At 38.6% G+C, this 72089-nt stretch overlaps 1 protein-coding gene across 4 annotated transcripts; it reads right to left on the bottom strand.

The window, feature by feature from the left end:
- Positions 1 to 36764: 36764 nt before the first annotated feature.
- MRPL42 (mitochondrial ribosomal protein L42) lies at positions 36765 to 67731 on the bottom strand. 4 transcript variants are annotated; one of them, XM_038558646.1, is made up of 7 exons: positions 67640 to 67731; positions 64643 to 64800; positions 62343 to 62363; positions 58492 to 58555; positions 56261 to 56345; positions 52167 to 52330; positions 36765 to 37340 (listed from the first exon to the last, which is right to left on the bottom strand). In XM_038558646.1, the coding sequence occupies exons 2-7, from the start codon at positions 64710 to 64712 to the stop codon at positions 37295 to 37297; spliced, it is 450 nt and encodes a 149-aa protein (XP_038414574.1). In that variant the 5' UTR covers positions 64713 to 64800; positions 67640 to 67731; the 3' UTR covers positions 36765 to 37294. The 4 variants fall into 4 exon arrangements, with proteins under 4 accessions (XP_038414574.1, XP_038414575.1, XP_038414576.1 ...); XM_038558647.1 differs by having other exon boundaries at positions 67533 to 67671; XM_038558648.1 differs by lacking the exon at positions 67640 to 67731 and adding an exon at positions 67126 to 67278.
- Positions 67732 to 72089: the final 4358 nt, after the last annotated feature.

Raw genomic sequence — 72089 nt, 5'->3', positions numbered from 1 at the left:
TTTCCTGCCTCAGTAGAAGCCACTCAAGGGCAAGACCTGTGTCCTCTCCATTTTTGATCAAGTCCAAACTCCTTCTGTCAGCTTACCAGGTGTATATGACCTTGTTCCTATGTCCCGCCTTCTCCACTAAGCCTTCCCTTTCTCACCTGCCAATTCTATGACTGTACATTGCTAGGGCCTTTTCTCACCTTTAATTTCACTGACCTCTTAATCATACTTCAGGTCTCAGCTAAGCCATATTTCCCTTGGGGAACCTTCCAGAACCACCCAAGCCTGGGGACGCCTCCTGAATGTTCCCACAGCATCTCTACTTCTGGGTACATTAACACCCACCACTTCATTATAATTACTTGTGTTCCCCACTAGCCTTAAATTCCATAAACCAAAGACCACATTTTGTCTGAGTAGCAATATCACTAACAGCAGTAATAAAAATACAGGCTAATGTTTATTAGAAGAATGCCTGTTAGATAGAGAGTACCTAAGTGTTTTGATATATTAACTCTTTTAAAAAAATTAAGAGATTTTATTTTTAACCAATCTCTATACCCAGCATGGGGCTCAAACCCACAAGCCTGAGATCAAGAGTTGCACGCTCCCTGATATCGTAGCTCATTTAGACTTCACAATTGTAGGTAGAGCTTATTACTCAAGGAAGGCCCTATTATTATCATATTTCACAGATTAGAAAGCTAAAATCCAGAGAGCCAAGTGACTTGCTTGAAGTCAACGTTCTAAGAAGAGTGCTAATAAACAACAGCTATTCAGCATGCTGCCCAGCAAAGAAAAGATGTTCCATAAATGTTTGCAGAATTGATTTGAGGTGAGGAGGTTGTACTCGAGCTGGCAGCTCCTATCTGGCAGGGAAGAGAGGGCAGGGCAGGCAAACTCAGAAACATCGTGTACCCACACCAGGCTAACGTGCAGGGACACGATGGTCAAAACACTCTCCAGCAAAGCTGCTCTAAGGCCTGAAGAAGGGGCTCCTGCCTCTCAGGACAGCTCCAGAAAGATTTCAATTTATTATTCATTTTATTTCTAGGAGCCATACTCTAGACACAACCCTGGAATCCTCCTTACTGATTTATCTCACCCTGAGATGACCTGTGGCCTGGGAACCCTCCCACCCCCTCACCTCCCAAAATGATTCTACACCCTACCTCACCCCTTCTTCTAGTGGCTCTTTCTTGTGTGCATGGTATATGATTTTCCTGGATAGCTACTGAGGTGAGGACACACCACGGTGAACAACAGGGTGCCCCTGATGAGGCAGTTCACTCTGGGAGTATCTTTTGTGACACCCCCATGCTGCGGTCTTGTGCTTCTGGAAGTTGTAATCTGGTCTAGATTAAAGAAAGTGGCACGTTTCCATTCCCTCCTGAAGGAATAGGACAGAGTGGCAGTGAGAATTGGATCTCCATCCCCAGGGCTTATTTGTCCTACTCTGAATAAATAACTCCTGGATTCCAAACCCCACTCACTTGCTGAGTGACCATTAGCAAGTTGCTTAACTCTCTGGATCTCAGTGTCCTGAAGTAGAGATAATCCTCCCTCATAAGAATGTGGTGAGAGGTAAGTAAGACGGTGCCTATGAAGATTATTTCTTCATAAATTGTAAAGCTTGGGCCAAAAAGTCACAGCACCTGACACATAGTAAGTGCTCAAGGTTTTGTTTTTCTATGAAGGATGATAGTCTCACCTCCTATACCAGGACTTCATTTTATTTTATTTTTTAAATTTTATTTATTTTTTATTTTTGTTGGAGTTCGATCAGGACTTCATTTTAAACCTCATTTTTTTTTGGGACGCCTGGGTGGCTCAGCAGTTTGGTGCCTGCCTTTGGCCTAGGGTGTGATACTGGAGACTCGGGATCCAGTCGGGCTCTCTGCATGAAGCCTGCTTCTGTCTCTCTGCCCGTGTCTCTGCCTCTCTCTCTGTATCTCTCATTAATAAATAAAATCTTAAAAAAAAAAAACCCTCATTTATGGCTTAATTTTTAATTCTAGGAGCCCTCCAGAACACCTTGGAGCCTCCTAGGTGTTTAGATACCCATCGTGTCAACTCTGCCCTAAACGTTTTGCACTGCATCACTGTGATGGTTGGATCGTATAGGTCGACTTGACCGGGCAGAGAAACACCCAGATACCTGATAAAACATTCTTCCTTGGTGGGCCTGTGAGAGTGTTTCCCAAAGAGATCAGTGTGGGTAGACCTAGTGAAGAAGATCACCCTCCACCTCTCATGTGGGCGGGCATTGTGGAATCTGTTGAGCGCCCAAACAGAACAAAAAGGCAGAGGAAAGGAGAATTTGCTCTCTGCCTCAGCTGGGACGTCCACTTTCTCCTGGGACTCAGAACCATCTCGTATCCCAACCCCCTTCCTCGGGCCTTTGGACTTGGGACTGAATTACCCCGGTGGCTTTCCTGGTCTCCAGGTTACAGACAGCAGAGTGTGAGGCTTCTCAGCCTCCATACCCATCTGGGCAGACTTACACATCTATCTTCTAGTGCTACTGTTTCTCTGGAGAACCCTAATACACTCATCTTATGTCTTACTGGAATCTTGAGGCAGGAGCATCCTGGATGATTGTTCCATGGAACCTCTTTTATTTTGGAGGGAAGAACTACCATTTGAATGACAGCCTCCTATTGATTTCAGGGAAATAAGCTCACATCCCATGGGAATTTCCACCAACACTTTCCTTTCTTCCTTGGAATGCAACTTTATAATTGGTACTATTGCGTTCTGTCCAGATTCCCTTTGCCCCACTGGCAGGCCTAGCTGCAAGGATTGGACACTCTGGGTTTACAACCGTACCCTTCCCTGCACACTTGCCCTTGACTTACAGGAGCCTCCTTGCCCAGGAATATCTGGGAGGTTATTCTACACTCCCCCAGCCCCTTACTGCAAGCTGGAACAACTTTGTCATACTGTGTCGTGTTTTGTGACTCCACTCCTGACACCAAATACGTGGCTTTTGCCTAACACCAGCCAATCCTCCAACACCAACTGGGTGTCCCATGATTCAATTCAATCCTAATACTATATCTATACCTGGGGTTAGTTAACATGAGATCCTACAAGTGAAAGAGCTCAGTCCTACAAGATTGCCCCCACTCCAGATGCCAGCTGCAAGTGAGGCCCCCAAGTGACAGGCACTTCTGCCTAACTGACTACAAATTTGGGGGCTCCCATGATGTCCCCCACCGGGGTCCGATAATTTACTAGGACAACTCCCAGAGCTTCAGAAACTGCTCCACTTACTATTACAGTTTATTGTAGAGGATGCAAATGAACAGCCAGATGGTGAGGTACACAGGGTGAGATCTGAAAGGCTCCCTAGAGCAGGAGCTTCTCAGGTTAAGGGTAGGTAGATGTGTTCACCAGCCCAGAAGCTCCTCAAACCTCATGGTTCAGGGGTTCTGCGGAGGTTTTGTTCCATAGGCATCACTGAGTCAATCGTTGGCCATTGGTGCCTGACCTCCATCTCTTGCCCCTGTGCCCTCCCCATAGGTGGGGGAGCAGGGTGGAAAGTTCTAACCCTCTACGCGTGTGACTGCCTTTTCTGCAGACCAGCTCCCATCCTGAAGCCTGCTAGCCCCACCCCCCGGCCCCCCAGGACTCATCTCATCTGCAAATAAAAACAAAAGATAATCATTTCTAAGGGTTTGAGGAGCTCTGTGCCAGACACATATTCTTTATCATATCAGAGGCAGCAGCAAGCATCCTTCTGAGATCCTGGTGGGATCGGGCTGAGGCTGCACCCACCTCTTTGCCCGGCTTCTCCCCTGCCCGGCCCCATTTCACTCATATCTTCAACAGTTTTGCCCCCAAAACTCTTTGTCAATAAAGCAATCACACAAAAGCCCTGCACTTAGTGCTGCTTCCGCAGACTCCAATCTAGAGCACACCTGCAGCTTTCAGCTCCTCACAGGTATTCCCATGTCTTTTATGTGAATTTTGACCGGGCCTTCCTTGGGATTAAATCCCGATCTAATTTATCTTTGCCTTCCTGTGCCACTTGTGCCACTCCTCACACATACACGATTGTCGAGAAATTTTGTGTATTTCCTAGTTTGGGCTCATTCACATGGCTGGACAGAACTGTTAAGTTACCGACTTGTTTTCTCTAATTGCCATTCTGCATGCCCACCCGCAAAACCTGGCACACAAGTGGTTTGATTCTCCCCGGGAAGACAGAGGATTCGAGAAAGAGGGGAGAGGATTTCGAGAAACGGCTGGAGAACAGGCCCCTGTGGAAATACCTCCAGGCCAGTTCCGCCCAGTGCCAGACACAGACAAGGCGGCTCCGTGCCTCGAGTATTTTTGTTCTTTCCAACTTCCCTGCCCGATCAAGTTAAATAGTCCCTAAAAGCAAATAAATGTGGCAAAGATAAAACAAATATTTTTTTCCAATTGGATTGGTTCATTCCAATGGGTTCAGAGGAGGGAGAACCAGAATGTTTTGATTAAATCAGATGTTGCCATGAAATGATTTGCTTGTTTACTACCAAGCTGTCTTATGTCTTGTCATTATCTACCAAAATGGGAATTCTTGGTATTATTGAGTGGCTAGCCTTGAAGGGGACACTGACAAGGTTCTTCAACCTAATGTTGTTACAAACATTGTTGTTAGGATGTTACAAAGTGTAAAAAGCACGGAATCAGAGGCCACAGGCAAGTACAACCTGGGCTCTCTGTATCCCGTTGACAAGCCGGTGTGTTTCTGACAACTAAGTTGTCCATGTTCCTTCCTTTTTATATATCTTACGTGCATCTCGCCCAGGCACTACCATGAGGTAACCTCCTGGCAGAGGAGGGGGTAATGCTTGGGTGATTCTCAGGGTGTGGAGACCACAGTTCCTCCTGACCTAAAAGGTCTTCAAGGTCCTGACTTGGGGCCACTGACTTGATGGTGGTGGTTGTTTAGTTATTAATCACCCAGAGTGATGGTGACCCTGTGCGACGGCTAACGGTGGTGATGACAGATAACATTTATTGGATCTGTCAGGCCTTGTTCTAGGACTTTACTGATTAATGCCCCCATCACAACTCTATGAGGGAGGGAACTCTAATATCATTATATGGCACTCGCTTTGGCGGCACCTACATAATATCATCATTTTACACGTGAAAAAACTGGGCCTGATAGATGTTAAGTGATTTGCCTAAGCATAGAGGTTCTTTTTTTTTTTAATTTTTTTTTAATTAAAAAATTTTTTAAAAATTTTATTTACTTATGATAGTCACAGAGAGAGAAAGAGAGAGAGGCAGAGACATAGGCAGAGGGAGAAGCAGGCTCCATGCACCAGGGGCCCGAGTGGGATTCGATCCCGGGTCTCCAGGATCACGCCCTGGGCCAAAGGTAGGCGCCAAACCGCTGTGCCACCCAGGGATCCCAAGCATAGAGGTTCTAAGTGACAGAGCCAACCTTGACCTCACACGTTGTGGCTCTAAACCCAAGGGTGAGAGATCACCACATACCATCAAGTAGTGTTAGTCGTACCAGCAACTAATAACATTTGAGTGTTAAACATATGCCAGCCATGATGCTACTAGTTATATGTATCAGCATCAATCTTCATAAAGCCTCGATCAGATAGATATTTATCATCTTCTTTTTACTGAGACACAGAGAGGTTAAGTAACTTGCCTGAGGTCACCAGCCAGTCAGTGAAGGAACAGGCTTCAAGTCCATGTAAGACGCCTTTGGAGGTAACACTCTTAGGCTTTTCTGCTCTTGTTTATGGGTACCATGAGCTTTGGCTTTGTGGAACAGGTGCAGGCTGCTATCAGCAACACTTTGTAAAGTCCTGTCTGTTCTGCTCCCCTGGGAAGACACCGAGAGAGCCACAGAACAAGACCAGAGACCCAGGCTGAGGTACACATCTGTTCTGGTTGTTTGCCAGCCCAGCATTTCCCCCTCATCTTGGTAAGAGCACTCTAGTTTCCTGTTGGGGAATGTATTCGTTTTCTGTTGTTGCTGTAACAAATGACCATTAACTTGGTGGCTTAAAACAACACAAATTTATTATCTTGCCATTCGGGAGGTCAGCTGTCCAAAATAGATCTCACCAAACTAAAGTCAAGGTGTCAGTAGGGCTGAATTTCTCTGGGAAGCCCTCAAGGACAATCTGTCCCTTTGCCTTTTCCAGTTTCTAGAGATGCCTGCATTCCTAGGCCTCTGGTTGTGCTCCTCCATCTTCAAAGCCAGCAACATCAGGTCGCATCCTTTTTGTGCTACCACCTGTCTGGTTGCCCCTCTTCTGCCTCCTTCTTCCCCTTACGACCCTGTTGATTGTATTGGGTTTACCTGCGTAATCTCCCTAGTTTAAGGAGCTGACTGGTTACCTTAATTCCTCCGTGCCACGTAACCTAGTCTTGGTTTCTCAGGGTTAAGGGATCGACCCCCTCTGGGGTGGTACCTCCCGCAGGAAACCTCCTCTTTTCACTCTTGGATCACATATCTTGAATTAGTCCAACCCAACAACCCTGACTCAAAGGATGGGTTTGGGACTTTACCGGGATTCTTGGAAAAGAGGGGGCCTCCTTACCACCCCCCTCAAATTGTGGATCATAGCTCATCTGCTGCAAAGGTGGCTCAGCAGTGGGGCCTCTGCCCTTTCTGTACTGGCTGTTAGGTATTGACAATCCTCCCTGCTGCTGGGGCTCACGAGCCAGTAGCTGCTGTGCCCACCTTCGCCAAAACCTGGGACGAGTGTTACTAAAATAATGAGGCCTCTTCCTCTTGCAGCATCTTCAGGAAGCTACTATATGGTACTTAATGTCTAAAAAACAAAGAGAACTAGCATAAGGTCCCTTTAATGCTATCCAGCTTAGCACCATTTAGTACTTTGTTTAGTACTTGCTGGCTTGATTTGAGCATCAGGATTGAACACCAGTGTTCAGCATTTGGACTCCTCTTTAGCCTCTTTGTCATTCTCAGCATCCTGAAAGTTTTTTAAAATGCAGTAAAATATCTGTTTGCTAGGATCCACTTGGAGGACATGTTACTAGTTGGGCTTCTGCTGTGTGGACACCATGTAACAAATGACTCCAAATTCTCTGTGGCATATCAGACGAATTTCTTTTTCTTCCTACCAGCTCCATAGGGCTGCTGGGATAGCTCTGCTTTGGGTTGCAGATTGGGATCAGGTCCACTCCACATTTCTTTCATTTTCCTTGGACCAGAAGGTACCCAGGACAGTTCTTCCCATGGTGGAGGACAGGACAACAGGGGCCAAGCCAAACTACAGGAACACATTTAAAGTCTCTGCTTATCTCATGTCCACTAATATATTCCACTGGCCAAAACAAGTCATATGCCAAGTCCACCATCAGTGCATGGGTAAATATACTCTGCTCTCTCCAGTAAGGGGTGGGGGGGCACTATTGAGCAACATGGCAAAGACTGGATCCTATCACTGACACCTTCCATTTTGATATTTCCCTCTTCTTTTGTGAAAAAAGAGAAAACTGCAGGAAGTGGTTATTTCAAGGATTTCCGCAAAAATTTTCTGAAAGCTATTTCCAGAAGTTCTCAGGATTACTAAGATTTCATTTCATCTCCTGCCTGTAGGTCTGACTTCATGGACCTCATGCAGGAGCACAGGGCCCCACATTCAGAAGGACCCCATACTTGGTTTAATGCCCTGCTGTCACTGTCTCCAAGTTTTTAATACTTTTTGAACAAGGAGCTCTAAATTTTCATTTTGCACTGGTCCCCACAAATTATGTATCCAGTCCTGTCTATTCATGCTAAATGTACGGGCCCAGAAAGTGAGGATTCATACTCAGACTGCCGATCCTTAGACCTAGAGATGCCAAAATGATCCCAAATCCAATTCTAATAACCATGTTCCTTCATTCATTCAACGATGTTTACTGGGTGCTGTCATAGTTCTAGATTTGGAAGATAAAACCCTAAACTAAACCAGCTCTGCCCTCATTTGTTTACACTGTGCCATACTTCCTGTTATCTGCCCACTGGACAGATGACTTTCATGTGCGGCTATTAAGGGAAAATCTGATGCAGACACATGTAACAGAGTGTGCCATAGATAACGTGGGGTGGGGGTCACACCCAAATCCCCACAGTCAGCAGAAGCTCCATGCGACCCAATCTCTCCCTTCCAAGGAAACAAATCAGAATGCAAGAGTAAGAGTGATAATATCAGAGAGCTCATCTTAAACCCACTCTGGATTGTAAAGATAACAAATCTTTCACAACGTGGCTGCTTTAGATATTGTTCTAGTCCCTAAGTAGCAAAAAGACAGATTCATTTTATAAAGGTTTTCAACCATAAAGACTGAAGTCAAAGAGCAAACCAAGTTTCTGGTTAACATTTCCCAGGGGCTCTGCAAATATCGTGAGAAATGCCACTTTGTGACAGCTTCAGCCAAACACCAGCCCCATCCTTCAAGCAAGCTGCTTACTCTGGTGTTGCTCAGAGGAGTAGAAAGATGTCAGATTGCTGATCTGCTTGAACGATCAGAACAGGTGTATTTCATGCTCAAGCATCAGGGATCCTGCCCCAGAAAAGAATCATTCTCTCATTGGCTTGCTTTACAAAAATTCATGCCCTTGGGCCCAAAACTCCTACTCCCCCTCACCCTAAACTAGACTCTGCTTCCAAGCAAGCCCAGCTGGAGCGAGCATGTTAACCACACGCACATAGGCCTCCCTGAGACAGATGGCCAGTAGCTCTGTCAGACTGTGTTCTCCCGGGCTCCTGAGACCAACGTTCTCAAACGTTAAACTGCACCAGGATCGCCCAGGGGGCTTGTTAAACACAGACTTTGGGGCTCCACCCTAGAGTTTTTGATTCAGTAGGTCTTGCATGGGTCCTCAGATTTTTCTTTTCTTTTTTTTTTTTTAAGATTTTATTTTATTTATTTATTAATGGCAGACAGAGAGAGAGGCAGAGACACAGGCAGAGGGAGAAGCAGACTCCATGTAGGGAGCCCGACATGGGACTCGATCCCAGTTCTCTAGGATCACACCGAAAGCCAAAGGCGACACTAAACCACTGAGCCACCGGGGCTGCCCAGATTTTGCTTTTCTAGAAAGTTCCCAGATGCCTGATGCTGCTGGTCTAGGTACCCGCCTTTAAGAAGTACTGATTTTAGGGCCTTGCCTCTGGTCCTCTGTCTGTGCAACACTGTCCTTGGAGCTGAGTATGTTCCCAAACAGACCCTAATTAATTCTCTGGCTTCTGACCAGTCCTGCTTTGACTTTCCTCAATTCCAATCCATTCCTCAATTCCATTTGCTAGTCCCTGTGCCCCACATTCCACTGAAAGTGTTCTTGCTAACATTATAAATGATACACCTGCTACCAAATTTCAGAGACAGGGGACATCACACTTGGGTGTTGCACCAGCTGCGTCACAACACAGCATGTCCAAATTGAACTCAGTGTCTTCCCCACAATGTTCGACTGGTGTCTAAGCCTGCTCAGCTGCACATGATAACACACCATTGAGCTTCTTTGCAGCAGCTGCCCCTCCCAATTAGCACAGTGCAGGTGTGATTTCCAAGCCCAAACCTCCTGACACCCTGATTTGGGACTTCTGGCCTCCAGAACCAGGAGAAAATAAATTTCTGTTGTTTTATTTTTTTTAATTTTATTATTTATTCATGAGAGCGAGAAAGAGAGAGAGAGGCAGAGACACAGGCAGAGGGAGAGGCAAGCTCCATGCAGGGAGTCCGATGTGGGATTTGATCCCGGGACTCGATCCCAGGACTCCAGGATCATGCCCTGGGCAGAAGGCAGGCACTAAACCACTGAGCCACCCAGGGATCCCCAATTTCTGTTGTTTTAAGCACTCCCCACCCCCACACCACCACAGCTGGTGGTAATTTGTTATAGCAGCCACTGGAAACTAATACATCCTGCTTCCATTCTAACAGGGGCGATGGTGATGGAGGGGCTACCCCACTTTGGAGATTTGACCTAAGACATAGAAAGGAGGAAATTTCTAAGCTTTCTCAGGGTGGGTGTAGTGCTTGAAAAATAATCTAGGCACCAGCCTATCCAAAATGAAGACAGTCACCATTTTGGCACAGATACTTATCCACTAACATAGGACTATCTATCTCTTACACCAGTCCTATTTAGTACCCTGAAGTACTAGGGCATTCTGTAACTGGTTGGAGACAGGCTTTCTTTGTAGAATAAATCATGAAAAAAATTCTACTTTCATTGACCATCTCCTCTCCCAGAATGTTTAAAATTAATTTTCTTTGTAATTTCTGATAGTAAGTACTGATAGCAAATTTCCTTACCAGCTTTTGTAATCCCAGAGCCGTCACAGAACTTCCATTGCTGTAGGCAATTGTTCTTTTACACGGATGTGATGACGTCAGCCACTACGAGGGGGGAAAAGAAACAACAGGAAATTCAGTTGTTAACTGATAGATGAAGGAGGAACTGGTTTTTAAGTTCTTAACTAAGCAGCATTCTCAGTTACTTGGCTTTATTTATTCAGACTATTTATTTATATTAAATCACTTGAAGTATAAGTCCCGAGTCAGAAAATCAGGGCATATACGCAGAACCCACCACTTTGGGGCCCTAGGTCATACTGCCTCATGACAGGCATGGCAGAGGGAATAAGAAAGATCCAGGCACAGGGCATTGAGATCATTAAGAAAGAAAGAAAGAAAGAAAGAAAGAAAGAAAGAAAGAAAGAAAGAAAGAAAGAAAGAAAGAAAGAAAGAAAGAAAGAAAGAAAGAAAGAAAGAAAGAAAGAAGAAAGAAAGAAAGAAAGAAAGAAAGAAAGAAAGAAAGAAAGAAAGAAAGAAAGAAAGAAAGAAAGAAAGAGGGAGGGAGGGAGGGAGGGAGGGAGGAAGGAAGGAAGGAGAAAGAAAGAAAGGGAGAAAGAAAGAAAGAAAAAGAAAGAAAGAAAAGGAAGAAAAAAGAAGAGAAAAGAAACACAGATGGCTAATGAACAGTTGAATGAGGCAACCTCACTAGTTATATAAGTCAGGGTTCTCCAGAGGGGGGGAAAATAGGGCATGTGTATATTTAGAAAATAGAACTTTATTTTAAGGAATTGGCTCATGCCATTGTGGGGACAGGCAAGTCCAAAACATGCAGGGCAGGACAGCAGGCTGGAGACCCAGGAAGTTGACTGAAGTCTTTTCTCTGAAGGCTGTCAACTGACAGCCTTCAATCAGTTGACAGATTGGATAAGGCCCGCCCACATCATGGAGGGTAGTCAGCTTTACTCAATATCCACTGGTTTAAATGTTGATCTCCTCTAAAATATGCATTCACAGCAGCACCTAGACTGGTGTTTGACAAAAAGCGGCACCATAGCCTAGCCAGATTTTTAAAAAAGATTTTATCTATTTATTTGACAGAGAGAGAAAGAGGGAACACAAGCAGGGGGAGTGGCAGGCAGAGGGAGAGGAAAGAAGTAGACTCCACGCGGAGCAGAGAGCCTGACTCAAGGTCCTGGGATTAGGACCTGAGCTGAAGGCAGACACCTAACTGACTGAGCCACCAAGGTCCCCCAACCTAGCCAAACTGACACATAAAATTAACCATTGCATTAATAACAAAGAAGCAAATATAATTGACAATAAGCTATTTTTCACCCAGTAGGTATCCAGAGATTGGAAAGAACTGCATCTTTTGTTGAGAGAGAATGGGATACCTGTACACCAGTGCTGGAGGCAGAGACACCAAAACTTCTCCGGTGGGTAGTTTGGTAGTATTGAAATGTTAACCATGCATACCCTTTGACCCCACAATTCCACTTCTAGGAGCTTACGCTGAGAGAATATTCAAACAAGTACAAAGAGGTAGGTACACGTAGATGGGCCAGAAATGTTACATATAATGATAAAGACAACAACAACTGGAAGCAGCTTCAATGTCCACAGATGGTGAGCAGATTAAGTAAATTATAGAATAAACCTTAGACTTTGGAAACAGTGAGGATAGTCTATATTCCAAACATGAAGTGATCTTATAGTATGATGTTGTGTAAAAAAGCAGGTTTCAGAACATCACATAGTCTGATTTTATTTATGTGCAATGGAGTAAGTAAATTGATATATTTCCTAGAAAAAGACATTTACCAAAATCTTAAATGTGCTTATCTCTGGATGGTGGGATTTCAGGTTATTTTTGTAACTCTTGGGGGCTTATTATGTGCCAGGCATCTTTTTTAAGTATTTTACATGGATTAATTCATTTAATAATCTGTATTATTTGCATTTTTTAAAAAAACACAAAATCATGTATCATTTTTTTCCCCAAAAACTACAAAGCAGATTTTTAAAATATCCCTTCCATCCTCCTACATGAGAGGGAGCCCTTGTTTCTTAAGACCCCACAACCTTGGAACCACTGAGTCTGAAACTGCTCTATGTAGATCTCACCAAATGTTACTATTGGGAATCTCCCCATTTTGAAAAAAAAAAAAAATTGACATTCTCTCATTGTATTGGACTGGGGTTTTTTTTCTAAGATATTTGTTTGAGAGAGAGAGAGAGCACAGAGGGAGAAGGAGACTCTCCGATGAGCAGGGAAACCAATGTGAGACTCATCCCAGGACCCCAGGATCATGACCCGAGCCAACAGCAGACACTTAACCGACTGAGCCCCCCAGGCGTCCCATTGTTGGACTGTTTTGTTGGTTTGTTTTCATGGTCCCTCTCTTGTTTATTATGGACTGAGTGAGTGAGTAGTGTGTTCCTTTTTAACCCTCCTTTTTACTTCTAACCCTCTCCCATAGGCAGCCCTTCTAAGGTACCTAATTTGCATCCTTTTGTTTCTGTGTGTGCTTAAAAAATATGCATTGTTTAATAAGCTTATATTTTTAATTTACCCAAATGCCTAAATGGCCTGATTTTATTTCCTATGCATGGGCTCTCTCTACATCCCCTCACATACTCCCACCCACCCAACACCAATCCTCAGTGCTCTCACTGCTTCTGCTATTGGTGCCTGTGGGATTCCTGGAGCTGCAAGCATGTCCTTCATCAACCCTCCATCAACCACTCATCCCTAACCCTGTGGCTGGCCCGAGCACTTAAGGTTCAGCCAAAAATCGGCCTTGTGTTTTTTTGTTTTGTGTTGTGTTGTGTTTTCATATGCACAGCCTTCTCTACTGAGAAACTCAGTACAGGTTTCCTGTTTGCCAGCCTGGAGGGAACTCCAGTGCCCAGGCAAGAGCATTCGAGGCATCTGGACAAGGCACACTGTCTCCCAGCAATATTACCTCTAAGTTACCCACCCCACCCTCCTAAGTCACTTTCTCTTCTCCACTGGGGGTTGAAACAGCCTTGCTTTCCAGTTTGTGTGAATGCTTAGATCTGGAGGCCTGATCATCAGCCCCAAGACTCCTTTATGTACCTTCCAGAAGACCTAACCTGTCCTGTGTCATCTCCCGACCTGAGAGCTCGTTATTGCAAAAGGAATAAGAATATATGTGATGAGTCCCCAACTGGAACTTTCTATCATTTTTGCCTTCTACTCATACCTTTGTCTGCCTTTAACTTTGGTCTGATTTCATCTGCAGAAAAATGCTAGGAGTGGGGCATGGTCAGGGGAGAATTTATCTCAAAGTTAGTGAAGCTTGAGTTTCAAGGCCTGCTAACTTGTCAAGGTCCTAGAAGGAGTCCTAAGAATGTGTTCACCAGGGCATGTGTTTTTCTGAAATTTGCAGAATTAAGTATTTTATCAACAGTTAATACCTCTGTCTTTGCTCTCTGATTTTCCTTTCTGCACAATCTCCCTTTGGTCAGAGAGCTCTGAAGGGGGGCCTTGGATGTTATGGGATCTAGCTAACGGAAGAGTTGGCTTGGGGATACACATTGTAGGGTTTGGTGGATGTATTTAAATGTTTCTTAAGTACTGTTGTGTCTCCTTGTTACAGTATTTTTATCCTAAAGTTGTATTATTTTCTTAAAGAGGGTTTCTAAAATGATCATGCTTTCTCCTACTTCCCAGAGCTGAGTCTTCCCACACAGTGAAGCACATGTAAGCTACTTCAGAACTCACATACCCCTCGGGGTGACTTTGGATGTCGATGATGGTTCTGTCCTGATCTTAGTTTTGAAACATTCCTGTTGTAGGTGAACCCCTAATTTCCACTTAACAAGTGCAGCCCTTGGCTTAGAGTATGGTTTCCAACTCATGTTGTTGGTTTTCTTTCTGGAGTCTCTCTCCATCATCGCCCACTACCTACCACAACACATTTTTTTATATCTGCTTCAGTTGAATCTCCTATTTAAGTACCACAAGCTGGAGTGCAGAATGGCAATGAGCCAGTTTTTAAAAATGAGCTTAAATGTATAAGGCAAACACTTTCAAGAATGCTCACAGCTGCCAGCTTTAACCTTAGAGGGCAAGTGTAAGAAACAGGCTTGTGCGGCAGGTGCTCGGTCTGGGTCTTGGGAATCGAGACTGTTTAATGAGGTAAAAATATCTCTAACTCTTCACCTAATAAAACAGTAAAAGGATGAGATTCTTTTAAATTAGAAAAGTTCCTCAAACTAACCTCTCAGCAAAATTTTTAGCACATGGAAAGAGTGCTCAAGAGCTATTAAGTTAACAGAATCTCACTTTAGAGGAAAGCACCTCCAGTATTGCAAATGGACTCCATTTCCACCTAAAATGTCTTGGAAGAAAGCCTTTTCCATTGGCCTATATTCAAGATCAAGTTTTTGGTTGGTCTTTTCTTCTCTTTCTTTCCTTTTTTTTAGGGGGGAGAACTGTTTTTATCTTCTCTCCCCCACTGAAATCCCTTTCCAGACATGTTAGCCCTACCTATAGTTCTTAAAAATGTTAACCTTCATTTTTCTGGCAGTAATCCATTCATGTATTGATTGAACAAATATTTACTGAGTGCCTGCAATATTTCAGGCCCTATTCTAGGTACTTCTTTCACTAAGAGAATTTTCCCATGTTATTAAATCTCTTTGCAAACATGATTTAATATCATAATATTTTATAACAAGCAGGCTCCAGAGTTTATTTGGCCACTCTCTTTTTGTTAAACATTTAGATCATCTCCAATTTCTCCTTATTATAAGTAATGCAGCAATGATCTTCCTTGTAATAGATACTTGTCCATATCTATGATTAATTCCACAGGAAAATATCTACAAGTGGAGTTACTCGATCGAAGGGTGTGAACACTTAAGTTTCTTGATAAATACTTCTGGTAGACTTTCCAAAGCATATTATCACTTTTGACTTCCCCAAATCCTTTTCAACTGAAGAATCACCCATTGCTATCTGAAAACAGGGGAGCATATTCTATTCCTTCTATAGAGGTTTGCTGATTCCTAAAATAATTTTATTCCTGGATGACAATAAAAATAATCAGGTTATTAAACACCTCCCGTCCTTTCTGGACCACACTCATCTTTTAAGGGTCTCATTTCTACATTCTTTTTTGCAAAGGAAAAACACTTAAAAAGGGAAAGTATCCATATACTCATATGTTCATTATTATTCCTCCAGGCAGATAAGAGGTCAGCCTGGGGAGAAAATCATCTATGAGAAATACAGAATCGTGCAAAGGTATGCAAGATTATAGTAATCATCTTCATTACTGTTCCTTTTGGGGCTTTTGGGGAGCAACAATGTGTAGCCAAATACATTCTCCAATAGCTTTGCTCACAATAACAGCACAGTGGGTAAATGAGCCTCCCTAGCTCATCAGCATCTCTGCTCTGGCAAGTTAAATGATAAGAATACCTCGCAGGGGTTCTTTTCAACATAGAAGTAAATTTCATTGCTTAGCAGTTTGTCCTCTAATAGTTTCTGGAATAACTTTATTCCGTCTCAAGAACAATTTCTGCTTTCTAAGAAAACCAGTACCATCTTGAGAATTTTCCCAGTACATGGTGCTTAAGAAGAAAAACTTGGGGAGACAAACAAAACCAGGAGCAAGTCTCCTTTGGTCTAGTTCAAGGTGGAATATTTGCTAACTGTGTGGCCTTGTGTTTTATTTGTATCAGAAGCTCCTGTGAGCAGTCTGCTTAGGACAAGAGCTATTAAGATGGAAATTCAAGCTTTTCTCTTTCCTGAAAGCCAGGCAGCCTAAAAGTCATTGACTGCCTGGGTTTTTCCCACCTCTGATTGAGTCCAGGCTGTAGAAAAATCTCTGACAAAGGCAGACTTTTCTTCTCTGACTGACCAAAAGGGGTTTTACCAAAGTGGAGAACAGAACCTGTGGTGGGTGAAGAATGACCATCATTCTTTCACCCATCAGTGAGGTACTGAATGTTTAGTACATGCTAGAAACTAGGCTGGGGGGGCACTGTGTGAGTAAAATGGGCAGATAACCTGCCCTCACAGAGCTTGCTCCTGAACAAAGAGAAATAGTAAACAAATGATCGTGCCCATGCATATAGAGTGCCAGCACATCGAGAACACAAACCATGAATGCTATGATAAGAAATGACCTTAATGGGGAAGGTAGGCAGTTGTGGGAAGAAAGTGTGTTTCTGGCAGAGGGAAGAACATGGACAGAGGGACTGAAGCTCGGAGAGTGAGAAGAAGGGGGAGCGTGCGGACTCCAGAGGTGTGATAAGGGCCGTGCAGGGAGTTCGGTCTACATCCTAACTGGGGTCTTTAGATTGTTGAAGCCCAGGGACGTCTGGGTGGCTCAGTGGTTGAGCGTCTGCCTTTGGCTCAGGTTGCGATCCCAGGGTCCTGAGATTGAGTCTTGCATCAGGTTCCCCATCAGCAGTCTGTGTCTCCCTCTGCCCATGTCTCTGCCTCTCTTTGTGTCTCTCATGAATAAATAAATAAAATCTTTTAAAAAAAAAAAAGAAGATTGTTGAATCCCATATTACTCGACAATTCCACTCTTAGTTATTTACCCAGGAGAAATGACAACTTATGTCCTCAAAAGCACTGGATAGTCATAGCAGCCTTAAAATAGCCTGAAACTGGAAACAATCCAAATGTCTATCAACAAAAGAATGGATAAAGAAATTGGGGCAATAGTCATACTTACTGTAAAGGCATGAACACAACAACATGGAACACTCTCAAAATACTTACATTAATTAACAATAGTCAGATACAAAACAGTCCACTTTGTGATTATATTTGTAGCAAATTCAAAACCAGGCAAAACAAATCCATGGTGATAAAAATCAGAAAGCGGTTGCCTCTGGGCATGGAGGTCAGGCAGGGGCCAATGACAGGGAAAAGAGAGTAAGGGAAGTTTCTGAGGTAAAAAGAAATGAAAAAGAAATGCTTTATATGTTGTTTGGGGTGGTGACTTCACAGGCATATCCAATTACCAAAACTCCTCAAACTGTACTGAACATCTGTGCATTGTGTTATTTGTATAATATATATATCAAAGTTAGGTTTTTTTTTTTTTTTTTTTTTTTTTTTTTTTTTTTTAAGTACAATACAAGGGCACCCGGGTGGCTCAGTGGTTGAGCGTCTCCCTTTGGCTGGGGTCATGATCCCGGGGTCCTGGGATTGAGTCCTGCATCAGGCTCCCTGCAGGGAGTCGGCTTCTCCCTCTGTCTGTCTCTGCCTCTCTCTCTGGGTCTCTCATGAATAAATAAATAAGATACTTTTTTAAAAAAAAGTACAATACATATAATAAAATGTTTTAAGCTCAAGAATGACATGAGATTTGTAATGTGATAAGAGCCCCCTGGCCGTGGTCTGGAGATGGATAAGAAAGGGCCAGAATACTCTTGAACATCAATGCATCAGCCTTTAAATAGGAGAATTCAGAACTCCTCTTGCTGATATCCCCCAGGAATTGTGCAAAGCAGCTGTCAATAAATGGCAAAGGGAATTCAGCTGGAGAAAAAAAGCTGGAAAACTGAGCTAAGAGAACTAAGGAAACCACAGACAAAGGAAATAGGTTGAACCAGATCTCTATTACATAGGATCTTTCAGGACAGGATTAAAGTAATTGTGTTTGTTTAAATATTTCAAATCTGTCAAATGCTTTCTTAGGTTCTCTTCCCTACATCTACAATTTTTCCTCTGAGATTAAGAAATCTAGCAGGCTGGAACTGGTTGATGCAATAGGAAGGCAAAAATAATCTTTTTTCCATAGTTAGAAGGAATTGAAATGAGATGAGTATCAGGTTATGTCTCCAGAAGAACATGGGCAATATTACAGCAATGGGAGAGGGCCTGGGGGCAGAAGGACTGGGTTGTAGAATCATGTGTAGAATCCTAAGGCTCCGATACAAAGTCAGAGAGGCATCTGCTTGATGAAGGTTTAAGAGAACCACAGAGTCTAAGTGTTTCAGAGTTGGAAAGGATTCTCAGAAAGCATATCAGCCTACACATTTCACAGATGAAGTGCAGAGCCAAAGGGACAAAATTACCCAGGAATGTTCATAACTAACATTTGATTAGCAGTTCACCAAGCATCTCCACATTTACTGCCTCATTAAATCCTCATAAAGTGCTGGCAAATAGCAGTTATTATTTTTTTCTTTCAGAAGGAAAGTTGGGGCTCAGAGAGTGGTGCAGAGAAAGCTAGTTCTCATCAATACTTTAGTGTCTCCTCTTCTAGGACATGCCACCTCAGTTCTCAGCTCTCTTGCAGTTGATACAGTGAGCCAGCAAAGAACTGAGTTCTGGCCAATGGAGTGTGGCAAAAGCCTCCTACCCCTACCCCGTCCCCCTACTCCCATCTCCCACCCGCACACTTTTCAGATTGACTAAAACCTGGCAAACAATTCTCTCTTCCTCACATTCACTCTTCTCCTTTGCCTACCATCTGATGCATGGGATCCCGTAGAGGATCCGAGGCCCCCAAGGATGATGAAGCCACCACTTGGCAGGAGCCTGGGCTCCCTGAATGACTGTGGAGCAGAGATGTTTTTTCCCATTCATTGACACAAATTAGACTGTAATGGGAGCAAGATATAAACTTTTATTGTGTCCAGGCACTGATGTTTTGTTGTGGTTGTACTGGTTAGACCAACTAATATAGAAAGGTTAAGGGAAGGGGCACCTGAGTGGCTCAGTGGTTGAGCATCTGCCTTTGGCTCTGGTTGTGATCCTGAGGTCCTGGGATCGAGTTGCATTGGGATCCCTGCAGGGAGCCTGCTTCTCCCTCTGCCTGTGTCTCTGCCTCTCTCCCTGTGTTTCTCATGAATAAATAAATAAAATCTTGGGCAGCCTGGGTGGCTCAGTGGTTTAGCACTGCCTTCAGCCCAGAGCATGATCCTGGAGTCACAGGATGGAGTCCCACATCGGGCTCCCTGCATTTAGCCTGCTTCTCCCTCTTCCTGCATCTCTGCCTCTCTGTATCTCATGAATAAATAAATAAAATCTTTAAAAAGAAAAAAAAAGAACATAGCACTATTTAAAAAATAATAATAATAAATAAATAAAATCTTTTAAAAAAATTTAAAAAAAGAAAGGTTAAGGGAATCATGCTAAATCTAGATATTAATTTAACAAAAACCTACTGAGCACTTATTATACACACTGGCACAATTATATATACATTATGGCACAGGATGGCATTAGGTGTACATCAATGAATTAAGACAGATCTGGGTCATGCCCTCATGGGGCTTGATCTAATAGCTCACACGGTATGGACAGGACTAGGATGCAAATGAAAATCTGCTAACTCTAAATTTCTTTTATTTTCTCCTCCACATCCTTCTTACCAGATAATATGAATCAAAATGTATGACATTCCTCAAGATTACTTTGAAAAGTAGAAGATTCATCCCACTATATGAATTATAGGATGGAGAAAAAGAGGCAGAGGTTCTTTGTTAAAAACTTCTATGTCCTTCAAGACCTGAAGAGGCTCAACCATGATAAAATTCCCCTGTACTCTATAAGAGAACCTGGGTGGCTCAGTCAGTTAAGCATCTGACTTCAGCCCAGGTCATGATCTCAGTGGTAGTGGTGGTGGCATCATTGTCGTCGTTATCATCATCATCATCATCATCATCATCATCATCATCGGGCCCAGTGCTCAGCCGGGAGTCTGCCCCTCCCTCGCCCCCTCCCCCTCCCCTTGCTCATGCTCATTCTCTCTCAAATAAATAAATGAAATCTTTAAAAAAAAAAATTCCTCTGTACTGTAGAGCTTTAGTCAGTAAAAGAGACTGGAAAGCTATTGCCTTCATATATTTAAATTTTCAGTTATTTATTTATTCATGAGAGACACACAGAGAGAGGCAGAGACACAGGCAGAGGGAGAAGCAGGCTCCCCACAGGGAGCCCAGTGTAAGACCCATCTCAGGACCTAGGATCAGGCCCTAAGCTAAAGGCAGACCTCAACTGCTGAGCCACCCAGGCATCCTCAATTTTCAGTTATTTAAGGATTAACTTAAACCATGTATTTCAATTCACATTGTTGAAAATGGCTTGAGTCCATTTATTACTAAGTAGTAGGTGATTTTAACTCCCCCAGATCTAAAATCCTATGAGTCTATGACTCTTTTTTTTTTAGTTTTTTATTTAAATTCAATTTAATTAACCCATAGCGTGTTATTAGTTTCAGAGGTAGCATTTAGTGATTCATCAGTTGCATACAACACCCAGTACTTATTACTTCAAGTGCCCTCCTTAATGCCCATCACCCAGTTACCCCATTCCTCCACTCCCTCCCCTCCAGCAACCCTCAGTTTGTTTCCTAGAGTTGAGTCTTTTATGGTTTGCCTCCCTCTCCGTTTTCTTTTTTTCATTTTTATTTTTATTTATTTATGATAGTCACACACAGAGAGAGAGAGAGGCAGAGACACAGGCAGAGGGAGAAGCAGGCTCCATGCACTGGGAGCCCGACGTGGGATTCGATCCCGGGTCTCCAGGATCACGCCCTGGGCCAAAGGCAAGCGCTAAACTGCTGCGCCACCCAGGGATCCCCTCCCTCTCTGTTTTCATCTTATTTTACTTTTCCTTCCCTTCCCTTATGTTAATCTGTTTTGTTTCTTAAATTCCACATACGAGTGAAGTCATATGGTATTTGTCTTTCTCTGACTTATTTCGCTGAGCATAATACCTCCAGTTTCATCTGTGGAGCCTATGACTCTTTCTGATAACTGTGGCTTTCTGGTGCCTCATGATCACTACTCAGGACCGTTCTCATTATAATGCATTGTTATGGGACTGGGCTATATCTCTTAAACTCAGGATATCCCAAGCAATTGGTTTATCCAGACATTTGTACCCCTATGTTTATTGTAGCATTATTTATAATAGCCAAGATATGGAAGCAACCTACATGTCCAGTGATAGATGAATGGATAAAGATGTGAGTTATTTACATAACAGAATTTTACTCAGGCATAAAAAAATTACAAGGCATAAAAAAGAATAAGCTCTTGCCATTTGTAATAACATGGATGGACCTAGAGGGTATAATACTAAGTGAAATAAGTCAGAGAAAAACAAATACCATATGATTTCACTCATATGTAGAATTTTTTTTTTTCATATGTAGAATTTAAGGAAAAAGCAAACAAACTTAAAAAGAGATAAACCAAGAAACAGGCTATTAAATACAGAGAACAAACTGGTAGTTGCCAGAGGGGAGGTAGGTGGGGAGCAGAGTCAAATAGGTAAAGGAGATCAAGAGTACACTCACCTTGATGAGCACTAAGAAATGGGTAGAATTGTTGAATCCTTATATTGTACACCTGAAACTAACACTGTAGTTTTTAAAGGTTTTATTTATTTACAAGAGAGTACAAACAAGAGGAGGGGCCAAGGGAGAGAAAGAAGCAGACTCCACGCTGAGCAGGGAGTCTGATGCGAGGCTCCATCCCAGGACCCTGAGATCATGACCTGAGCCGAAGGCAGATGCTTAACCGACTGAGCCACCCAGGTGCCCCCAACAGATTCCTGTTAATATACTTCAATTCTAAAAGGGAGAAAGTGAAATTAGCCTTTGACAATATAAATGAAGTAATAAGCTCTTGACAGTTTAAATTCAAACCAGACTTATTTGAAGTCATTGTATTGAGTGAGGCCTCTCTCTTTTGGTGAAAAGTGAAACTCAAGCCAAAAGTAGCTTAAGGCAAAAAGGAATCTGTGTTGGAAGGCTCACCACTTCTGAGATAGCAAAAGCACACCTGGGCCTCTTAGACAAGGGATCAGAGTTTCAAATGCCACCTGGAGTCTTCTTTCTTCTTTCTGTGGCTCTTGTGCTGGCTTTTTCCTGGGAATTATGCCACAAACATACTGATGCTCCACTTCTCTGTCTGAGAGAAGGAGTAAGCGTCTTTCCCAGTATCAGCTTTTCAGATCCTGAGGAAGGATTCTCATTGGTCTGGTTTAGGTCATCAGCTCACTTAGGACCCAAACACAGTATTTTGATCAGCCCTACTTGATGTGGTTACTCATCTTTAGTCCAATAAACTTCAGCCAGTTGGGACCCCCTACAGATGTTTGTGGTAGGAAAAATGGACATTTTCTAGAGGAAAGAGGGTTGGAATATGTGGTCCACAAAACTGGATATGTTTTACCAAACATCTAATTCTTTTCTTAATGATAAAGAATATTAAAGTTAATAAACATAATTATCACTTTACTAAGTAGAGACGATTACAACACATTCCAGGATCAAATGCTTGACACAGGAGATAACCCAAATATTTTACAGGTGGCTTCAGTCTTTGCTTTGGTGCCCAAGCTTTGCAGATGGCCTCACTTAATGCATATTGAGAGGCAGAGCTTCACCCAGATTTCTAAAATGAATCCTAACCTTTGGAGTTCTATGTGCTACTCTGGGACTCAAGGTCAAATCATCCTTATCTTGTTTCTGACCTTAAGCTTCAGGTCTGATAATCAGACCTCTGCTTTGCTTATATTTACTTAAGCCAAGTTTCCCCTTCTCTCTGACCTTCCATTGCCTCATGTGATCGCCATATAGCTGTAGGCCTTCACAGACAAGTGCTTTAAAAGGAAAAGTCCCCCTGACCATGGTTTCTAAATACCATTTTCCATTCAAAGTTAATAGGAGTCCTTAGACAAATGGCTGATGCGAGGGCTAGGGCAGGGAAGAATAAGAGGAGCCTGAAACATCTTATTGTGCCAGAAAGTAAAGAGTACTCAAAAAATGTTGGGACATGTCAGATGGCTTGAAGGGCTCCTTATGTCACTTGACTTCTTAGCGGTATATAAAACTACTAATTTCATTCTCCTTCTTGAAACTTCTTCCTTCGTTAACATCTGGTCTTTTTCTACTTCTAATTCTCTTTTCTCAATGGCAGCTTCTCCTAAGAGTCTTTTCTGGGTATCTCATTTTCTGCTTACCTCATAAATATAGGGGTTCCTTGGGGTTCTGTCCTCAGCTTAGCTAACCCCATTGCTTCAATTATTATATAAATAATAACCCTCAAATATATATTTCTGGGTATACTTATGTATGGGTAGAGATGAAATATAGATACATGCAGCACAGCCATCTCTTTTGAGCCCCAGAGCCACATATACAACTAAAAGCCTCCTGGATTTCTCTGCAAAGCTTGAACCACTATTATCTCAAAGATAGCCTGTTAAAAATTGAAGACTTTACCTTCCTCTCATCTAGTATTCTTTATTTCTATTACTACTACTCCCAACACCTGCTTGTCTAAGCAAGAAACTCCGAGATTATTCTTTTTTTTTTTTTAAGATTTTATTTATTTATTCATGAGGATACACAGAGAGGAGAGAGAGAAGCAGACACAGGCAGAGGGAGAAGCAGGCTCCATGCAGGGAGCCTGATGTGGGACTCGATCCCAGGTCTCCAGGATCACACCCTGGGCAGCACTAAACTGCTGAGCCACCGGGGCTGCCCTCGGAGATTATGCTTAATCTCTTTCAGCCAGAGACAACCTGGAACACATCTCTAGTTGAAGCAGGTGAGCTTATGACTTATGACTCATTGCAGGGAAGAACAGACAACACAAGGAACCATGGAACACAGTACGAGAGCATTAGAAAGAACCCATTACAGGATTTGCTATTTGCTTGAGCAATTGGAGAGAGGGTCTAAGGGAGCAGAGGCCTATTCTAGGTTGGATGCTGTCAGAAAGAAGGGGAATTCTATGATTGAGATCTCAACACATCTCAACAGGACAAATGAGGTAGGATCAGAAGTTTCTTTTTTTTTTTTTTTTAAGATTTTATTTATTTATTCATGAGAGACACAGAGAGGCAGAGACATAGGCAGAGGGAGAAGCAGGCTCCATTCCATGCAGGGAGCCTAACATGGGCTGGATCCCGGGTCTCCAGAACTGAACCAAAGACCACACCCCGGGCTGAAGGCAGCACTAAACCACTGAGCCACCCGGGCTAACCAAGTAGTGTATTTCTTATTAAAATATCTAACCCAGGTTGGATTGACAATACTACTTTCAGGGAATTATGTATATGTAAACTGCTTCTATGTGTTGCTTTAATATCATTCATAAGAAAGAACTGTATTTACAAAGGGATGATGATGAAAATGGAAAAAAGAGGTTTTAAAATAATTTCCGCATGCTCAGACTATTCATTTTTAACTTTGTCCAAAATGAAGTGAATGGGGCAGCTTGGGTGGCTCAGCGGTTTAGCACCACCTTCAGCCCAGGGCGTGATCCTGGAGACCCAGGATCGAGTCCCACATCAGGCTCCCTGCATGGTTCCTGCTTCTCCCTCTCCCTGTGTCTCTGCCTCTCTCTTTCTCTCTGTCTCTCTCATGAATAAATAAAATCTTAAAAAAAAATTCATCAAAATGAAGTGAATGAGTGATGCACTATTTTCAAAATTCATTTTCAATTCTTTACTACTTGCCAGTTAGAACAAAGTACCCTGTAAGTTTATAATTAAGTTTAAATCATTTTTTTAGATGAAATAAAAAGATTCTATATTCATGAATTGGCTGTATCTAGACATTCTTTTAATGGAAAATAAAATTCAAAGCATTCTATCAGATTCATAAGGGTTTGATAAGATAATCACCTACTTCATTGGGAATTGTTAAATTATGGAACATGTAATAACAGTCTATAGAAATCCTATTATTCCAAACTTCTACCTTTTGCTGTCCTCTTCAATTTAATCTGCCATTGAAAAACATGTTGCATTCTGCCTCGCATGGAAGAATTCTGAAGATATCAAAAAAATTAATAACTCTAGTTGGCCAATTTACATTTTGAGACCAAACTGGTCTCTTGCAGTGATGCTAATATGCTCAAAAGAACTCTCCTGCTAGATTATCATCATATCTCAGTATGCCATCACAGTTATGATTGTCTTCCATATTATCATATAGTAAAAAAAGAATAATCTTGAATTTAATGCATTAGTCTTTACATAATTTATTATCTTCACCAAGTTACTAAGCACACTGTTTAGTTCAGTTGACCAAGACTTTCTCAAAGAAGTGAACATACCACTTGTTCTGGGTCAAGGTCCTTAATTTCGGTAACTACTCCAGAACGTTTTCTTGTCGTTGCCACTACATAGCCAATTGTATTCTTATACAAAACCTCAAGCCATGTTCATTGACAATATAATTTTTCAGAGCTTTCTGTTGTTTAGAGTTAATTATGTTTATCAGCAATGAAGCTGAAAAAAGAATTCGTCCTTCATATTACTATCATATTCCAAAAGCACACAAACTAAAAGAATTGCCATATTAGCAACAGCTGTACACTCATATCCATCAATAAGGTTGCAGAGAAAAATAATTAGCTTTATTCATTCTATGAGTTAATCTACTCAAATATTTCAAGTTGTTAGGTTGTTGATAAGTGACAAACTACCTTTTTTGCCACAGATTCTCCCAACATTAAGAATTTCTGATGCAGTTTTTCACTAATGCCTTGAAAATGACATACGTACATATTAGTTTTAACAAGCTAAAGTTGCTTACTTTATAAAGAGCCTATAAAGCATTAGTTTATTTATAAAATTGAATGTCCGCTTTTTTTCAGATTTTTAAATTCACTAAACTTTCTTTGAAAGCCATCTTTTGGTTTTGCACTTATCACTATGTCTAGGCCCAGGAATTGGGGAAAATTGACAGCAAAAGGGACATGAGATAATTTTGGGGAAAGATAAAAATGTTTTCTATCTTGATTATGATGATAGTTACATGAATGTATATTTGTTAAAGGTCATCAAGCCACACATTTAAAATGTGTGCATTTAATGTATATAAATTATACCTCAACAGAGTAGATTTAAAAAATGGTTCTCTATGAAGAACTCTTTCCCAACTAATATAATCTCCAGTGACTGCTTCTTTTCCTGAACTTGAATGATGGTATAAAATTTATCAATTGATTACTTAATGTCTTATCTTGGTCTCCAATTGTTAGGCAGGCATACTGCCTTATTATTTAGCTCTTCCTCCACCTCAATTCTTACTAACTAGTTAGTATGTGCAGAAGAGACACTGTTAAAATATATGAATTAAACTGATAAGGAAATTGTCAATTACTGAGTATATTATCAAGTAGAGATGGTTTATAAGTAAAGGTTATGAATTTCTTTTAACATTGGAAAAGAAACTCTAATCAACTTTTGACTGAGGGCCAATCATATCTGTGCATTCAGCTCTGTCTCATAGATATAACAATCTAAACACTCCCCAAAATCAGTAAAGGAATGGAATGGCCACAGTATCTGTTGTTTCTTCCTTCAAAAGTTAGGGTCTACTTCCCCACTCCCTGAACCTGGGATGGACTTGTGGAAGTAATGTTGTTCAGTTTGAAGTCTAGGCCTTAAGGGACCTTACAGTTTCCCATCTTGTACCCTTGAAAATCCTGAAGCCATGTGTGAACAAGCCAGGCCTGACTAGACAAGATTTACCCAAAACTGTAAACTAAATATAGGGTTATGGTTTTAAGCTAATAAGTATTTGGGGTGACTTGTAACTTAGCAAATAGGTAACTGATATTCAAGGGTTCATGCAAAGTTCTCTTGAGACAGACCTTGCAAATAGTTTTAAGTACTTATCAAGTCATTAAATACTTAAAAAAAAAAATCCTACAAAAACAAAAAACAAAAAAATCCTGAAAGTGAAGGTTAAAGCTGACGTGTAAAGAATAATTTATTTCCCCTGAAAATATTAATCAGAAAATCAGGTAGAGTGTCTCTGAATGGATAACCAGAATAAGAAAATGATATAATGTTTTAATAGTAAATGTATGATTTCAGGGGCACATCTAGTAGCATGCCAGAGCTGGTTCATAGCAATCTAATTATTAAATTTTCAGAAATTTTGTGAGCCAGTTGTTAAAGTGTTCCTAGATTAAATCAGCCATGATGGGATTATTTATACCATGGAAATTGGCAAATATTATCAGACAGGACCAGTTGTTGAAGCTCTACTAGTAAACCAATAAGCATATCTGTTGAAGCAGGCAAATTTCATCGTTATATGTATGCATAAATATACATATAAAAATATCCTCAATGTTTAAAAAAGACATTGGTTGGTTTTGCCATGATGGGATCTTGGGCAAGTCAATTAGTCTTATTGAATCTCAGTTCTCCTATCCATTAAATCAAAGCATGTACCCCAAAATCATCTTAAAGGTGTCTTTTAGGTCTACTGTTTCATCTACTATGATCCTACTGATGGTAGTTATAGCTGGGCCGCAATGATGAAAAAGACCAACGGGATTAATTAAAATTGTCATACTGACCATGTTACTAACCACAAATTTTGCTCAAATTCAAGACAAATTAAAGAACGTGATTAGTAATTCAATGTGTTTTGGATAATGGAGAAGGAAGAAGTGAATTCTGACCAGAAAGGAAAGGAGGGAAGGTCTGATATTTTGTTAATCAGGAATGAGGTCTCATCTTTGAATACACTGTGGCTTAAACTCTATAGGTGCTTAATAAAATTTGGTGAAATAATTAGATGCCTGAAGAGATTATCCAAAAAAATATAATCTTGCTGAATTAAAGACTGACTCAGATTCTACTTGCAATTTCCAGACATAATTGTGCAACTCTGCCTCAGTTCCTCCATCTAAAAATGCACTAATTTACAAGCAACGTTGTAAGAATTTAGGCAATCACAACTATGAAGCATTTTAGGCTTCCTACAGGAAGATGCAATATAAATATGAGGTGATGTTATTAAATCAAAGCAGATGTCTTTGTTCAAAACTAGAAAGCACATTATGTATTCTTACGTAAGGTTAAACAGCACATTAGAAAATAGTAGGGGGCTAATGGTCCAACTGTAATTGGGGCAATATTTACAAATTATTTTGCTAAGAATATTAGCAAGTCATTTTGAACTTCTGAGAAAAAATATCTAAAAAATCATTCCCTTTGACTATAGGCCATGGAGACATTTATTTACGCCTTCTGCTAGCTAACCTCCTGTGTTTATGCACTGATATTCAAGTTGACTCATTTCTGGAAATCGAAAAATACATATCTGAAACTGGAAAACTATTCCTTAAGTCAGGGTTTGTGCACATTGCTAAAGCCTTCCAAAACGAAGGCCTATGATGTCTTGTTTTCTTCCATTCTTAAAAAACGCTTGGGCCCTAACTACCGTTGCTTTCTTGGAATGTGTGGAAATCACTTTCTATCTTGCACAACAATACCATTCCAGTACTAATGTTATGTACTTGGTGCAGGCAAGTAAGTAAGAACTAAGGCATGATGTGATATAGCCTTTAATGAACTGAAAACTATAGATTCTATTCCCAGGAAAACATAAGATATATATTCTCAAAATTCTACACAACTTCAGGGGTTTTATAGATAACCCCTAACCCCAAATCCCATTTGTGAAATTCTTAAGTTACAATCCTCTGCATTAGAGTAATTCTTTTATAAAATCATATGCTTGTGGTACAGGCCACGTTAAGCAGCAGGAACACAGTGTGTACATAGCCAGTTAGGGACCCTGCAAGTTATAGTATTTATAGTCCAGTAGATACAATGGGTATTTATCAAATAATCACACGCACAAAAATGCTTAATTAAAAACTTCGATCAAGGGATGCCTAAGTGGCTCAGTCATGATCCCAGGGTCCTGGGATAGAGTCCCACATTGGGCTCTCTGCTCCACTTGGAGCCTGCTTCTCCCTCTGCCTTTCTCTCTCTCTCTCATGAATAAATAAGTAAAATCTTAAAAAAAAAAAAAACAGAAAACAAAACTTTGATCAAGTGCTCTGGAGTAAGAATAGTATCTAACTTCATTCAGATGCCATGGAGGCAAGAAGAGAATGGAAGGAAATATTGAAAGCACTGAGAGCAAAAGACCCCTACCAACCTAGAATTCTGTACCGCTACATTATCCTTCAAAACTGAAGGAGAAATAAAAACTTTCTCAAACAAAAATTTAAAGAATTTGTTGCCAATAGACTTGTCTAGCAAAAACAATATTAAAAGTTCTTTAGAGAAAGAGGAAAATGATATAGGTGAAAAACTCAGATCTACAAACAGAAAGAGCAATGGAGAAGGATAAGTGAAGGTACAATACAAACTTTAAATTTTTCTTATTCTTTCCTGATCTAACATAACAGTTTGTTTAAAAAATAGCAACAGGGGCACCTGGCTGGCTCAGTCAGTGGAGCATGCAACTCTTGATCTTCATGCTGTGAGTCTGACCCCCATGTTGGGGGTAGAGATTACTTAAAAATAAAAAAAAAATCTTTAAAAAAAAATGCAACAGTGTTATCTGATTATATGTATATGCTTATGTATGAGAAATAAATGACAGCAATGATATGAGACAAAAGGGAGGAATTAGGATTACTTTGTTATTATAAGGTCCTTGCACTACCCAGGAGCAATATAGTGTTACTTGAAAGTGGACTTGGCTTAGTTGCAAATGTACATATGCAGCCACTCTAGAGCAACCACCAAAAAATATTTTTAAAAAAGAAGTATATTACAACAGGGCATGTAGGAAGGCCTTAAGAAAAAAAAAATAATAGGTGTGCTAAGAAAGGAAAGGAGAGAAACAGAATCATATAAAAACCAAAACCACAAAAAAGCAGAAAAAGTAAAAAATGAAAATAGAAACAACAAGGGCAACAACAGAAACAGTAGCAAATATAGTAGATAACAATCCAACTATATCAATAATCACTTTGAATGTCAATGGTCCAAGTGCATCAATTAAAAGACACAGATTGGGAAGCCTGGGCGGCTCAGTGGTTGAGCGTCTGCCTTCGGCTCAGGGCATGATCCCGGGGTCTGGGGATCCAGTCCCACATCGGGCTCCCTGCAGGGAGCCTGCTTCTCCCTCTGCCTGTGTCTCTGCCTCTCTCTTTGTGTCTCTCATGAATAAATAAAATCTTTAAAAAAAATAGATAAATAAAAATAAAAGAGATTGTCAGAGTAGATAAAAAACAGGACTTAATTCTATGTTATCTATAAGAAACCCATTTACAATGTGAAAATACACATGGATTAAAAATAAAAGGAGAGAGAGAAAGATATTATACTAATAGTATTCAAAAGAAAGCAGGAGTAGCTATATCCATTTCAGACAGAGCAAACTTCAGAGCAAAGAACCCTATCAGGGAAAAGAAGAGTATTACATAATGATAAAAGGGTAATTTTTCTAGAGAACATAACAACCATTAATGTCTACGCACGTAACAACAGAATGCCAAAATACGTGAAGCAAAAACTGATAAAACTGCAAGGAGAAATAGATGAATGCAGTATTATAATTGCAAACTTTTATCCCCTCCATCAGAAATGGACAGATCCAGCAGGCAGGAAATCATAGCTAAACTCAACATCATCATCAATCAACTAGATACAATGGACATCTATAGATTACTTCAACCAACAACAGAATACATATTCTTCTCAAGTTCACATGGAACATTCACTAATATAGACCACAATCTGGGCCATACAACATAACTTACCAAATTTAAAATAGAAATCATACAATGTCTGCTCTCAGACCACAATGGAATTAAACTAGAAATCATTTACAGAAAAACAGCTGGAAAATCTCAAAATACTTGAAGATTAAATAACACACTGCTAAATAACATGAGTCAAAGAAGAAATATCCAGAGAAATTAAGCAGTATTTTACACTACATGAAAACAAAACACAACTTATCAAAATTTGTGGGGTGCAAAGTAAGCTATGCTTAAAGGGAAATTTTAGCATTGAACATATGTGTTAGAAAAAGAGAAAGATCTAAAATCATCCATCTAAATTTCCACCTTAGGGAACAAGAAAAAGAAGAGCAAATTAAATCCAAAGTAAGCAGAAGAAAAGAAATAGTAAGAACTAGAGTAGAAATCAATGAAATTGAAAATAGGAAATTGATAGAAAAAACTAATAAGACCAAAAGTCGGTTCTTTGTAAAGATGAATAAAAATTAATAAGTCGCTAGGTCAGGCTTACTTAGACAAAAGAGAAGACACAAACTGCTGATATTAGAAATGGAAGAGGAGACATTACTACAATTCCCATAAATAACTGTAAACCCACAGATAACTTAGATGAAGTGGACCAATTCTTTAAAAGACACAATCTGCAAAATTCACACAAGAAATTGACTAATTAAATAAGCCTGATTCTATTAAAGAAATTGCATCAATAATAACCTTCCAGAACATCAAGTACCAGGTCCAGATGTGAATTCTACCAAACATTTAAGGGAGAAATAATACCAATTCTCTACAATCTTTCTCAGAAGACAGAGGGAATACTTCCTAATTCATTCCATGAGACCAGCATTACCCTAATACCAAAACCAGACAAAGAAATTACTAGAAAACTACAAGCCAATATGTAAAATGAATGTAGATGGAAAAGTCCTCAACAAAATATTAGTAAATCAAATCCTAAAAAAAGGTATGAAAGAGAATTTATACACCGTGATCAAATGGCATTCATGCCAGGTGTATAAGAGTAGTTCAACTTCAAAAAATCAATTAATGTAATCCACCAGTTTTGAAGAAGAACAAAGTTAGAGGACTGACACTATCTTATTTCAAACCTTACTGTAAAGCTACAGTTATCAAGAGACTGTGCTACATAGTTAACAAATACACAAAATATTTTAACAGAAGAGCCTAAAAATAGACCTACATAAATACAGTCAACTGATCTTTGACAAGGGAGTAAATTCAATACAATGAAGCAAAGATAGTCTTTTCAATAAATGGAGCTAGAACAACCAACATCCACATGCAAAAAAATGAATCTAGACACAGACCTTTCATCCTTCATAAAATTTAACTCAAAATCACACACACACACACACACACACACACACACACACACACACAAATCAGACCTAAATTTAAAATGCAAAACTATAAAATATAAAACTAGGAGAAAATTTACATGACCTTTGGGGATAACTTTTTAGATACATCAAAGGCGTGATCCATGAAAGAAAACATTGATAAGTTAGACCTAATGAAAATTAAATTTTCCTTCTCTGTAAAGACACTGTGAAGAAAATGAAAAGGCAAGCCGTAGACTGGGAGAAAATATATGCAAGACACCTATCTGATAGAAGACTGATATACAAAATATACAGAGAACTCTTAAAACTCAACAATAAGAAAACCACCTGATTGAAAAATGGGCCAAAGACCTTAACAATAGACACTTCACCAAAGAAGATACACAGATGGCAAACAGACATATGAGAAGATGCTCCACAGGCAATATATCAAGGAACTGCAAATTAAAACAATTAGATACCACTACACAGCTATTAGAATGGCCAAAATCCAAAAACACTGACATCACCAAATGCTGGTTGAGGATGTGGAGCAGTGAGAACTCTTAGTCACTGTTGGTGGGAATACAGAATGATCCAGCCATTTTGGAAGCAAGCTTGGCAGTTTTTTACAAACCAAACATATTCTTACCTTACGATCCATAATTATGCTCCTTGGCATTTATTCAAAGGAGTTGAAAATGTATGTCCATACCTATATACAGATGTTTATAGCGGCTTTATTTATAATTCTCAAAATTGGGAGCTACCAATATACCCTTCAGTAGATCTATATATACCCTTCAGAAGGTGAATGGATAAAGTGTGGACAACGGAGTATTTTTCAGCACTAGAAAGAAATGAGCTATCAAGATATGAAAAGACATACTAGTAAGTGAAAGAAGCCAATCTGCTGCATTCTGCATGACTCTAACATATAACATTATGGGAAAGGCAAAACCATGAAGACAAGAAAGATCAGTGGTTTCTAGGGGTTAGGAAGGGAAAGAGGATGAATAGGCAGACACCATTTTTAGGGATTTTTTAAGGCAATGACAGTATGCTAATAGATATATAATGGTAGATATACGCCATTCTGTATTTGTCAAAACCCATAGAATGCATAATACCAAGAGTGAACCCTAATGTAAACTATGAACTCTGGGTGATGATGTGTCAATGTAGGTACATCAGCTATAACAAATGTATCATCTGGTGGGTGATACTCATAAGGGGGGAGGAGCTATGCATATGTGGGGATATGGGAAATATCTGTACTTTTCATTCAATTTTGCTGTGAACTTAAAACTGTTCTAAAAACTAAAATCTTAAAAAAAAATAAAAATAAAAACTAAAATCTTTTTTTTAAAGATTTATTTATTTGGGGGAAGGGGCAGAAGGAGAGGCAGTGAGCTATTTATTTTTAAAGATTTTATTTATTTATTCATGAGAGACACAGAGAGAAGTTAGAGACATAGGCAGAGGGAAAAGCAGGCTCCCCTTGGGGAGCTTATGGGGGACTTGATCCCAAGACCCCAGGATCACGACCTGAGCTGAAGGCAGACTCTCAACTACTGAGCCACCCAGGTCCCCTGAGGCAGTGATTCTTAAGCAGATTCTGCCCTGAGCACAGACTCTGAGGTCATGACCTGAGCTGAAACCAAGAGTTGGACACAACCAACTGTGCCACCCAGGTGCCCCTCAAAATAGTCTTTTACAAAAAAGTAGAAGTACCCACTAAGATGTTAACAGCATTATTTATAATAGGGGACAAACAGAAACAATGATTATGTCTAAAATTAGGCAGTTAATTCTGACAATCAGCTTATACAATAATATGCATTGTTAAGAGAGTATTTAATGATATGGCAAAAAAATTTAATTATATTAGATGAAAAAATCAAGTTATAAAATAGCATGAATAATTAATACTTTTATTTTCTGAAATATGCAGTGAAATAAAAGGGAAGAAAGAAAGCAAAAATTTTAGTGTTATCTTTACAAGGTATTAATAATGGGTAATGTTTATTTTCTATTTACTTTTTAATTTAAAAAAATGATATATTATGTTCATGTTTAAAAACATGATTACGGAAATTAAGTAGCTCAGTAGATACTAGTGAAGTAGATACTGTCATCCTTAAGAAGGGATCTTTTTTTGTTATTGGCCGAGCAAAAAGTACAATACCTATTCCTATGTATTAGGGGGTTGGTAAATGCTTGAATAGATCAACAGAATGAATAATGGCCTCAAAATATTTCAACACATAAGTTCACTACTGCTATTTATTCTACTAGTTATTCTTACCTAAAGAACATCCAAATATTCTCTGGTAATTAAGCACAGTAAGTTACTACCCTTGGGTGAGCAACACTTGAATTGAACACTGTGTGAGAGTGCCCTCTGGTGGTTTCACTGACAGTGCTTTTCATCAATGAGGTGTGCAGTTAATCCACCTCACCAATGGACACACAAGAACTGGGTAGTAAAAACAAAAAACAAACAAAACACTTAGGGTAGTGAATTTTTCATGAAGCTAAATTAATTCTATTTAAAGGGGCCATTCCACCTTTTATGTAGTTTTTAAATTTCATGGAAAAAGAAACAAATAAGTGGACATTTAATAAAATGTTAGTGATGGTACATAGTTATTACCCCTAAGGTTGCAGGGAATGGAAGAAGCAGAAAAGAGGTCATGGTGGTGATGGAATAGGTACTTATTTAGCAAAATTAAATAATAGTAATCCATGAAAACCAAATTCCAGCAACTACAGTATTCATCTGTATTTCCAGTAGAATAAGATTGAAGTCAAATTCTTCAAAGCATTGACATGTAGATGTGTGGTTCGGGAATCTTAGAGTTGAACAATTTCTATTTAGTACATCCTTGAACTTAGAAAAAATTTCTTATTTAATTAATTATTTTTTTTCTTCCTTTTAAAATGTGGCATATCTCAATTTTTGTAAAAATTTGGGTGTAATTCAACCTAAAAAAAATTTTAACCATTTTTCAGTGTCATTAAACATAGTTGGTAAATATTTGATTAAGTTCTACAACTTGTTTTGCTTTAATCTTTCCCCCAAAATTAATGTATTAATGAAAAAAGTAAGCTACTTAAAAACATTTCCTTTTGGTATCAGAAGGTGGCCATTATGATTTCCTTCACACTTTCCTATTTATATTCCTTACATTTACTAAATACTTAAAACTTCAGCTAGAGTGCCTTTATTAAAAGAACTAGATTAGGTACACCTGGGTGGCTCAGGGGTTGAACGTCTGCCTTTGGCTCAGGGTGTGATCCCGGAGTCCCGGGATTGAGTCTCATGTCGGGCTTCCTGCATGGAGCCTGCTTCTCCCTCTGCCTGTCTCTGCCTCTGTGTCTCTCATTCATTCATTCATTCATAAATAAATAACTAGATTAAACAGACTTTAAATGAAATGAAAACTTCATTTCAATGAATTTCATTCAATTTCACTTCACTGAAGTAATTTTTCCCATCAAATTTTTAAATAACACAAATATTTTACAATTTTGAATAAAGCACTTTTCTTCTTAAAAGATTCTTTACTTCCTAAATTGAAATCACAGGGGCATTTAGGATCACATATAAGGTGGTAGTGACAATCAACAACAGAATAATCTATTAACATTAATTTATAATACTAATTTAGGGATATTAACATTTTAACCCAGAGCAGCATGTGTTCTGAAGCTAGTAGAACTTTTTAAATGACCAGGAAAAAAATATCAAAACAAATTATATTCTTTCTAGGAAAGTACATTCTTGGGTGAGGAAAATACCCTTTTGCCACAATAATGCACTGTAAAAAAGCTCTGGGGCCAGACCATTTGGATTCTGGCTCTCCCACTTGCTAAGTAGGTAGGATTCAAGTCACTTGGCTTTACCTGTAAAATGGGGACGATGCTCTTCCTTTAAAGGATTATTGTGAGGGACACCTGGGTGGCTCAGTGGTTTAGTGCCTGCCTTCCGCCCGTGGCGTGATCCTGGAGTCCCGGGATCGAGTCCCACATTGGGCTCCCTGCATGGAGCCGCTTCTCCCTCTGCCTATGTCTCTCAGGAATAAACAAAATCTTAAAAAAATAAAGGATTATTGTGAGAATTTAATAATGATGTATATAAAGGACTTCGCAGACAGTAGATCTAATTAAAATGTAATAACAGTTGACCCTTGAACAAGGGGGTTAGGGATACCAACCCCCCATGCAGTAAAAAATCCATGTATAACTTTGACTTCCCAAAAAATTAACTTATGTCCTACTCTTGACTGGTAGCCTTACTGATTAACATAGTCAATTAACATATTATCTTACATGTTATCTTACATTGTATTCTTACAATAAAGCTAGAGAAAAGAAAATGTTACTAAGAAAATCATAAGAAAGAGGAGTGCCTGGATGGCTCAGTAGATGAAGCGCCTGCCTTTGGCTCAGGTCATGACCCTAAGGTCCTGAGATGGACTTTCTGCTTAGCAAGGAACCTGCTTCTCCTTCTCCCTCTGCCATTCCCCCTGCCTGTGTTCTCTGTTTATGTCAAATAAATAAATAAAATCTTAAAGAAAGAAAAATCTTAAGAAAGAGAAAATACAACTACAGTACTGGACTTTATATTTATTTATTCATTTATTCATTTATGAAAAAATCTGTGTATAGGTGGACCCACATAATTCAAACTCATGTTGTTCAAGAGTCAACAGTAATTTAATAATTTCCTAGAAGCCACAACAAAGAATTGTAACATTTATTTTCTGGGTGGACTTCATGCGTTTCTTTTCAAAAGCTATTTGAAAATCTCCTTGAGAAGGAGAACCATGCACATTTCTATTAATCATATTTATACTACTAACAATATATGACTGATTATGTATAAATACTTAATCACACTAGACACATAAAAATAAATGGTAGACCTTAATATCTCAAAAGCAAAGATGAAATAGGTTTCTGTAAATAAGAATGTCAAATCCACAATTCCCTATTATATATAAAGAAATACACATTCTAACATATGAAAAGACATTTTATTATTATTTTGCTATATAACATATTAGTGAAAATACTCAATTGCGTTTCTCAAATGGCAAATGAGACACAAGATAACATCTTTTTGATTCCTGAAAACCTCAGTATCATCTGTCTTTTGGAGGATCCAGTTTCCTACGACGTCTATGATACCTTGAAAAGAAGAAAATATTTAAGATATTATTTTAGTAAATGTGTTTCTAAAAAAAGTATCAAATTTCTGTGATTAGTTTGTTGTTCATTAGTACTCAGTGAAATAAAAGAAACCTAATATATGTGTGTGTGTGTGTGTATGCTGCTAGATATATCCAAGATAAATATTTAAATATTTCTTAGTAAGAAGCCACATTTCCCGACTGTGAAAATTGTTTTCTACTAAATAAGCATTTTGGAAATTTTTTTTTTTTTTTTGCCACTCTTGAGGTCAATTTCAATATACTAACCTGGATAATTGATCTTTAATTAAAACTAATAATTGTCTTGGGGCGCCCAGATGGCTAAGTCAGTTAAGCATCTGCCTTTGGCTTAAGTCAAGATCTCAAGGTCCTGGAATCAAGACCAGCAACAGGCTCCAAGCTCAGCGAGGAGATGGCTTTTCCCTCTCCCTCTGCCCCTGCTCCTGGCTTGTGCTCACTCTCTCTCTCTCTCTCAAATAAATAAAAAATAAAACTTAAAAAAAAAAAAACTAATAATTGTCTTTATAGTAAAGAAAGAGCACATCATAAATATGCTGAACATGCTTTATTAAAGTTTTATTTATAAGGGGATATTTTCCCCTAAATGGAGGTTTTGTAAGCTGCCAAATCATGTTTTAATATATAACAGGATACAACTAATATGTTTACAGAAAAATGTATGTCACAAAAAGTGGAACAAATGCAAATTAAAACAGTGAGAGAATTTTGTTTTTGCAATCACAAATTTTTTAAAAATCATAAATGCCCAACCCAAGCACAGGTATGATGAAATAAACATCAGACCCAACTAAAGTATTAACTAGTACAATACTTATGAAAAGTAGTATAGCAATATATATCAAAAAATATTTTTAAAGCCAAAGCTTTTGATCTAGTAATTCTTCTGGAAATCTATTCTAAACTATATAGAGAAATAGTTAAAATATTAACTATCTTACTACTAAAATATTAAACATTAATTGGGGAGGGGGAGATACAGGATGTAAATGTATATATACAGTATGATTAAAGCCATGTAAAAATATACAAATAAAACTTATGACAGATATGAAAAGAGAAATAAAACACATTGTTAGCAATCACTGACTTTGAGTGATTTACCAGGGAGGATTTTTCTTTTTTGGTTCTTTGCATTTCCTTATTTTCTTTATTGATTTAAGAGAATTTCTACACAGAGTACACATGTTTATTGTGATGACTTCTCTTCAAAAATTCCCGTAAGGCCAGATTTTGGCAAGTTGGTCTGAGTTTTTACTTTTTTTGCTAATGTGGAAATTCAATGTAAGGATTTCTATACGATAAATGGTAACACACATGTACCTCATGCTATTTACTTGTGATTAAGATACTGAAAGCATTCTTTTTTGCTTATCTTATGGTTTTATAAGGCAACTCTCCTACACATTGTTTTTTGATACTGATTTTTTGAAAATTGGCAAAACAGTAAATAACTTAAAAAAATGAAGTACATCTATATACAATAACACAAAACATTAACTTGTAGAATAATACATATAGCATAATATAATTTACATAAACTTTTCTACCTCTACTTATACTGGCATAAAAAAAATTATAGAAAATTACCATTTTCTTAAGGGTTCCAGTTATGTGCCAGATCATCAAAGTCTTATTAGTGTAACCTTGAAACGTGCTCTCGCAGCTAGTCACCAGAATAGGGGCTCGCGAAGTCACACTATCTTCGCATGAATTTCAATATCATGCATGAATTTCAGTATCTGCTATAATCAATCACTAGCCAGAAGCAAACACCTTAATTATATGGTACCCTTATAACTTATCATCAGACTCAGACCCTTGAGATAATTAAAACCCCACCCTATTAATAATTAAGAGAAGAGTTAAACTGAGACTATTCCTGGAATCCAAAACACATAGTTACTTACCCTTCTTAAATTACACAATGACTCAATGATATCTGAAATATTTGTCCACAGTTCTTAATCCAAAGCAGAACTTTATCTCCTGTCACACTGCAGCTATCCAGCTGGATAGTCAAATCTCTTTCCTACTGATGGGAGTAACTAATTTTTGTGGCCCCCGGGAAAAACAAGTAGTTATTTAAATAAAATAGTACTGCTGTTCATACATTTATAGCATTGTTACATTTCAAGAAGTTTAAAATTATTTTCCAAATCTTTCCATCCAGGCTTCTTTCAGTCCTTCCATCCTTATTTTCTTCAATATAACTTTACACCTAGTAGAGCTATGTTAGCTTAACACCTTTTTTTTTAAGAGGTATAATGAGAATCACATCATTTACCCATTCACTTATTAATTTGTAGATGTGTGAGCATCTACTATGTGCCAGGGACTACTTCTAAGTGCTAAGAATTCTTACATTTCAGTGTAGGAGAGAGGAAAACCAGTAAGTTGACCAGGGACGACTTCAGGGAATAAAAACCCAAAGGAAGTGAGAAAACTAGCTTTGCTGATACTAGTAGGAAGAGAATTCTATGTAGAGTGAACAGCAATATAAGGGCTTTAAAAGAAAGGAATGTTCATGGAACAGCCAAAAGGCCATGTGGCTGGAACAGAGTGAACTAAGAGGAGAATGATAGGAAATGAGAGTGGAGAGGTAACAGAGGATCAGACCACACAGGTTCTTGTAGGTAACAGTTATGGCCTTTAGCTTTTTTGAGTAAGATGGGAAACCACTGGAAGGTTTTCAACAGAAAAATTATAAGAACTGAGGGAAGTTTTTAACAGTATTACTTTGGTAATATGCTAAGAACAAACTGTAGAGAAGTAAAGCAGAAGCTGGGAGACCAGTTAGGAAGTGACTTCAATAAACCAAGGCAAAAGATGGTGGCATGGACCAGGATGGTGGCAAAAGGAATAGTGATAAATGGTCAAATGTGGATACATTCTGGGAGACAGAGCTAATAGGATTTGCTGATAGACCAGATGTTGGGTGTGAGAAATGAATTAAGAATGGCACCAAGGTTTCTGGCTCAAGCCACTAGAAGACTGGAGCTAGCATTAACTGAGATAGGGAAGGCGCCAGGAGAATCTTGTTTGTGTGAGACCTTCAGGAGACAATATTAAGTCAGGGATGCCCATAAGACGTGTCATGTAAGTAGCTGGATAGATATACAGGTCTGGAGGTCAGGGGACAGGTCTTGACCAGAGATAGGATTGGGAGCCATCAGCACGTGAAAGGTATATAAAACCATGAGACTGGATGAGGGCACTGTCCTAGAAAATGAGAAAGGAAAGAGGAGAACTGCTCCTTGGGCACTCCAAAATTTAGAGGTAAAAGAGATGAAAAGGAATCAGTAGGAGAAACCAAGATAGCATATGAACTTTGGATACATAAAAAGAGTTTCAATTAAGTTATTATGGTTTAATTAATGAGAAAAGTACCAGAAAACTCAGACACAACCATTAGGGACTGTTATATTGCTAAAATGACGTGTTCTGGAAAAAATTATAATGGAAGGAAAGCATCATTACTTTGATTTTTTTCATGCCAACTGAGGAAGACTGAAGAAAGGAAAAACAGCTTGTACACAAAGGCTCACAACTAAGGGCATGACATACTTGCTTCCTGAGTGCTGGCGACTCTAAAGGCCAATGGGAGAAACCTCAGGGGCTGCTGCGGAGGGCAGAACAACTCAGAATCATGTCCTTAACAACTATTTACAAAAGGGCTATCTAACACAAATTGTTGTTGTCAATATGAAAAAAAAAATGGATTCGCGTAAGGGGTACATTTTGAAAAATATATTCAAAGCCCCATGACTTCAGTAAATATAACATCATGGCTAAGCTAATTTGTTTTCGTACCTGCAATATCATCAAACAGGAAGAAGCAGGAACTGCATGGTTACATAGGTCATCTTTTGAAATTAACCTCTGCATAACTGAATGTAAAAATAGTCATTCAGGCAAAGGCAGAAGATAAGGAACTAAAAGTTAAATTTAACCCCAAATCCAATGTCCTGAGTTTCCTCATCACCACCTTTCACACTAAAACTTCAACACAGCCCTAGCACCCACTCTCACAAAGCCCAAATCTAAGACTCTTTGAATTGCCATCCCAAAGTAACTAAGATTGAGAGGATTAGGAAAAGGCAAAAAGCAATTCATAAATAGTAATAATATTAACTTTAGATTCCCAGACTTGACCTAATCAAATCATCAGTGTTTATTGGCCACTGGGCTATTTCAGCATCAGTTCTGTACAGTCATACTACTTATACTTCCAGCCCGTCCACACTGGGTGAGGTTGATAATTAAATGCATGGTTCAGGACTGAATGAAGTGAGGAAACACCTTTGTATCATAAAAACTTTACTGACCTTGATTAAGAATTTGATAATAAAGAACATCTTACTCTACCTGAGACCTTCCTAAATAAAAATGAAATTGAATAAAGTCACATAATTTGATAGGTAAACTCTAGGATAAAACTTCTAAGAATTACTGAGAAATTCATCAGTGACCATCCCAATAAAGTACATTTCAAAGAAAAACTGAACACCTTCAAGAACCTGTAAAGACAATTAGGTAAGATAGTATTTCATGGGATGCCTGGGTGGCTCAGTGGTTAAGCATCTGCCTTTGGCTCAGGGTGTGATCCCAGAGTTCCAGGATTGAGTCTCCCATTGGGCTCCCTGCATGGAGCCTGCTTCTCCCTCTGCCTATGTCTCTGCCTCTCTCTTTCTCTGTGTCTCTCATGAACTAAATAAATAAAATCTTTAAAAACAATAATAATAATTAGGTAAGATAATATTTCATCAGACAGCAACTGAGCACCCACACACTGTATCAGAGATCATGTGGAAAACTACAGAACAAAAGATGCAATCCTGATGATAAGAGAATAATCTAGAGTGGTAGATATAAACAAAAAATTACACACAAATATAAGTATAACATTAACAGATATCTAGCCACCTATAGTTACATATGGTTGGGCTAAGAGAAATAATAGCTATTCAAAATGACTATAATCAAATTAAATTTAAAGAAGAAAGTAAGCTAAAAGCAAATGGCCGAAGAATGAAAGCACTGAAAATCAAAGGAAACAGCATTTAAGATGGCTTGGTACTAAAATGAAAAGTCAAATTGGACAAAAAAGCAAAATCCAATTATATTCTACTTGTAAGAAACCCACTGAAATATAAAGACACCGATAGGTTAAAAGTAAAAAACAGAAATAGAAAGATCATGTAAACACCAATCAAGGGTGGGAGTGAATGGGTGACGGGCACTGGGGGTTATTCTGTATGTTAGTAAATTGAACACCAATAAAAAATAAATTAAAAAAAAAAAAGAAAACACCAATCAAAAGAAGGCTAGATAGGCTCTAGTAGTACTAGACAAATTATATTTCAGAAAAAGAGATATTAGCAGCAATAACAAGAAGACTTCAATAAAGATAAAGGTGTCAATTCATCAAGAAAATATAACGATAATATGGGATCCCTGGGTGGCGCAGCGGTTTGGCGCCTGCTTTCAGCCCAGGGCGTCCTGGAGACCCAGGATCGAATCCCACATCGGGCTCCCGGTGCATGGAGCCTGCTTCTCCCTCTGCCTATGTCTCTGCCTCTCTCTCTCTCTGTGACTATCATAAATAAATAAAAATTAAAAAAAAAATTAAAAAATAAACTGGATCGTGCAGGTGGCTTTAAAAAAAAAAGAAAATATAACGATAATAAATATATGTACAACTATCAATAGAACTTCAAAATTTATGAACACAGAATTAGGACGAGAAATAGAAAAATCCATTAAGTATAAAATATAGACTTCAATGTTCCTCTAATAATAATTGATTAAACAGAAAATTAGTGAGGGTCTAGAAAACTTAAACAAGTAGACCTAATTCATATTTTTAGAACACTACCATCAATAATAGCAGAATATACACCTATTTTCCAACTGTATATGAAATATTCATCAAGAAAGACCATAATCAGGATGCCTGGGTGGCTCAGTGGTTGAGCATAATATCTACACCCAACATGGGGCTTGAACTCACAACCTTGAGATCAAGAGTCTTAGGCTCCTATTGACTGAGCCAGCCAGGCACCTCTGAATCTTAATCAATTTAAAGACTGAAATCCTACAAAGTATGCTTTGTGATTATAACAGAATTAAGCCGAAATCAGTACAGAAAGGTATCTGAAAATTTTTTTAGATATTTAGAAATTAACTCACTGCTAAGTAATCCATAGGTAAAAGAAGAAATCACAAGGGAAATCAGAAAACATTTTGAACTGAATGGAAGTGAAAACATCAAAATCTGTGGGATGCAGCTAAAGCAGTACTTAAGGGGGAATTTATAACATTAAAAACTAAAAAGGAGACAAGTTTTTAAACAATAAGCCTTAAACTAGAAAAGGAACAAATTAAAGCCCAAGTAAGCAGAAGGAAGGAAATAACAAGGAACAAAAATAGAAAACTGTGGTGCCTGGATGGCTCAGTTGGTTATGCATCCAAGTCTTGATCAGCTCAGGTCTTGATCTCAGCATTGTGAGTTCAAAGCCTCAGTGTACAGCCTACTTAAAATAATAATAAAAACAGAAAAAAAACAGAGAGAATCAGTTAAACCAAAATTGGTTCTTAAAAAATATCAACAAAATAACACCAGAAATAAGAGAGATGATACGGCTACAGATTATGAAAATACTTAAAGGATAATTAAGGAATATCACAAACTATGTACAAATAAATGCAACAATTTAGGTAAAATGGGTAAATCCTTGAAGGGATTTGATACAAAGTATCAAAGCTCCCTCAAGAAGACATAAATTGAATAGTCCTAACTATTGAATACAAAAGTTGAATTTGCAGTTAAAAATCTTTCCACAAAGAAAATTTCAGACCCAGATGGCTTTCACTGGTAAATTCCAATATTAAGAAGCAATATCCAGGGCAGCCCAGGTGGCTCAGTGGTTTAGCACCGCCTTCAGCCCAGGGCCTGATCCTGGAGACCCGGGATTGAGTCCCACATCAGGCTCCCTGCATGGAGCCTGCTTCTCTCTCTGCCTGTGTCTCTGCCTCTCTCTCTCTGTGTTTCTCATGAATAAATAAGGTCTTTAGAAAAAAAAAGAAGTAATATCCATTCTACACATACTCTTTCCGAAAACTGAAGAGAAGGAAATAGTACCAAATCTACTCTATGTTGCAAGCTTTACTCTGAAACCAAAACCAAAGATATTATAAACCTATAGACTAATGCCCATAATAAAGATGTAAAAATTCTACAACAAAATTTAAGCAATTAAATCCAAACAACACACACACACAAAATAATATATCGTGACCAAGTGAAGTTTAGCCCAGGAACAAAAGGTTGGTACAACATTTGAAGTCATTCAATATAATTAACCACATGACTAAATAAGAAAAACCATATGATCATTTTAATGAATACAGAAAAAAGCATCTAACAAAATTCAACATCCATTCATGATAAAAACTCTTCACACCAGGAATAGAGGGATTTTTCAACCTGAGAAAGGGCATCTATAAAAAGACCCACATAGAAACATCACTTTTTTTTTTTTTTTAAGATTTTATTTATTTATTCACTAGAGACACAGAGGCAGAGAGAGAAGCAGGCTCCATGCTGGAAGCCTGACGCAGGATTCGATCCCGGGTCTCCAGGATCACACCCCGGGCTCAAGGCAGCGCTAAACTGCTGAGCCACCCAGGCTGTCCAGAAGTATCACTCTTAATGTTTAAAGACTCACTGCTTTCCCTCACTAAAACTGGGGAAAAAAGCAACGATGTCCATTCTCAACACTGTTAATGCAACATTGTACTTAAGGCTCTAAGCTGTGCAATAAAGCAAAAAATAAAAAGCATACAGATATAAATGAGGTAAAATTGTCTTTACTCAATGACACCATGATCATCTATATAGAAAATACTAAGGAATATATTTAAAAAGCTACTCTCAAGATCACAGGAAACACCACCAATAAACAAAAATCAATCATATTTCTACAACAAATAAAATTGTATTACAAACAACAAATCTTTGGAAACTGAAATTAAAAACCTAATACTATTTATAATAGCATAAAATTATGAAATATTTCAAATAAGTGTAACAAAAATGTAAAATGTATTCATATACTGCAAATTATATAAAACACAACACGAAAACATTTTTTTAAGATTTTATTTCTTCATTCATAAAAGAAAAGACACAGAGAGAGGCAGACACATAGGCAGAGGGAGAAGCAGGTTCTGTGCAGGGAGCCCGATGTGGGATTCAATCCCGGGTCTCCACACCCTGGGCTGAAGGCGGCGCTAAACCGCTGAGCCACCAGGGCTGCCCAGGCAAAGGTTTCTTAAGTAGAATGTAAAAAGCCTGAACTAAAAGGAAATATTTGTAAATTGGACTTAATGAAAATTATAAAAAATCTTTATCTTCAAAAGACACTATTAAAGAAATGGGGCAGCCTGGGTGGCTCAGCAGTTTAGCACCTGCCTTCAGCCCAGGGCGTGATCCTGGAGACCCGGGATCGAGTCCCACGTCAGGCTCCCTACGTGGAGCCTGCTTCTCTCTCTGCCTGTGTCTCTGTCTCTCTCTCTCATGAATAAATAAATAAAATCTTTAAAAATAAATAAATAAATAAATAATAGAAATGGAAAAGCAAGGTACAGAGAGAAAATATTTGCAAGACATATATCTCACAAAGGACTCTGATCTACAAGTTTACACTAATAAAACAATGAACCTGCTTTTTAAAAATAGTCAAAAGCTTTTTACAGATATTTCACCAAAAAAACAAAAACAAAACCAAAAAAACCTCCCAAATGTATAAAGGCCAATAACTACATGAAAAGATGCTCAAGGGCAGCCCAGGTGACTCCGCGGTTAGCGCCACCTTCAGCCTAGGGCCTGATCCTGGAGACCTGGGATCGAGTCCCACGTCAGGCTCCTGCATGCAGCCTGCTTCTCCCTCTGCCTGTGTCTCTGCCTCTGCCTCTGTGTGTGTGTGTGTGTGTGTGTGTGTGCCTCTCTCTCTCTCTCTCATGAATAAATAAATAAAATCTTTAAAAAAAAAAAGATGTTCAAAATCATTAGCATAAATTTAAACCACAATGAAATACTACTATTCCCCCAACAGAATGATTAAAGTTAAAAGAACTAATAACAAGTGTTGGGAAGGATGTGGAGCAAATGAAACTGTGACACACTGCTGGTGGGAATGAAAAAGCATTCAGCCACTTTGACAGTTTCTTATGAATTTAAACATGTCCTTATCATATGACCAACTAATCCTACCCCTAGGTATTTACCCAAGAGAAATGAAAATATGTCAATGATGATTCGTACTTGAGTATTTATGCAGCTTTAGTCATAACAGCCCCACACGGGAAAGATTCAAAATGTCCATCAGCTGGTGAACAGATAAACAAATTGTGGTCTACCCATACAAGAGAATATTATTCAGAAATAAAAAGGAATAAACTATTGGTCTACACAACAACAAAGATGAATCTCAAAAGCATTATACTAAGTGAAAGAAGCCAGACACAAAAGGCTACAGACTGTATAATTCCATTTACATAAAATTCTAGAAAGGGAAAAACATGGAATTCTAGAAATTCATGAAGTTCTAAAAAGTGATAAGAAGGAAATCAATGACTGCCTAGGATGGGGATTAAAGGGGATGAAACTCACTGCAAAAGAGTATGAGAAAACTTTTCAAGTGATGAAACAGCCAATTGTGTATACATTTGTCAAAACTCATTACAGTATATACTTAAAACTGGTTAAAAAAAAAAAAAAGGTAAATTTTTCGGTATGCAAATTATACCTCAGAAAAGATGCTTTGGGGCACCTGGGTGGCTCAGCAGTTTAGCGCCTGCCTTCCACCCACGGCGTGATTCTGGTTTAGCGCCTGCCTTTGATTCAGGTCCTTATCTCAGGGTCCTGGGATTGAGCCCTCCATCAGGCTCCCTACTCAGCAGGAAGCCTGCTTCTCCCTTTCCCTCTCTCCTCTGTTCTCTCTCTCTCTCTCTCTCAAATAAATAAATAAAATCTTAAAAAAAAAAAAGAGATGCTTCAAAAAGTGAGTTAAGAGAAAAACCATGAGTAGGAAACAATTATTAATAATTATCATTACCATATTATCATTATCTATATGCCAGGTCCTTAACTTACATGATTATATTTTATCTCAAAACCACCATGCAGAATTTACCCAAAGAATATGAAAACACTAATTTGAAAAGATACGCACACCCCTATGTTTGCTGTAGCATTATTTATAATAACCAAAACAAAAAAACAACACAGGTGTCCACTGATAGATGAAGATGTGGCACATATGTGTGTGTGTATATATATTTTCCCCCGATGGAATACTACTCAACCATAAAAAAGAATGAAATGTTGCCATTTGCAACAACATGGATAGCTCTAGAGGATATACACTGCTAAGTGAAATAATCAGAGAAAAACAAATACCATAGATTTCACTCATGTGGATTTTAAGGAAAAAAACAAATGAACAAAGAAAAAGAGACAAACAAAAAACCAGACACTCAACTATAGAGAACAAATTGATGGTTACCAGAGGGGCGGTGGGTGGAGGGACAGGAGAAATAGGGAAAGAGGATTAAGAGTATACCTATTATGATAAGCACTGAGTAATGTATAAAATTGTTGAATCACTATATTATACACCTGAAACTAATATAATTAAACTAATATAAACTAATATAATGCTGCATTAATTATACTGGAATTAATTAATCAATTTTTTAAAGCCATCAGGCAAATTAGGCATTATTTCTTTGCATTTTTTTTTTAAGATTTTATTTATTTGAGACAGAGAGACAGAGAACACAAGCAGGGGGAGCTGCAGAGGGAGAAGCAGGAAGCTTGACGTGGGGCTTGATCCTAGGACCCTGGGACCATGATCCAGGCTTAAAGCAGCCACCCAACTGACTGAGCCACCCAGGCACCCCAGGCATTATTATTTCTTTTTATAAAAGTCTAAAGATAACATGTATGATTTTAAGACTCTCTAATGGTCTTCTTGCCTTTTCTGCAAATTTTCTTTAATAAATAGCAAGATTCAATAAATAGCTAGTAACTAGGAGACAGAAGATTTGAGTAAGCCCAGACCCCTTTAAAACAAAAGTTGCACATTCAGAAAAGAGTTTTACTTTATTGGAGTTTAAAAAGCACAAAATTAAGTGTAATATAAGACAGATCTACTCATACAGGAGGAGTTTAGCAGTGTTTATCATATGGGGCACAGGGCATTGAATAAATATAAAGAAACTTTCTATTTCACATTTATTTTTTTTTAAAGATTTTATTTATTTATTCATGAGACAGAGAGAGAGAGGCAGAGACAAAGGCAGAGGGAGAAGCAGGCTCCATGAAGGGAGCCCGACATGGGACTCGATCCCGGGTTTCCAGGATCAGGCCCCAGGCTGAAGGCGGCGCTAAACCACTGAGCCACCCAGGCTGCCCCTCTATTTCACATTTAACTGCATTGTTTAAAAATATTTTAAACAGCATTTTGTATGTTAATAAAAACTTACTTAAAAAGATATTATATAATCCCAATTATTAAATTCAGAATGGGGGACGCTTGGGTGGCTCAGCGGTTGAGCATCTGCCTTCAGCTTAGGGCGTGATCCCGGGTCCAGGGATCAAGTCCCACATCGGGATCTCTGCAAGGAGCCTGCTTTTCCCTCTATGTCTCTGCCTCTCTCTGTGTCTCTCATGAATAAATAAATAAAATCTGTCATAAATTAATTAATTCAGAATGGATCCCAGTTTTTTGATGTCATAACTTAAAAATTGTGAAATATTTAATAAAATATCCTTCTATACACTGCCTGATATTTAAGAAGAGTTCAATGACATCTAGAAATCAACACTTGAAAATGGCTTACATTAATCCAAAATAAATATTTACATAGCAATTAAATACCTGTTGAATGATTAAAGATCATACTGTAGCTTATCTAAAATTCTGAAAGATGATGTATCACAAGGACAATGCCTACAGGTAAAAATTTTCTTTATATATGTAAGCTAGTATCTGGAGTTCTGCTCATTTCTTTACTAGGAGAGCTACTGGGATAATCAACTGCACCTAATTAAAGTCTGCTTACAATTGCAACTGCCTAGTAATCCTGATGGGACAAAACACAGAAAGAGATTAAATTAATTAGCAGTCAAATGCTAATTAGCAGTAATAAGATTAAATAAGTAAATAAGATTAAACACAGGTATACTATACATAAAAGTCTAAGGATAACATGCATGATTTTAAGACTCCCTAATGGTCTTCTTGCCTTCAATTTTGTTCTCTTCAAGACCCTTTTACATACTCATAACTACAGTGACTTGGTTATAAATGAACAGCAGGCAGAAGACTGTAGCAATACAGAACATGCAGGAAGAAAACAAGTACTGAAAGTCATTACAGAAAAATTTCAAGATAGGGCTTGAACAAAAATATCTGGATAATGAGACAAAATAAAAAACATGAATGATATTATGAATCATGGAAATCTCAGAATACAGTAATGACTTAGATATGAGGCTAAGAAATGGTTTGCTAATTTGTTTCCACATACCCTGAATTATAATCATAGAGACAGGAAAAAACCCAGAGAGCATATACATAAACAAAGTGGGCACTAAATAAGAAAGAAAAATCAAAGAAGAGGATATAAAATAGTAGCAGAAATTAAAAGATAAAAGACATCATGGTAGCCAAAAAACTGCAGATATTTTTCCTGGAAAATTGCTACAGAAATACCACTTTTATTATAAAAGAATTATTAAAGGAGGAGTTTTTTTAAAACAGAAAAAGACCTATGCTTTTGTTACAATGAATTTAAAACTTTGGACAGATATCTATTTTGAAATTTCTAAGGACGATGATACTGGGAATAAGACCAAGGAATAAAAAAATGTATAATGAAGCAAGTTGTATGTCATTTATATAATGAATGTAATTAAAGCTCTTACAATGAATTTCAGGAGAACATGAAGTATGAGGCTAGAACCCTGAAGAATCTCTATATTAAGCAAGGATAAGGAAGCGAGTACTTCTAAAAAGAAACTACATAAGTAAACCAGTCTCCAGATCCATACATCCATATGCTTTCAAAATTGCTCCTCACCAGATGGATCCACTGACACTTCAGACTTAACATGACCAATAATGGGTTCATATTCCTGTCAAACCTGTTTCCCCAAATGTATGAACGGCACCATCATCCACCCAAACACCTGTCTGAAACTTGAGAGGCTGCCTGTCTCTTCCCACACCTAGTCAGTGACCTACTGCTGTTAATTAAAATTCTCTCTTTTCCTCCTTCCTTCTTTTATTTTCTCCTTTTATCACAGTCCTTTCTTTTATTTTCCCCCTTTCTATTCTCATTATTGGTCCTCTCATTTACATCTTCAATAAACGTCACCTAGACTAAATAGTTTCCAAGCAGGTCCCTCTGACTCCAAACTTTCCATATATCACCTTTCCATATACACCTTCCATGTATCCCAAGTACAGAACTCACTTTATGATTTTTCAAATGTATTACCTTTTCTTCTTAAAATTTCACAATGAAAGTAAAATCTAACCTCAGCACAACACAAAATCCTTCATTAAGACCCTCCCTTCACTCCCTCCTCATATTCTGGGTCCCATCTCAGCTGACCTACTTGCAATTTCCCCAGCATACTCTGATAACCTGTTCTCTCTACCTGCGGAGCCTTTTCTGTTTTCCCCATGGCTAACTCCTAACCATTCTCTAGGCTCAATCACTTGATTTTGTTTATTTACTGTATTATCTTCTCTCCTTGACTATAAACAACTTATAAGAAAGGACTGTACTTTCTATCTCCCAACACTCAGTAGAGCAGGTGGATGAATGTATAGTCATTAATTCCATAAGCATGTCCTGCCATGAAATGTGCCAGCCAAGAGCTTAGTTACTGGTTGACTGAGTAAGAACAAAGTCTGCTCAAACATAAACGATTAAAAATAGTCCTCTTTCATTTCTGGTAGGGAATAAGACAGATATAAAAGAAAGAAGAATTAAAAGAAGAAAAATAATTAAAGCCAGAGTCAGGGATCCCTGGGTGGCGCAGCGGTTTGGCGCCTGCCTTTGGCCCAGGGCGCGATCCTGGAGACCCGGGATCGAATCCCACATCGGGCTCCCGGTGCATGGAGCCTGCTTCTCCCTCTGCCTGTGTCTCTGCGCCTCTCTCTCTCTCTGTGACTATCATAAATAAATAAAAATTAAAAAAAAAAAAAAGCCAGAGTCAGATAAGAGGTAAGACTTCATGTAATAAAATGTGAGTACTAACAGAGACAACTAGTTTCTAAAAGAGCTGAGAACAATATACACCGCACATTTACTGTACCCCATTTTTTAATAACAATAACCTGAAACCTGTTAAATAACTGGATAAATGGGCTAAGAACAAGATCAATATTTGGCAGGAGGATGAAAAAAAACAATACACTGACTATATCACAGAATAGAAAAATTTTCAAGAATTTCTGTAAAATTCCCTGAAAGCTTTGGGAAAAAAAAAAAAAAAAGCAAACTTTGGTTAAATTTCCCCACTAAAATAAAAGAAAAAAGAAGTACTATTTCATTTTGGCTGCACTATTTGTACATTTAAAAATACAATTTAGTAGGTGATCATATTGGGCGTTAACTTCCCCATGCAGAATATAACCTCCATTGAGGAAAAGTTACATGTTCTTTTAGTTGTCAAGTGGGAGTCAAAGAAAATAGAACTTACTGTCCACGAGGATACCAACGGTGCTTAGTAGTAAAGAACATTTTGCTAAGTTGTTCTATCATGAGTCCTTGCTCAAAGTGTTCATTTTTTTCTTCTAGTCTGGTTTTCAGCACTTGGTCATGTGTTTCTTCATTATTATGCACAGGATCTGGCCGAGGGATAGGCTACAAAATCATCAGTAATGAACAGCATCAAAATGTAGGAATGTTAGCCAGCATTTGATTGAGTTTACAATACAACAATTACCACACTCCAGAATTCATTATAGTACCTTAGGATGGGTAAGTTTTCAGAACAGAATTTTACTCAGTTGCATTATTCATTAAAGAATCAGAAACACAGGCACATGGGTGGGTGGCTCAGCTGGTTAAACATCCAATTCTTGATCTTGGCTCAGGTCATGATCTCAGGACTGTAAGATCAAGCCTCGCATCAGCCTCCACGCTGGGCATGGAGCCTGCTTAAGATTCTTTCCCCCAACCTCTCACTCTCCCTCCTCTAAATAAAAAAAAAGAATCATAAGTACTTTCCCTCTCATATTAAGTTTTCAGTTTATTTTCCAATAATAAAGTTCTTATTTAATGTTATTTCCCCCGGGGATCCCTGGGTGGCGCAGCGGTTTGGCGCCTGCCTTTAGCCCAGGGCGCGATCCTGGAGACCCGGGATCGAGTCCCATGTCGGGCTCCCAGTGCATGGAGCCTGCTTCTCCCTCTGCCTGTGTCTCTGCCTCTCTGCCTCTCTCTGTGTGACTATCATGAATAAATAAATAAAATCTTTAAAAAAAAAAAAGTTATTTCCCCTAATAATAAAGTACTTATTATGTTAATAATAATTTCTATTTCCCAAAACTATAAGCTGTACCCATTATTTTTTAACTTACAAGTTTACAAGTTTATAGTCTCAGGGTACCTGGGTGGGTGGCTGAGTCAGTTAAGCATCTGCCTTGGGCTTAGGTAATGATCCTGGGGTCCTGGGATAAAGCTCCACATCAGGCTTTCTGCTCAGTGGGGAGTCTGCTTCTCCCTCTGCCCTTCCCCCCCCACTTGTGCTCTCTCTTAAATAAATAAATAAAATCTTTAAAAAATGTTTTTTTAAGTTTACAGTTCTCTAACTTTGCTTATCATTAAAGTGAGATAAAATGAAAATGGTAATACTTATATCCAAAGGAAACTTTTTTTTTTAATTTCAATGTTTTCATTTTAGGTGAATGAAATGTCACCAAATGATGCTTTCTGAAAACTTGAGTACTTTTTCACCTTAAGACATCGACTACTAAAAATCTCATCTCCTCCCCAACACATCTAAGTAATATAACATGTTCCCATCAGTAATTAGCTCATCAAAGCCTTTAAGATTAATCACTGTCTTAGAAAGTCAAGTGTCCTGTATATTTTAGTTATTAAATGATAATATATGTAACATAAGGTGGTAACATTGTCCTGCTTTACAAATACCGTATATGTGTATTATATTACAATGAAAATCTGAATTTATAATCAGAAAGAAAACAATTCAAACATAAATGTCTTTACATTCATATACTATTAATGACAACTACTACATACTCTCATTTTATTAAATATTAGAGGATATACTTATATTTGGCATATATACACGAAAAAATAAAATTTCTTTTAGAAGCAATATATAAGTACATGAAGGTGCCACAACTGGCTTAGTACTACAGAATTGCAAAGTAACAAAGGTATTAGTGACAGGCAGAAAAAGAGCCCAGTCAGAGCCTTGTCACTGAGTGCAGAATGCATTCTACAAGGGATAGCAAATATTAGAGAAAGGAAAGTAGGAAAGAACACACAATAAAGAGATAAACTCTAAAAATGGATCTTGAGAAACCAGATTATGAAAGACCTTCAAAGTCAGACTTACAAGTAACAATGCGAGGTAAATCGAAATACTTAGTGTGGGAGGTAATGAGGAGGCAGTATAACAAAGAGGTTAAGAATTGGAGCTTTGGTCTCTAATTCTGTCATGTACTAGTTCTGTGACCTTGGACAAGTTATTTAAGCTCTTAATTTCCCTTTCTGTAAAGTCAGAGGCACAATACCTACCCAAAAGGGCTTGGTGAAGATTAAATGAAATAATAATATATGGTATGGTTAGCTGTCCCTCGCACTCTTAAGAGTTCAATAATGGTAGGTAGCTACTAAGATTTCTTTGAGGCCTCAAACAGGAGAAAAGTGATATAAATTTAAAGAAAAAGTTCTCCTTAGACATTTAATTTTAAAAGATCATCACTTCTAAAAAAAATTAAAAAATAAAAAAAAAATCATCACTTCTATGTAAAGTAGAAAATTAGTGTCTTTGCAAGTTACTATCAGACCTTCAGGTCTAGCAAACACAGGATTAGAGCCTCAATAGTTTTCTCTCTTTTAGGTCACTATACTTGTTGCTAAAGATCAAATGTTTATAGTATTATCAAAAGTTGTTTTCAAGTATTCATAAATGTTCCATTATCTCTCTCCCTATTCCCAAGCAGGCTCAATTCTAATATATCACAAATTCTCTCTGCTTTGTATAGATTAAAAATACTTCTTTTCTTGGCACATAGATAAAAGACATCAGAATTAATGGATTCGTCAAAGTCTAAACCAAGAGCCTCTGGCTGACTCAGAATTGATTTTTAGGTAGTTTTTTTATCTCCTTGATCAAACTTCAAAGAAAGGATACATGACTATTTCAGTAAAAAGGAAAAACTAAAATAAAACTGTCTTGTTTAAAAAACATTCAGATTGTCATTCTGAATTTCCCTTGCTTCTCTTAAGAATTTTCAAAATTTTACTTTTGAAATTTTCCACTAAATCAGCCACTAAAAAGAAGTCTAGTCCTTACATTTTAATCTTTCCAAGTCATTATTTTTCCCCTAGCATATTATGTTTATTTTCCTAAACTAGAAATCCTAAATTCTAGAAAAACACTTTTAGAATATTTGTACTTTTCATAAAATATATACTTGGCAAAAGAAGGAGGATCTTTTTACCTGGATCTGTGGAAAACTTTATGTTTTAGATTCAAATTACCAGAAAATCAAAGATGCAAATCATCCTAACTTTCTTAAAGCCAGTCTCAGTAGGTATTTCTATATTTGCAGGATCTCTGTATGTAGTACGCTTTCTAAGGCCTACAGAATTAAAGGGCCCACTGGAGTTGTAGCAGCCGTAGCTACCTCTTTCAGAAAAGAAAAAAATCAAGACTAAAACTCAAGTCATGTTGGAAAGTTTTTATTTACTATCATATAGTACTTGCATGAGATTTATAAATCTAGATTCATAAAGAACATACTATATTCTAACTTCTAAGAATAACATGTTTTCAAGAATGTTATTGTGCAGCCCAATCTACAATTTACTACTTGAGAAACAAAAAAAATTCCATGCTTCTCCATGTGAATATCTCTTAGCCCTAAAACAGAAAAGCCATAAGTATAAAGAGGTAGGAACAAATTTATTCATTTAATCAACATATATTTACTGTACACCTAACAAGTAAAAGTGTTATTCCAGATGCTAAGGTTATAGCAGAGAACAAAACACAGAGCCCTGTCCTCATGGAGCTTACATTTTAGTGGTGGGAGATAGACAAGAAAACAAGAAAATGTCTATTGTGCCAGAAATGAGACAAGCTATTCAGAAAAGACAATAGGAAGGAGTCTAGGGGCAGGGGTACTACTTTAAATGCAGGAGTCATTCACTAGTTATCAAATAAAGAAAGGGAATAAATAAACTATGAGGTCTCCGAGGGAAAAGCATTCCAGGCAAAAGCAGGAGCAACTACAAAAGGCCCTGAAGTAGGAATTACCTAATGTAATTAAAGAACAGGGGGAAAGCCTGTTCTGCCTGTTGCTCCCCTTGCCTGTGTTCTGTCAAATAAATAAAATCTTAAAAAAAAAAGCCTTTAAAGAAAGAAGATGAAAAAGAAACAAGAAAATGGAAATAGTAAAATAAAAACAAAACAAAACAAAAAATCGAAACCAAAAAAAGGAAACCAAACAATTCCACTCTCTTTGGATACTGTAAAGAAATGTGAATATTTCTAACAGCAAATTATAAATTACAAGAAATTTTTCTGATACATACTTTTGTATGCTCATATGGAATGTCCACAGAAGGGTGGTAGCATACTATCGTCCTGCCGTCAGATGTCAAAGCAAGCTCTACTTTGCTAAAAAAGAATGTTTTAGAAACAGAGTTATACTGTATTCAAGGCAGAATGAGTTTCTTAGAGACAAAATTAATTAATCATAAATCCCTGGAGAAGAGATGGTATGGCACTGGATTGGCAAACCTGGTACCCATATCATCGGAGACAACTCAGAACGTCTCACAAAGTGTATCAGCTTAACTACCACAACAGGCCACGAATGCATAACTCACTATTTTATCTATTTGTTTTTAGACTTATAGACTCTACTTCCAAATCTTTGGAAGGGATCTTCATGTTTACTCATCACTATTATTAGAACTTTTTTTCCTTATCTAGAAACTACCTTTGGGGTGCCTCAGTGGCCCAGTCAGTTAAGTGTCTGCCTTCACCTCAGGTCATGATCTCGGGGTTCTGGCATGGAGCCCAGAGTCAGGCTCCCTTCTCAGCAGGAATCTCCTTCTCCCTCTCCCCCTACCCCTCCTACCTCTGCTCTTTCTAATAAATAAAATATTTTTTAAAAACTACTTTCAAAAAGCTGTAAGAACTATATTAATTTGTTGAATTACTAAAATTAAAGATGGGCAAAGTACATAATCTTCCAGGCAAAGGATAACCTGAATTTCCAATCATAAAGACTAGAGCTGAGAACTTTTTCTAGATCAAATGCTTTCTCCAAATGTCTTTGGCAGAACAGTACAGCAGTAAGAAGCCTCCCATTAAAAGAGTTCTGCAGTCAAAATTTAGGAATTACTGAATACTATCTCTTCCCTCCATTAATATCCCTCAGAAAAACACATTTTGGGCAATACTTCTTTAAATATTTTTTCCAGGAATACTCTGGCTGGATCTTATTCAGGTATCAACTAACCATGACTATTTTTCAAAGACTCTGCAACTACTATTATACTTAAAAACATATACATTCTAAGGAACACAACTTATGGCTTTCATTAACCTTACAGGTTCTCTAGATGTCTGTAAATTTAAGTTTCCAAGATTTCAATACCAACTAGATTTGAACCAGATCACCTTAAACACTAATAGTGCATTTTAACTAACATGGGATAAGGTATTAGGTTGTTTTACCATGATTTTAAGATCAAATAGCATAACATGGCTATACTGAACCTTTGACCTATCAAGTATTTTTTTGTGAAGAATGGAGTTTTACATAATACACTTGTAAGACTCAATTTTTTCAGGTTCAGAAAGTGTTACTATTACCTAGTTTAATTTCACCATCATCTTAGTTCTTACTAAATATACATTTAAAATTCACATTAAAACTAGTGTCAAAAAAAACAAAACAAAACAAAAAAATAACTAGTGTCAAGGGAAGAAAAATACATTTTTACTAATATTTGGAATAAAAACAATGTAGCTTAAGAAAATGTTTCAGTTTCTTTTTTTTTTTAAGATTTTATTTATTTATTTATTCATGAGATACATACACACACAGAGATAGAGAGAGAGACAGAGAGAGAGAGAGAGAGAGAGAGAGACAGGCAGAGGGAGAAGCAGGCTCCATGCAGGGAGCCCGATGTGGAACTTGATCCCAGGCTTCCAGGATCATGCCCTGGGCCGAAGGCAGGCGCTAAACTGCTGAGCCACCCAGGGATCCCCATGTTTCAGTTTCTGTACATTAGACTCTACTACAAAGAAGAAAAGCATCTCATTCATATGTTATTCCTAGTCCTTATTCTTAGCATAGTGACTGGAATTAAATAAGTACCAAATAAGTTGTGACTGAATTAAATTATTTGTAATTTAGGATTATTCAATGTCAAACAAAAGATAAAAAGATAAGATAAATAACTGCTTAAGCTAATAGATATGAACCCCAAGAGGAAAAAACTGTAAAAACTAATTAACTTTTCCAAAAGGCTAAAGAATGCTTTGGGATAAAAGACAGCATTTCTAACAGCATGTCTGTCTTACAACAAATTAAGGATTCACTGAAAAACAATGATAATGATTTTTATTTAAAACATTTGTGAGCCCAGATACTGTGTAAATAAAGCCATTGAAATAATTTTTAAATACAAAATTAAGGAAAGAATAATCAGAAAAGAAAGCAGAAAATACCAAAACAAGAAATAAAATTAAATAATTTCAGATACAGCTAACAGACTGCTATTTTTTTCAATTGAATTTAAATACATACCAATTATAGTCATCCGGTAGAGGAGAATACGTAGATTTATGACAAAAACAATATAAAGCTCCATCTGCAAAAACCCCAAGCAGTAAAATGGATTTAGTTAATTTGAACATACATTCTTGCATAAATGTAAAGCTATTTTCACTCATTCAACCATTATTTATTGTGTCTACTATGAAACAGGGCTAGAGATCAGGAATTCAGTAAGATCTAGTCCTTGCTCTCAAAAAGGGTACAAGTCTTACGAGAAATAAACAAATAATTCCAATATAAATGACAAGCCCTGTTAGGATGGGTAAGCATTGGGAAAGGGCACACAGGTTACAAAATAGGACTGTACAGGTTTAAGAAAGCCTTTCCAGTAAAGATGGAGGAGGCTTCTCCATCTAAGGTGCTCTAAAGGATGAAGGAATAAGCAGGAGTTGGTAGGGATGAGTATATTGTTTCTTGCAGAGACTTACAAGTGCTAAGGACCACAGAAATATGGGAAGTATTTAGGTATTCTAAAAACTTGTGAAAATAAATAAATATTTTTGTGAGACCAAGTGCACAGTGCACAAAGGGAAAGTGTTAAGTGATGAAGTACAAAATAAACTGTCAAATTTAACTTCTTAATCAAAATGCTCACATTTCAAAGCATAGTCTCCTTTTTTAGAATACCTGCAAATTCAAGAGACATAATTTCTTTTTTAAGTTTAAATTTCTCCTATGTTCAAAGAAACAGTGTTCTTTTAAATACAGAGAAAAAAATTTAAATGTAGCTCAGTATAGTTAAAAATGGTTTTGAAAAGAGTAGTCCTCCCACATCTGTGTTTTTGTTTTCTGCAGTTTTAGTTACCCAAGGGGAACCACCGTCAAAAAGCAGATGATCCTCCTTCTGACATAGTGTCAGGTCAGTAGAGTAATGCTATATCACAATGCTTATGGTATTCACCTTGCTTCATCTCATCACATGGACATTTTATCTCACATTATCACAAGGGTGAGTACAGGACAATAAGGTATTTTGAGAAAGATCTCATTTACATAATTTTTATTATAGTATATTATTAGAATTGTCCTATTTTATTATTAATTATGGTTGTTAATCTCTTACTGTGTCTGTTACGTTTATCACAGGTGTACATGTATATGAAAAAGCACAGTATACATAGGGTTCAGTACTATTCAAAGTATCCGGCATTCACTGGATATCTTGGAATATATTCCCTATGGATAAGGAAAACTACTGAACAGGCTGGCTAAAGCCAAGGATCAACTTCTCTCAACTGAGCCTCTTGCTCCTCAGTAGGAATGCAATCCCCACTTTGTTCAAATACCACTCATCCTTCAAAGTCAAATGCTACTCTTCCATGAAATTCTTTTTCCTCCTCCCTGCCCCACAATTCCCAACACAGAGAAGAGTGGTCTATTCTACACATCCCCCAACTGATGGTTCATTTGACATCACTACCTTTTTTGTGGTCTTTTTTTTTCTGCATCAGTTATTTATACGTATCAAAAATATAAGACATATTTTCCATCTTTGTATACTCCTCCTTTCCCCAAGGACTGCATATAGAGGTCTAAACATAAAATCTTACTCCAAACATAAAAAGTGCCTTAACAGGGATCCCTGGGTGGCACAGCGGTTTAGCGCCTGCCTTTGGCCCGGGGCGCAATCCTGGAGACCCGGGATCAAATCCCACGTTGGGCTCCCGGTACATGGAGCCTGCTTCTCCCTCTGCCTATGTCTCTACCTCTCTCTCTGTGTGTGTGACTATCATAAATAAATTTTTTAAAAAAATTTTAAAAAGTGCCTTAACAAAACTCACTTTTATCATAAAAGATTGCTCAACAATATGTCAATCCAAAATTCTGTGGATGTAAGATAATATAATATAAAGAATTAGAAATTTAACTTCATCTCTCAAAAGATTTGATTATCAATTATCTGTGCTAATACAGAGGAGTATTCAACAAGACAAATCAGATGATAATGTTAAAACCATTTACAATTATTTTATTTTATTGACCCAGTTGGGGATCTTCTTAAGTATGTACAAATTAACTTTTCTTTAAAGAATTTATTTATTCATTCATGAGAGACACAGAGAGAGAGAGAGGCAGAGACACAGGCAGAGGGAGAAGCAGGCTCCATGCAGGGAGCCCGACGCAGGACTCAATCCCGGGTCTCCAGGATCATGCCCTGGCCTGAAGGCGGCGAAACCGCTGAGCCACCTGGGCTGCCCAAGTATGTACAAATTAATATTAAAAGAAGTTTGTATTCTCTGAATATAAACCAGCTAGGTGATATACAATTCACCAAAGAAACAGGGTTAGGTGGCAGAGGCAGGACACACAGAATTAAGTGATTTTAAAACAGGCAGGAAAATTCGGGCAGCCTGGGTGGCTCAGTGGTTTAGCACCGCCTTCAGCCCAGGGCGTGATCCTGGAAACCAGGGATTGAGTCCCATATCCGGCTCCCTGCATGAAGCCTGCTTCTCCCTCTGCCTGTGTCTCTGCCTCTCTCTCTCAACGTCTCTCGTGAATAAATAAATAAAATCTGGGAACCCTGGGTGGCGCAGAGGTTTAGCGCCTGCCTTTGGCCCAGGGCGTGATCCTGGAGACCCGGGATTGAATCCCATGTCGGGCTCCCCGTGCATGGAGCCTGTTTCTCCCTCTGCCTATGTCTCTGCCTCTCTCTCTCTGTGTGTGTGACTATCATAAATAAATAAAATTAAAAAAATAAAATAAAATAAAATCTTTAAAAAAAAAAATGGAAAACTCAAGAGAACAGTATTTCAGTTCAACAAGAAACTGTTAATTTTCTACCCTGTATTTACGCAGACATCGTCTGTACTCTCATGACATACATTACATTCTATGCCATAATCCAGATATTTCTTATTTCCATAGATGTCTGTTTCACCTACAAGTGTTAAGTTCTTTAAGGCCAGAAACCACATCTTGATTATTACTCTGTCTCCTACAGTGGCTACTAATAAAATAGTGATGGCTGAACTGCCTCTAAAATGCTAACTTCCTCACAATTAGTACAATTAGAAATATTCATCTGGCATTTTATCCAAAGAAAAACTCTAAATGTGGTAAATATCAGAGGTTTTAAATATAATTAGATTTAGAATAATTATAATTAGACTATAATTAGACCTGGTGACTCAAACGGCATCTGCTTTCAGCTCAGGTCATAATCCTAGGGTCCTGGGATTGAGTCCCACATCAGGCTCCCTGCTCAGCACGGAGTCTGCTTCTGCTTCTCCTTTTCCCTCTTCTCTGGCTCATGCTCATGCTTTTTCTCTCTCTCAAAAAAATAAATAAAATCTTTAAAAAAATAAATGTTCCTTTTGGCATAAAGGAGGCCTTTTTATTTTTGCTCACTGAACTTTCTCCCTTAATCATGGTTTTGCTTTCACTCTAATCTTAATGTTCTTCCTTTTCATATAAATATCAATAATAATACTTTCCCTTCAATAATAGTAAAGATAGAATTTGTGGGGAATAAGGGACTTCGGGATGAAAAAAGGCAGTCACTGAATATTAGGATGATTGAGTAATAATGGAAAAATTTTCTGGCATAATCTAAATTAATTCTTAGTTAACTAGATATTTTGACAACTCCAATCCATTCAAGTCAGTTCACAAACATTTATTTGTCACCTACCATGTATGAGAGGTACTGAAGAAACCAAAATAAATTAGACACTACAAATTCATAATCTAGTAGGTAAAGTATACATAGATAATTTTCACTTATCCAGGGGCAGATTAACTAGTTTTCAGATTAATCTCCGTGAGGGATAATAGCTATTTCAGGACATGGACTAGGGAAAAATAGATTATGTATGATTTACCATCAGTCTTGAGGCTGGGTTCTAGTCAGAGCAAAGAGGAGAACAAGCAGCATAAGTCCCTCTCCCAATTCTCAACAAAAAATGCTCTCCTAAGTAATCAAGAACAGACTATTATTTTGTTTTGTTTTCATTGATTTTTTTTTTTTAAGAGGGAGAGAGAGAGAGAGACAGAAAGGAGGGGGAGGAGAGAATCTTTAGGCTCCACACTCAGCAGAGCCCGATGCAGGGCTCACTCTCACAACCCTGAGATCATGACCTAAGCCGAAATCAAGAGTCGGGTGTTTAACTGACTGAGCTACCCAGACATCCCATCCCCTGATTTTAGTTTATACCCAAAGTCTCTTAGCAATCTCCTCCTTCATTTTACTTGGTTAATTATACTTTTAATTATACTTTTTAATCTTTGTCTTTAACTCTTTTCCCCAACTCAATAAACATTCAATTACAAATGGCAATAGGAAACATGAAGGAAGAGATTAAGGTCAGCCAGAGACATGTAAAAAAAAGTAGGCTAGCATAAAAAGAAGAAAAAGTAAACTTATTATAATACTCTAACCATATCTGCTTCAGAAATGGAAGGAGGGAGTTCACAGAGGAAAGGGACAGCGAAAGCAAGACAGGTTGGGAAATAAGATTTTACTAATTTATTTATTTATATAGGTCAATGTTTTGACTATCAAATGTGTCAGTAGGCTTTGAAGAAAATATTAGACCATGTACATTTCTTTAGAAAAGAAAGGTAGGGGATCCCTGGGTGGCGCAGCGGTTTGGCGCCTGCCTTTGTCCCAGGGCACGATCCTGGAGACCCGGGATCGAGTCCCACGTCGGACTCCCGGTGCATGGAGCATCCTTCTCCCTCTGCCTATGTCTCTGCCTCTCTGTCTCTCTCTCTCTCTCTGTGTGACTATCATAAATAAAAAAAAAAAAAAAAAAAAAAGAAAAGAAAGGTACAGGGTGCCTGGGTGGCTCAGCGGTTTGATGCCTGCCTTTGGCCCAGGATGTGGTCCTGGAGTCCCAGGATCGAGTCCCGTGTCGATATCCCTGCATGGAGTCTGCTTCTCCCTCTGCCTATGTCTCTGCCTCTCTCTGTGTCTCTCAAAAGAAGAAAAGAAAGGTACAAATTATATATTGCATAAACTATAAATTTCTTTTTTTTAAAAGTAGGTGCCATGCTTAATGGGGGCTTGAATTCATGACCCCGAGACTGAGAGCTGCATGCTCTGCCAACTGAGCCAGTCAAGGGCCTCTATAAATCATAAATATTTTACATATTATGATATATTAAATATATTTTATATTAAACATAAACATATATACTTTCATATGGCTAAGTACATAGAAAATACCTACTGAAATCCAAAATATTAGCAATGATTTTTATAAGATGGAATTGTAAATTTGGCCTTTACTTGATAATTTTCAAAACTAAAAAAAATAGTATGTGAAAACTTAGTAAATTTAAGTGATTCAAACCAGAGAAAATTCCTCTTTGTCAATCCCTCACTTGCCCTCAGCTAAATCTCACTAGTGCTCTATACAGATAATCTTTTCGGTCCACACCTTTCATTCTGTATTTATACATATATGCACACATGTATGTGGTAGATCATCTTTTAAATGCACAAATAGGATAATACAATAAATTAACTCTTAATACAATTAAATTAACTCTTTCTCGTTAGAGATCTTTTCATGTTGGTAACAGCTGTATGATATTCATAAACATGTGCCAAAATTTGTCCACCCCCTTTTGATAGACATTTAGACTTTCTCTCCTTTTCCATTACTGCAAACATTCCTGCTATTTATTTATTTATTTTTATTTATTATTTTTTAAGATTTTTATTTATTTATTCACGAGAGACACAGAGAGAGAGGCAGAGACATAGGCAGAGGGAGAAGCAGGCTCCATGCAGGGAGCCTGATGTGGGACTGGATCCCAGGTCTCCAGGATCATGCCCTGGGCTGAAGGCGGTGCTAAACCGCTGAGTCACCTGAGCTGCCCACATTCCTGCTACTTAAAGGCATATATACAGGGCAGCCCTGCCTGTGTCTCTGTCTCTCTGTGTCTCTCATGAATGAATAAATAAAATCTTGAAAGAAAGAAAAGAACGAAAGAACGAAAGAACGAAAGAACGAAAGAAAGAAAGAAAGAAAGAAAGAAAGGCATATACAATAACTAAACTTTTTTTTTTTTTGCCTAATACTAAATTCTTTAAATTTTCTACAGTGAAGGTGGATTTCTGTAATATTTTAAAAATTTTAAACCTCTTTTTAAACATTAAAAAAAAAAATCTCACTTTGAATTGAAAATAAATGTTTCCAGACAGTTCTGTTTGATATTGCCCATTTTACTGCTGCCAATGCCATGGTGAATCAAGATACTATTGGGTGGTGTGAAAGATGATTTGAAGAGACGGATTCTAAATTCTGCTTCCACGCGTATCTATTTTCATCCCTGTATAAAAGATAAAGAAAAATTAGTGCTACCTATGATAAATGAAAGTGATACAATATATTGAACACTGCAAGAGCAAGATAGGAATCTCTACCTAGTACTATACAGTCATGAGAAAAACTACTCAACACCTTTCCATTTCCTTGTGATATAGGACAACGAACATCTCTGAAATATAAGACGTAAAACCCTGAACTAGGTCTATTACTATTTTTGTTAAATGCAAACTCCTCCAAAACTAAAAGACAACCTACAGAATGGGAGAAGATTTTTGCAAATGACGTATCAGATAAAGGGCTAGTTTCCAAGATCTATAAAGAACTTATTAAACTCAACACCAAAGAAACAAACAATCCAATCATGAAATGGGCAAAAGACATGAACAGAAATCTCACAGACGAAGACATAGCCATGGCCAACATGAACATGAGAAAATGCTCCGCATCACTTGCCATCAGGGAAATACAAATCAAAACCACAATGAGATACCACCTCACAACAGTGAGAATGGGGAAAATTAACAAGGCAGGAAACCACAAATGTTGGAGAGGATGCAGAGAAAAGGGAACACTCTTACACTGTTGGTGGGAATGTGAACTGGTACAGCCACTCTGGAAAACTGTGTGGAGGTACCTCAAAGAGTTAAAAAAAGACTTGCCCTATGACCCAGCAATTGCACTGTTGGGGATTTACCCAAGATTCAGATGCAATGAAACGCCGGGACACCTGCACCCCGATGTTTATAGCAGCAATGTCCACAATAGCCAAACTGTGGAAGGAGCCTCGGTGTCCATCGAAAGATGAATGGATAAAGAAGATGTGGTTTATGTATACAATGTAATATTACTCAGTCATTAGAAACGACAAATACCCACCATTTGCTTCAACGTGGATGGAACTGGAGGGTATTATGCTGAGTGAAGTAAGTCAATCGGAGAAGGACAAACATTATATGTTCTCATTCATTTGGGGAATATAAATAATAGTGAAAGGGAATATAAGGGAAGGGAGAAGAAATGTGTGGGAAATATCAGAAAGGGAGACAGAACATAGAGACTGCTAACTCTGGGAAACGAACTAGGGGTGGTGGAAGGGGAGGAGGGCGGGGGGTGGGGGTGAGTGGGTGATGGGCACTGAGGGGGGCACTTGAGGGGATGAGCACTGGGTGTTATTCTGTATGTTGGCAAAGTGAACACCAATAAAAAATAAATTTATTATAAAAAAATAAATAAAATTTAAAAATTCATGTAAAAAAATAATAAATGCAAACTTCCCAGCACCTAGTGTAGTTCTTTCCATTTAGTGAGCACTCAGCAAATGTATAATTCTCCTTAGAAACAGTCACTCTCACATGCTAGAGAAGCATCCTCCTTCACAATGCTAATGTGTTTGTGTACAGCCTCTCAGGTGCCATATGCAAGACCGTACTACATCCCTTGAAGTAGGATTGTTTCTAATTGAATACTAAACAAGGCCTATCCTTTGCCTATTAAACACTGATATAGAGAAACACATAGAAACACTCTACAGTCCCAAGTAAAATTTCACTCTTTTATACATGTATAAGGTTTTCAACTTTCCAGGTGCTTTCTCACATACCATTTCATTCTATTCTATTAATCATGACAGGTATCTTTATTTTTATTCGCGAACAAACTCAAGTACAAAATAGAAGTTATTTGCTCCCAAGAACTTTAGGGTCAGTCATTTATAAACTGGGAACCTTTGGGCAAGTTAACTGAATGACCCTTTGTTCCTTCCATGGTAAAATGGGGACCACCACCACAACCTCCGTGGCTTTTGTCAGTAAATCACTTAAAATCATTGCTACATCCATGGTTTTTAATTGGCCTCGATGACTATTCGAGCCCTTCCCCCATCGTGATAAAATGGAATTGGGGGGCAGCCCGGGTGGCTCAGCGGTTTAACACCACCTTCAGCCCAGGGCGTGACCCTGGAGACCCGGAATCGAGCCCCACGTCGGGCTCCCGGCATGGAGCCTGCTTCTCCCGCTCTCTGCCTGTGTCTCTGCCTCTCTCTCTCTCATGAATAAATAAATAAAGTCTTAAAAAAAATTAACTTAAAAAAATATGGAATTGGGGCGTAGGCCCCAACAGTCTTATCTGCTAGACTAAATTATGCGGGGCGATTCCCTGCACGGTCAGGTCAGTACGTTTGCACTACTTTCCCTGAGTTCATACAATGTGCTTTTTACAGCTGACGCCCCGTTTCCCTATACAGCATTTGCTCTGTCTCAAGTCTGTGAAGTAGGCATCTCCGTTTTATACACTGAGAACCGAGGCTCCGAGAGGCCAAACGGTTTACCTGCCCACTGTTCCGCCGCTTTACACGTGGCCCGGGTGGAACACATAACCACTCTGCTGACCACGAACCAAGCAACACAATATCTAGGGGGGCATTGGGTCCCCTCAATCTGGGGCAAGCACACCCAGCCGAAAGATCGCCGCTCCAGGGAGAGAGATTCTGACAGTGAATTCCGTGGCCTAGAAGTCAACCCCAAAGCGGAAGCTTCGGAGAGCCTCGAAGGATCCGCGGTTTCCGAAGCAGGCTAGCAGGAGGCTCGCGGCGAGCGCCCAGCGCCAGAGTCAAGAGTTGGGCTGGAGGAGTCCCCGAGCGAACCGCGCAGGCAGGAGGGCAGCCCCCGGAAGGGCACGGCCGTACGCCAGCTCTCCCGCAATACGGACAGCGCCTGGGGACACCAGGGGCTTTACCTTGCCGCGAACGGCAGGGAGGAGACATAGACACCTCCACAGAAAGCTTCTGGACCTGCCTCACTTCTAGGAACTCCTTGACCGGAGGAGGAGACGGCAGCAATTACCTGTGTCAGCGCCACCACGAGCCCGCCATTTTACCTCAATCCGGGTCCCAGAGGACACCGCGTCGTGCGCCTCCCTGGCCCGCGGGGCGCTCTGGGAAATGTAGTCTCCGCTGCCAGAGCTCTGGGTGGGAGCGCGAGGGCGGGGATCCACCGAACCTGCCTCCGAGTTGAGTAGCAGGTGTTTGCCTCAACTTTTAGCCTCGTAATCCGCCCCCCCCCCCCCACCGCAAACCCAAAATCTCTGCCCCACGCACACATCCTTAGAAAGTAACAAGCACTATCTTATTTTAAAGCTTATACAAATAATTAGAGGGGCTCGAGATGGATTTTTGCTGAATGAGTTAAGGTTTCCTGGGTGAAGAGGTAATTTCAGAGAAGCACTGAAGGCGGGTGAGGTTGGATTTGACGTTTGATATAGGGAAGTGTGGAGGCCCTTCCACCAGGAAGCCCAAAACTGTGTTCTGAGAATTGTGCTGACTATTCATTATGGGAGGAAGAAAACGTGCAGAATCCTGAACCTTAGAAGGCCCCTGGGCCTTTGTTGGCACTTTTCCATTCTCACTGCCAGCAATGCTTTTCTCTCACCTCTTCTCATGACTGCTGCCTTACTTTATAGAGGTCTTGCTCAAATATCATCTTGGAGAGGACTATATCAATAAAAGATATGGTCCTGTTCTTATCCCATTGCCCTCCTTTAGTTTTCATAATACAAGGCATTACATAACACTCTATTATAATTTGTTTCCTTGTATAATGCCTGTCTCTTATGCTAGAATGCAAGCTCTATGAAGGCAGGATACAAGTATCTATCATGTTCTATACCATATAGAAACCTGACATCTGGAACTGCATCTGGCTGCATTGTAGGCCTCCAATATTTGTTGACTGAATGAGACAAGTGACACTGCAGATATCCAAAACAGTAGATGATTTTTTTTTATTTTTTTTATTTATTTATGATAGTCACAGAGAGAGAGAGAGAGGCAGAGACTCAGGCAGAGGGAGAAGCAGGCTCCATGCACCGGGAGCCTGATGTGGGATTCGATCCCGGTTCTCCAGGATCGCGCCCTGGGCCAAAGGCAGGCGCCAAACCACTGTGCCACCCAGGGATCCCAACAGTAGATGATTGACTGTGGAAACAGCCACTTAGATTGTGAATTCCTTTGTCAAATGATGTGCAAACATTTGTATCTATCTACGCTTTTCTGAAAAAAAAAATCATAACTTTTATCATGTATTTAAGGGGGACAATAAATTCCTCAAAAAGTTAAGGGCCACAGGGAGGTCTGGGTGGCTCAGTTGGTTACTTGGTGACTCCTGATCTCAGCTCAGGTCTTGATCTCAGGGTTGTGAATTCAAGCCTTGTTTTGGGTTCTACACTGGGTGTGGAGCCTACTTCAAAAATAAAAACTTGGGATCCCTGGGTGGTGCAGTGGTTTGGCGCCTGCCTTTGGCCCAGGGCGCGATCCTGGAGACCCGGGATCAAGTCCCATGTTGGGCTCCCGGTGCATGGAGCCTGCTTCTCCCTCTGCCTGTGTCTCGGCCTCTCTCTCTCTCTCTCTCTCTCTCTCTCTCTCTCTGTGTGTGTGACTATCATAAATAAATAAAAAATTAAAAAATAAATAAATAAATAAAAACTTAAAGGCCATAGTCCTGAGTGGTTAATAAGGAAAATAAGTGAATGTACTATAAGTTCACGGTAAAGAAAAGTAAATGTAGGCTTCTTTGGTGTCTCTCCTTATTTTTACAGATACCAAGCTTGTGCTGCTACTGATCTTTGCTCCTATAGAAGCCCATACTGAGGGCCCATGTGTCTCCTGTCTAATCTTGTCCGTCCTTCAAAGCTGTCTTGTAATGTCTTTCTGAACTATGTTGTAGGAAGAGACAGAGAGGAGAAACAGACTTGAATGAACAATCAACCAGACTTGTTAAACATTCGCTATGCAATGCAGAAGAGGGATGGATCAAAGATAACTCCAGAGGACCTGTCTTGATGGCTATGAACTGAGTGGGGACCTAAGACTGATAGGGAAACTCACTTTATGAAGCCAGGAAAAACTGACAAAGCTGAGACCAGAAAGAAGCCAACCACATGCACAGGAAAGAGAGAAGAGACAGTTCTAGCCAAAAACAATGACTTAAAAGTCTAAAGCAGGTAGAAGTAGTTTACCCTGAACTGGAGTATAGTGTGGAGGAGACTGGCAGGAGATGAGGTGAATAGGAGCCACATTATGTTGAGCTTTGTAGACCTTGGTAGTGATCACGTGGAATCAGGGCAGAGGCCATATGCATAGATGTTATGCTAAATGCTGTAGGGAGTCCCTGAAGGATTCTAACACCAAAAGAGAGACATGATACGATTTTTATTCTTATTTATTCTCATATTTTAAAGGATTTAATTAATTAATTAATTAATTTGAGAGAGCGAGAGAGCACAAGCCAGGGGGAGGGGCAAAGGGAGAGGGAGAAGTAGTCTCTCCACTGAGCCCAAGCATGGGTTTGATCCCAGGACCCTGGGATCATGACCTGAGCCAAAGGCAGATGCTTAACTGACTGAGCCACTCAAGCACCCCATGATTTATGTTTTTAAAACATTACTCTGGCTTTACTTGTGAGGAGTGGTGACATGATAGAAGATCTCAACCATGAGATGAAGAGAAGGGCAGAGTGTCTAGATTCATATTGGACGTAGAAATAATGATTGAACCTGCTGATAGATTGATTGGATGTGGGAGTTGAGGGAGAGGAAAGATACCTCAGGAGATATTTTGATGACTAGCTTGAAGGTGGTATGGCTCAGGAGATAGGAGACTGAAAGAGGAGCAGGTTGTGGGGGGGGCGGCTCTGATGAGGGTGGAAATGAGTAATTCCATTTGGGTGTTGTTGAGTTTGAGATATCACTGAGATATAATTAGAGATATGATAGAAATATAAAATGAGGCAGGTGGTTGAACAGATGTGTCTGCAGAATAGAATTTAGACTAGATAAAGCTTTGAAGTCAGGGGGATGTTGAGTATATATATGGAGACGGTATAGGAAAAAAAGAAAATGAAAAAGGCCCCAGCTATGGGCCCAGGGAACTCCAACATTTAGAGGTCACGTGGAGGAGGACACCCAGCAAGGACCTCTCAGAGGTGGCAAGGAGACAGTGTGAAAACCAAGGGACTGTGGTGTGAGAGTAGCTAAGGGAGGCATGTTGTAAAGTAGTGTGATGCCAGCAAGTTTAAAACTATAATTCCCAAAAATACAAACTTGAAACATCAGTGATAGCTTACATTGGCTTACATAAAAGCAGTTTAAATTCATGCTAGTAAAATGATGAAACAGACAAAATTGTAAGACTTTGGAGTTGGCTTCAAATGGCTTCAGCTGCAAACCGGATTGATTTTCCTTCCATAACTTCACAGAATAAAGTCATTTTTTATATAAATCAGAGATCAAAGACTGGAGCAATTTAACTGCCAAGCCATTAAGGATAATCTTTCTAAAAACCTTTATTTTTTTTATTATATAAAATTGGCTAGAGTTTTGAGCACTTACTATGCGCCAGACATTATTCTTCAAACACTTTACATGCTTTTTTTTTTTTTTTTCTATTCCTTCTGATAGGCCTTTGAGGTGGGTATAATTATTGTTGACTGTCATTATACAAATGAAGTTAGAGAAGCAAAGAGAAGTGAAAGAACTTGTTCAAAGTCATGCAAAGGTACAAATGGTAGAACTGTGATTTGACCCTAGGAACTACTGATAATAGCACCTCTGAGCTTAACCTGTGCAATGCTCATTTCCAAATAGAAAATGTATATTAAAAAAAATACTAACACATATTTAAAAAAACAAAACCTAATAGATAATCACTGCTAATACTTCACTGTATAATTAGCCACTTTTCATCTCTTCTTATGCCTATAATAGCTAACATTTATTGGATGCATTATGTGTTTTATATTTACAGACTATATCTATTTGAGCCATACTTTTTTTTTAATTTATTTTTTATTGGTGTTCAATTTACTAACATACAGAATAACCCCCAGTGCCCGTCACCCATTCACTCCCACCCCCCGCCCTCCTCCCCTTCCACCACCCCTAGTTCGTTTCCCAGAGTTAGGAGTCTTTACGTTCTGTCTCCCTTTCTGATATTTCCCACACATTTCTTCCCCCTTCCCTTATATTCCCTTTCACTATTATTTATATTCCCCAAATGAATGAGAACATATAATGTTTGTCCTTCTCCGACTGAGCCATACTTTTTTAAGAAAACATTTATTTATTTATTCATGAGGGACACAGAGAGAGAGAGGCAGAGACACAGGCAGAGGAAGAAGCAGGCTCCATGCAGGGAGCCCGATGTAGAACTCCATCCCAGAATCCCGGGATCACACCCTGACCCAGCCACTGAGCCACCCAGGTGCCCCTATTTGAGCCATACTTAACCCAAACACAAGA

The sequence above is a fragment of the Canis lupus genome, chromosome 15 (genome assembly GCF_011100685.1).
Source record: "Canis lupus familiaris isolate Mischka breed German Shepherd chromosome 15, alternate assembly UU_Cfam_GSD_1.0, whole genome shotgun sequence".
NCBI lineage: Eukaryota > Metazoa > Chordata > Mammalia > Carnivora > Canidae > Canis > Canis lupus.
Note: the sequence above shows the minus strand (reverse complement) of the source record. Positions and strands in the feature narration are given on the sequence as shown.

Bases quoted from the DNA above. Each gene is read 5' to 3' on its own strand.
- MRPL42 (XM_038558646.1), bottom strand. From the start codon at position 64,712: ATGGCATTGGCAGCAGTAAAATGGGCAATATCAAACAGAACTGTCTGG. The intron at 62,364-64,642 runs GTGAGATTTTTT...TGCTCTGACTAG, and splicing joins ACATTTATTTTCAATTCAAA to AACCCAGCCTCAAGACTGAT. The intron at 58,556-62,342 runs GTAAATCATACA...GGGTTTTTGCAG, and splicing joins ACCCAGCCTCAAGACTGATG to ATGGAGCTTTATATTGTTTT.